This window comes from Mercurialis annua, linkage group LG1-X, assembly GCF_937616625.2.
Source record: "Mercurialis annua linkage group LG1-X, ddMerAnnu1.2, whole genome shotgun sequence".
Lineage (NCBI taxonomy): Eukaryota > Viridiplantae > Streptophyta > Magnoliopsida > Malpighiales > Euphorbiaceae > Mercurialis > Mercurialis annua.
The window spans coordinates 41,959,246-42,031,334 of record NC_065570.1 but is presented as its reverse complement, the minus strand read 5'-3'; the positions used below and the strand labels follow the sequence as shown (position 1 = coordinate 42,031,334).

The 72,089-nt window shown below is 35.4% G+C and overlaps 3 protein-coding genes, 1 long non-coding RNA gene and 1 other non-coding gene across 5 annotated transcripts; 3 read left to right on the top strand and 2 right to left on the bottom strand.

The window, feature by feature from the left end:
* Window positions 1-3,916: 3,916 nt before the first annotated feature.
* LOC126669866 (uncharacterized) lies at window positions 3,917-6,563 on the bottom strand. Its single transcript, XM_050363448.1, has 2 exons — window positions 4,587-6,563; window positions 3,917-4,363 (listed from the first exon to the last, which is right to left on the bottom strand). The coding sequence occupies exons 1-2, from the start codon at window positions 6,561-6,563 to the stop codon at window positions 3,917-3,919; spliced, it is 2,424 nt and encodes an 807-aa protein (XP_050219405.1).
* Window positions 6,564-24,509: 17,946 nt separating this feature from the next.
* LOC126669862 (secreted RxLR effector protein 161-like) lies at window positions 24,510-25,315 on the top strand. Its single transcript, XM_050363435.1, has 2 exons — window positions 24,510-24,832; window positions 25,270-25,315. Exons 1-2 carry the CDS (start codon window positions 24,510-24,512, stop codon window positions 25,313-25,315), a joined length of 369 nt encoding a protein of 122 aa, XP_050219392.1.
* Window positions 25,316-51,861: 26,546 nt separating this feature from the next.
* Window positions 51,862-53,174, bottom strand: LOC126669854 (uncharacterized). Its single transcript, XM_050363423.1, has 2 exons — window positions 52,559-53,174; window positions 51,862-52,478 (listed from the first exon to the last, which is right to left on the bottom strand). The coding sequence occupies exons 1-2, from the start codon at window positions 53,172-53,174 to the stop codon at window positions 51,862-51,864; spliced, it is 1,233 nt and encodes a 410-aa protein (XP_050219380.1).
* An 88-nt stretch (window positions 53,175-53,262) lies between these two features.
* Window positions 53,263-53,369, top strand: LOC126666434 (small nucleolar RNA R71). Its single transcript, XR_007637934.1, has one exon. It is a non-coding gene; the product is annotated as a small nucleolar RNA R71 (small nucleolar RNA).
* Window positions 53,370-65,905: 12,536 nt separating this feature from the next.
* LOC126685804 (uncharacterized) lies at window positions 65,906-68,544 on the top strand. The gene is made up of 3 exons (XR_007643738.2): window positions 65,906-66,209; window positions 67,453-67,540; window positions 68,251-68,544. It is a non-coding gene; the product is annotated as an uncharacterized LOC126685804 (long non-coding RNA).
* Window positions 68,545-72,089: the final 3,545 nt, after the last annotated feature.

Genomic DNA, 72,089 nt, shown 5'->3' with positions numbered 1-72,089 from the left:
GATCATACCAAATCAGGATCAATCCCTATAAAGTAGGATTCAATTTCCTACTACAACACTGCTAGGTATGCAATCATCTACTATAAAAAAGAGCATGAAGTATGCCTAAAAACGCAACTACATTAATATACTCAAAAATCTGCTCAAAGCTCTAAACTGACTTTAGCATCGGAGAGTTAATCGGACAACCACCGTCTGGTTAGCTTCTACCCTGTTTTGCAGGTCTCATTCACCGGATCAGAAGGCAGACTCCATCAATTGGCGCCGTCTGTAGGAAAAGTTTAACTAAACTTCAAAATGTAAGGAGATGTTCTAAACTCAAACAAATTTCATTGAAGAAGATGACTTCTAAAGGAATGAACCTGAAGGATAAACAGCCAATGGACCCTAAATATACACCAGAAATTATTAATGTTACTGAAGACGGGATGCACAGGCGCCACGCATGGCAGCGCAGGATCTATACATCGACATGCTAAAAAAGGTGCTGAAATCCGTCCATGCAAATCTAGATAAGCTGGCAAACAAACCCAAGAGAACAAACGACAGGCATGAGGAAACAATAAAAATCTTAAGGGAAAATTTTAGCCCCACCTCTGCCAGAAGAAGAGGAATAACCGAAAAACCAGATCCAGGCCGACAGAAGCCAACTAGAGGAAGAAGCGAAAAAAGAAAGGAACCCAGAAACGAAGGAAGGAATGGAGAAAGAATCAACGAGAAAATGAAACCAGAAACGAGGAGGAAAACCCGGAAAATCAAGAGCATGGAAGAGACGATTCTGAAGAACAAACTCCAAAAGAAACGCCCTGAAACGATGTAAATCAGGATGATACCCGAAGGGGGCTCAACTCTAAAAGAGAAGAGCGTAGAGAGAAAGAAAAAGAAGACGCGCCGCCCAAGAGCAAAAGACAGAACAAAGATGCAGGAAAAGAGCAACCGAAGAAGAAACACTCGGAAGGAGAAGGCGAATCCTCAGAATCGCCTCAATAGAATAAAGCCACCTATGTGATAGAAGAAGACCTGGAGGAAAAAATCGCCAAAGCGCTTAAAAAACTCAAATCTGAAGAACTTGACATAAATGACCTCAGGCTGAAGAGATCGACCCTTTTGCCCGAGATAATGGAGGAAATAATCCCTTACAACATGAAGTTGTCGGTTTTGCCAACCTTTAACTGAGAAGGAGATCCACGGGACCATACTTCCAGATTCACAGCCACTATGAGGCTGTTAAGCATATCAGACGCGATCTGTTGTTGAGTGTTCCCAACCACTCTCACAGGTACCGCCCAAAGGTGGTACAACCAAAGTTTCTCCTCGTTGTCAACGGAATTTTTCAACAGATATCTCACAAACATACTACAAAAACAACCACAAGCATCTTGACGTCGTGTATTCAGGAATAAGGAGACACACTTAGAAGCTACATAGAGCGGCTCAATAAGCAAGCTATGAAGATAGATAATCTGAATGTCGACATGGCGACGGAAGCATTACGAGAGGGAACACGATTCGGCAAGTTAGTGGACAAGTTAGTGGACAAGTTGCTAGTCAATAAACCCACAACTTTCTCAAACCTTATGGGCATAGCCAAAAAATATTTTAAGCTGGACGAAGGCCGTAGGGAAATTCGTGTTAAAGAGGCAAAAGGAAAAGAGTCAAAAGAAAAATTCAAAGAAAAGTCGAAGCCTAAATTAGAAGATATGAGAGGAAGACCCGAAGAATGTAGACGATTTGCCCCCCAAACAAGGTACAAACCAAGATACGACCCCCTAGACGGTTAAAGAAACTTCACACCATTGAACACCAGCCCAAGTCCATTCCTCCTTCTCCCCAAGGTGTCTTGACTGCTTCTTCGGGCTCGAAGAGGTGAGCTCCTTCTTCTGGGGGCGAGGATGCTGCTGAGGAAGGTCCCTCGATGAAGAAGCCCCGGAGGGATGTTATGGTGACTCAGGTCAACCTGCTCCTCCAGAAATATAGGGTGGAGGCAACCAGCCGTTGTCCTGCTGTTGATGCTGACATCTTTAGGGCTTCTTGCTGCCCTTCTGATGTTGATTATTATCTGAAGAGGCCGGACAACGTGATGATTGATGACTGTTTTACTGGCCTGCTGAGGGTGATTATTTCCTTCTCTCTCTCTCTCCCTTTTTTATTTATTATTTTTTTTTTTGACTTCATTTTTATTTTATTTTTAGACTGCCTTCGCCCTCCGTCAATATCGTTTAAACCGTCTGAATGATGACGATATGCAAGTGAAGATAAAGACGGAGTACAAGATTTTGAAGGGAAAGTATGACTCCCTTCATACTGAGCATGGCGGATGCGCCCTTAAGCAGAACTCTCTTCTTGCTGATATGGAGAGGTTATCCAAAGAGAGGGAGGATGCCATTAAACAGCAGCAGGCGCTAACAGAAGAGGTCGCCCGCCTAAAAAAGGAAAACACTAGTTTGGCGGCTGAGGTGGTGGTGAAGGGGGCTAATTATAATGATCTGAAAAAGGAGTTCTACACCACCGTCTTGGCTCTTACTGAGAAGGTGTCCGTTGTTGAGAGGAAGCTTTATTTAAAGCGAGGCAGACTGGCTCGTGAGAAGGAGAGGCGTCGCCGAAATACAGCTCAGCTTGCTAATGACCTGACTGACTTTACTGAAGCTATCGTGGGTACATATTTAGAGCGTCATCCTGAGGGTGACACTGATTTTTTGTATGGCTTTCCCTCCGGGGTCAACAGTGAAAGTGAGCCGGACTCTCCTGAAGACTTGTTTGTCTCCTTCAAGTCTGAAAAGAGTGAAAGTGCTGCGGAGGTCGCCGAGCAGTCTGCCAAAGTGGCCAGTGATTTTGCCAAGGTTGGCGAGAAGCCACTTGTTCCTGGTTTGGGGGGTAGTCCCGAGGAGAAGGACTTTGGCTTGATTATTTCTTCTGAGCGCCCTTTTACTGCTCTGGAGTTATTGGATCGGCCTTCTGATTTGGAATCTATTCTTCCTGGGACCGATCCTCTTAGTCTTGCCGACGTCCTTTCTCCTACCCGTTCTGGCAACATTGTTATTAATGCTTCTTCTTCCGCCAGGCGGAGTTCGCAGGAGGGATTATCTGACCCAGCTTCTTCTGAAGGGGATAAGGAGGCTATCCCGGAGAAGATCGAGCAGGAGATTAAGCTTTAGCCCCCCCCTTTTTTGTTATGTACTGTGTACATGTATATTTTTTTTTTTTGGACAGGAATTTTTATTTTTCCTTGTAATTTTCTGGAGGGCGTATTTTACCCTCTTTTTAATATATATATTTTTCTTCATTATGCTTTCTTCGCATTCTTTATTTTGATAAATGCTAGTTATTTTTCTTCTTATGCTTTCTTTATTTTGGGCGATCTACATTTAGATCGCGTGTTTTTGTTGTTTCCTTTGTGGGGTTGAACTCGTCAGTTCTCCTTTTTGGAAATATTTTAAATAAACAATAATTATAGCGAAGAGATAGTATCTGTGAATCTTCCTTGTCCGAGCAAGGGTAAATTAAAATACTTGGAGAAATTCGAATACAATAGTGTGATGAAATATCACTTGGAGGAATTTAAATACAATACTATGATGAAATATCACTTGGAGGAATTTAAATGCATACATAGTAATTCATAAAGAAACTGAAATTGAGGAAATAATAGCCAATCATGCTGAGTGGTGAACTATTGTTGCTAAATTTTCCTTAGGTTGTTGGCGTTCCATGTCCTTGGTATGGTTCTTCCTATGGAGTTTGTGAGTTTGAATGTTCCTTCCTTAATGACCTCGCTGATGGTGTAAGGTCCTTCCCAGTTTGATTGCAGCTTTCCGCTCCCTGCCTCTCCTTTTTCGACTTCGGTCTTTCTCATGACGAGATCGCCTAGTTTGAACTTTCTTCTCTTCACATGGCTGTTGAAATGTTTGGCCATTTTTTATCTGTAGGCTTCCATCCTGATATCTGATCTGTTGATTTTTTCGACCAAGAGATCCAGATTGTTCCTGAGTTCTGCTTCGTTTTCTTCTAGGTTCAGCTGGTTGTCTTCTGTCCTTGGTGTAGGCGCGCCAATCTCTACAGGAATTACAGCCTCCGTTCCATAGGCTGGGGCGAACGGAGTTTCGCCCGTTGATTCTCTAGGGGTGGTACGGTAGTTCCATATGACGCTGTAGAGTTCTTCTACCCATCTTCCTTGGTATTCGTCTAGTCTTCTTTTTATTCCGGCCAATAGAATTCTATTGGCCACTTCGGTTTGCCCATTTGATTGTGGATGGCAAACCGAGGTGAACCTTAGATTGATCTGATATTCTGCATAGAACTTTCTGAATTTTGCTGAGTCGAACTGCTTTCCATTGTCTGTGATCAGCACCTTCGGTATTCCGAACTTGCACAAGATAGATCTGAAAAAAAAAGTTAGTTATTCGTTGTTGGGTGATTTTTGCCAGTGGTTCTGCTTCTATCCACTTAGTGAAGTGGTCGATCGCCACTACTAGGAACTTTCTCTATCCTGTGGCCAGAGGGAGAGGTCCCAGGATATCCATCCCCCACTGGGCGAAGGGCCATGCACTACCGATTGGTTTCATTTCTGAAGCTTGTTTTCTAGGTACCAAAGCATGTTGTTGGCAAGGCCAACATCCTCTTACCAGTGTTGTTGCTTGCTCTTTCATCATAGGCCAATAGTAGCCTTGTAATAGGGCTTTCCTGACAAGAGTTGACGCTCCATCATGTGCTCCGCAGGTCCCCTCGTGTAGTTCCTTCATGATATACTCTCCTTCTTCTTTGTTAACACAGCTCAGCCAGGGATGGGTGAATGACCGTTTGTATAGCTGGCCATTGTATAGTCCGATCTTGGATGATAGTATGACTATCCTTTTGGCTTCCGTTCTTTCCTTGGGGAGTATTCCATCAGCTAAATATGCCGTGAGGGGAGTCATCCAGGTTTCTTCTCCTTCCACCATTAGTACTTCGCCTTCTTCAATTTCCTCTTGGAAGCTGGGTTTTTGTTTGACTTCGTGAGGGATGTTTTTCATTGAATCGTAATTCCTTGTTGCGGCCCACTTTGCTAATTCGTCTGACCTTCCATTCATTGCTCTAGGTAATTGTTGTAATGACCAAGATCGCCCATTGTAGACGAAGAAGGTTTTGGCTTGCTTGGCGTATTTCTTCAGTGTAGCTTCCTTTACTTCGAAGTTCCCTGAGACTTGGTTCACGACCAGTTGTGAGTCGCTGTAAATCTGGGCTTCGGAGATATTGAGGTCTTCACACAACTGTAATCTTGTTATTAGCGCCTCATATTCCGCAACATTGTTGGAAGCTGGAAATTCGAGTCTTGCTGAGTATTCCATTTGGACTCTCCCTGGTCCTTTGAGTACGACACTGATTCCTGCTCCTTCTCCACAAACTGCTCCGTCGACGTGTATTTCCCAGGGAACTGCTTTGTTTTCCATCGGTTCCGTAAATGTTAATTCTGCGAAGAAGTCGGCTAGTGCTTGAGCCTTCAAGGCTTTTCGGGCTTCATAGATAACGCCCAAGCTTCCTACCTTGACAGCCCATTCCGCTATACGTCCACTTGTTTCCGCCTTCTGGAGGATTTTTCGTAATGGTTGGTCGGTCCGTACAACAACTTTGTGTCCTTCAAAGTAATGTCGGAGTTTAATTGTGGCGGTGTATACACATAACGCCAGTTTCTCCAACTTTGGGTATCTTAGCTCGGTATCCCTGAGCACCTTGCTGACGTAGTAGATCGGGTATTGTTCTCCTTCTTTCTCCGATACCAGTACTCCTGCTATTGTTTTGTCAGAACAAGAGATATATAAATATAATACGTCGCCCGGATCTGGTCTCGCCAAGAGTGGGGGTGCCGAGAGGAAGCTTTTCAATTCCTCAAACGCCGTCTGGCATTCTACCGTCCATGTGAAGTTCTTGATCTGCTTCAGCGTCTTGAAGAAAGGTAAGCATCGCTTCGCCGAGCAGGACATGAATCGACCTAGGGCCGTGATCCGGCCGTTGAGTTTCTGGACTTCGTGTATGCTCCGGGGTGGTGTCATTTTTAGAACTTCTTCAATTTTGTCTGGGTTGGCTTCGATCCCACGCTGAGAGACCATGTATCCCAAAAACTTGCCCGCTGGTACTCCGAATACACACTTCTCCGGATTTAGCTTTAATTGGTATCTTTTCAGTGTTTCTAGGACTACCTTCACATCTGTTGGGTGGTCTTCAGTCCTGACGCTCTTAATAATCATGTCATCCACATAAACTTCCATGTGTTTTCCGATCGGATCTCTGAATATGGAGTTCACCAGCCGCTGATATGTGGCTCCTGCATTTTTCAAGCCGAATGGCATCATCTTATAACAAAATAACCCCTGGTCCGTTACGAAAGCCGTTTTTTCCTGGTCTTCTGATGCCATGGGTATTTGATGGTATCCTGCTTTGGCGTCTAGGAACGCATATAGGGCGTGGCCTGCTGTGGAGTCCACTAATTGATCGATGTTTGGCAGCGGGAAGCTATCTTTGGGACATCCCTTGTTCAGATCTGTGAAGTCTACACACATTCGGTAAGTGCCATTGGACTTTTTCACCATTACCACGTTTGCCACCCATTTGGGATAATATGCATCTTTGATCACGTTTGCTTCTTTTAACTTAGCGATTTCTTCTGCGATGGCTAGTTGTTTTTCGGGTAGTGTCTTCTTTTCTTTTGTACCACGGGCTTTGAGTCGGCCGCTATGTTTAACCGATGGCATATGACATCCGGGTTTACTCCGATCAGTTCGTCTGTTGTCCAGGCAAAGGAATCCCCAAGCGCTCTGAGATTTTCTGTCAGAGATCGTTTGATTCCTTCCTCCAGCTCGTCTCCCACCACTATCTCTTTTCCTGGGGACAGTTCTATCTTTGAGGTTCGCCCATAATGCTCCGCCCTCTCTGTCTTTTCTGGAGGTTCCGCCGTTAATACTGGCAAAGTTACGTGAACTTTTTTGAGAGCCGTAAAGTATGCCTCTCTGGCTGATTTTTGGCATCCCCTGACTTCCGCATCGCCTTTTCTGGTCGGGATTTTCATCAGTAAGTATCTCATGCAAATGGATGCGCATGTGTCATGCAATAGCGGCCTTCCGAGAATTGCGTTGTAGGCGAAGTCCATATTGACTATCATGAATTCCGCTCGGACTTCTTTATAGACCTCTCCATCCCCGAGTTGGATATTTATTTCTAATGATCCTTCCACGTGTACAGATTTGCCGCCGAGTCCTACCAGTGGAGTGGATACACGTGTCAAATTTTCCATTTTTAGTCCGATTCTATCAAACACCTCCATCGTGATCATGTTTACCGAACTTACCGTGTCTACAAGCATCCGAGATACCTCGAAATCGTTGAGTCGCCCCTTAACTACCAGGGCGTCCTCGTGGGGGAGTGATAAGCCATGGCTATCGCCTTCTGAAAAAGATATGCTTCCGAACTTCTTTACGTCTGGTGCACCTGGGCTGATAGAGTAGACCGTTCTAACTGCTTTCTTTCTGGTAGTATTATTGTGTCCTCCGGTTGATCCACCCATTATTACGTTAACCACGCCTGCTGGCTCCGGCCTAGGCCTTCTGGTGGTCTCTTCTTTTTGTTCTTTCTTTCTTTCTGCTTCAGCCTCTTTGGCCTCGGTATCCCTTTTCACGAACTGGGAAAGGAACCCTCTTTCTATCAGCTTCTCTATCTCTTCCTTCAGGTGCCAGCATTCGTCTGTGGTGTGGCCGTTATATCTGTGGAATTCACAGTATTTGTTGTTGTCTCTTTTGCTAGCTGATGCAACATTCATTTTTCTTGGCCACCTGACCTTCTCCCGGTTGTCTTTCACCCAAAATAATACGTTGGTTCTGGTTGTGTTTAGGGGGGTGTATCGCCTATCCTCGTCCGTTTTTCTCTTATTTCTAAAACGGTCGTTACCTTTCTCTCCGAACCTTTTTCCTATGGGCGATCTATCTCCATCCCTTCTTTCTGAAAATGTTCGTTCTTCTGCCCGTCCGTGTCGGATCTCTATCTCTCTCTGGCCATCATCCACTCTGATTTGTGTATGTGCGATGGTCATCAGTGTAGTAAATGATTTTGGTGATTTAGCCAACAACTCTTTTCGCAGGTCAGAATTAGTTGTCCCGTTGAGTAACGCTGTATAGGTGATCTCTTGGATCAGGTCTTCTATTTGCATCGCCTCCTTGTTGAACCTTTCTACATATCTCCTTAGCGTCTCTCCGTCTCTTTGCATGATAGCTAGCAGATATGTGGACAACTTCTTCTGAGGGATGCATGCTACGAATCTGGCCTGAAATAGTCCTGAGAACTGTTTGAATGTTAGCACCGATCCTGGCTTTAAGCTTTGGTACCATTCCTGCGCCAGACCTTTTAGGATAGTAGGAAAAAGCTTGCACAATACATGATCCAGGTTTGTCTGAACATTGATTACTGCTTAGAATTTATGTACATGGCTCTTGGGGCAGCCGGTCCCGTCATAGGATTCCAAATTTGGAGGATATTTGAACTTTGCAGGGAACTCGTGAGAGATGATGAAATCTGCAAGGGGTGAGTCACTTCGAAGAGAAATATCTACGTCTTCACATCTTATTCTAAGCCTGCTCATGACCTGACGGACTTTTTCCTCCAGATGTTCTTCTCTATCCTTGGGGGTGTGTTGTTCTTCCATCCAGCGTTCCTCATCCGGGATTGTTATGGGGGCGTTTTGTTTCTTTGCGGAATTTTCTGGCGCCTCTTCTTGCCGTACTGGTTCCTTTCCTTTATCTATGGGTGACGTCGACTTCTGTGCTGATAATTTTCCTGATTCTGGCTCTTGCGATTGTAGCGATACTGTCTGTTTGATGTCTTTAAGTAAATTGGTGATCTCTAGGAAAGCTTTGAACATCGCCTGATTGCTGACTGGCTCTTCATTAGGTGTTCCTGTAATCGGAGGTATCGTCTGTCTTATCGCCTGAGGGTCGCTGGTTTCTCCTTCTTCACTGCCTGGGGGAAACAGATTTAGGGCCGGCAGTTCTGTTTCCCCGTCTCCTCTGTTGGTAACTGGTGGGGTATTATCTCCCGGGGGATCCATTCTTGAAAAGCAAACTCTGAGAAATATCAATAAGGAACGACGAAACTAATAAGTTCCACGCTCACTGCACCAAATGTTACAGGTCGAACTACGAAGGTCGCCCGTACTGTTTTACTGCACAAGTAACAAATGTAAGCTCAAAGGACCTCAGGCTGATTCAGCCTGGAAGCCACTCCGATGCTTAAGTCAATAAGGGTTTTTTGGTAAGTAAATGAGTGTTGATGTATTTAAGTCAAATTTGTGCATACCTCTCTCAGCATTCCGTGGCTTCCTTTTATAATGAGTTTATGGCGGTTGTTATCTGTTAGTTCGTGGGTTTGTCCCATGATCTTTGATAATGGTTAAGGCACGTTTCCCGATTATCCCGGGTAGTGGGTGTAAGAGAACGAAGTGGATGAGGTCGGCTTGATAGCTGACTGGGAGGAGTCTGATTAAGACCGATATGGGCGATACTTGTATTATCACTGTGCGATGGATCTTTCGGAGACTCAACGGGCGAGCATAGCATTTTCTAGGCGATGCTTGGAGTTCGGATATTCTTAGGTCGGTATCAACTATGAAGACATAATGTTCAAACCCAAGTAACTAACATTACACATAGAATTGGGAGATTTACATATTTATATAAAAAAATAAAAATAAAAACATTTGTTTACCTCAGTAAGGAAAGGTTACAAAAAATACCTCATCTTTTTTCTAGATTTATGTTTTTACTTTAGGTATTAAAATAATTATGATTTTATTCTGTTATAATATAACTGTCAGTGACGTTATCCTTTCGATATCTTAATTTTTCTATGAAAATTATTTTTTGTACTTTAACCTGTTTTTATAAACATTATCATAACATTATCATAATATAAATTATCATAATAATATCATATCAATACATGACGTACTTTATCATAACAATATATTATCATAACATTATCATAACATACTTTATCATAACTATATCATAACATTATATCACAACCTTATCATATTACTATCATAAAATTTATCATACTATTATCATATTGTTATCATAACGTTATTTATCTATTATCATAACTGCATCACACTATTATCATAATTGTATCGCACTATAATCATAATCCTATAATGTTATGATATTGATATGATAATTATCATATAGACATGCTAACATTTGTAATGACCCTAAAAGTATTCTGATAAGTTAGATAGTACTTCGTACCTATATTAAGAAATTTAGGTCAAGTAGGTCGAGAATGAGAAGGAAATTAAAAACGGAAATGGAATAAATAGGTAAGTTTATCGTAAACTAATAATTGGAAATTATTATTCGATAATAAGGATTAGGACAAATCCTGAGCCATTAAATTTCACGTTAAAATTCGTGAAATATAATTAAGAATTGATCGAGAAAAGCACGACATAAATTTGTTTTGAGAATTAAGCACGTCAGTTTGACGTTTAAGTTAAAGTGAACTTCTAACCACAAACTTTCTAAGGAAGTTGTTGCTAAGTGGACTTTTAACCACTACTTCCTTATGAAATAGTTATCATCATCACTTTTATTTCATAAGACAAAAAGAAGAAAGAAAAGAAAATTGTCTCATTTTCTCCTCCATGGCGGAACACACCCTCACCACCACCCCTTAAGAAATTGATCACCATATGTAATATCCCATAATTTTAAGGGATAAAATATTGTCACGTGTCTAATATTTAATTAGACGGAAGTACATAAATTAAATTTAAAGATAAATTTAATTTATGAATGTCCCTAAAAGTATATTATGGAATTTCAAATTTAAATTTTGGAAATTTAAATTTGTATATTTATATGGTTAACGGGAATGATATAAACTTATGAATTGGGTGCAGAACAATTCATAAGTCCCGTGCGAATATTTTTTGTGTCAATATTCGCAAAATATTTTAAAAAAGTCATGAAAATTTGATAAAATTTGAGAGTAGAAATTTTATCAAACGCAGACAATATAGGCCTAATAAATCAAAAATGATTTATTGAAAATAAAATATAAGTAGCATGCGAATAAAAATTATATTTTTATTCTTTTTATAGTTTATTAGATTTTTGGGTAAATTTTAACGAAATTCGGAAGTCGTTTCCGTTTGAGCTACGGACAACTAATTAATAAGTTAGTTTAAAGTGCATGATTGAGCTAATACTAAATGGCACATTAACCAATTAAGTATATATATGATTTCATGAGAATGAATTGTATAATACAATTCATTTCCTTCATCAGAGAAGGAAAAAGAGAGTAGTTTGCACTCAGAGGCGACGAAGCTAGGGTTTCGACCCGTTCGTCTGTTTCTGGATTCTAACTACGTTTCTTCGACGATTACTCGAGTAATCGAGGTATTAATCCCGTATTAAACGTTTATTTCGATATTTCAAATATATATACGCTTATAAACGGTTACCGTATCGAATGATCGATTTAAACGTCCGAATTGTGATTGAATTTTATATATGTGTTATAGGATGTTTAATTAGTGTTTTTGAACGTTTTGAACTAATGAAGCAAGTCGGAACGGCCCGGGAAATTACTTTCCCGGGCTGTGCGTGTTGGGCGCATGCGCACAGCACTGCTGTGCGCCTGCACTACACTGCTCTGCGCCCGCACAGAAAATCAACTGTGCGCCCTTACAGCAAGTCAACTGTGTGCTCGCACAGCCAGTTCTGTGCAGATGCACAGTGACTTGAGGGGGCGCGTACGACAGAGGTTTTTCGAGGTTTTTTGGCGGAATTTCGAGCGGCGATTCTGAGATGTTTTCGCATAGTAACTCGACGTGTATTCCGACCGAACCTAAAACATTTTAAATAAATGTTTTTAAACTTAAAGCTAGGTGTTTAAAAATGAGATTTTAAAAGTAAAGTTAATCGTTTAAAAAGGATTTTAAAAGAGCTAAAGTCGACGTTTAACCAGTTTAAAAGATTTAGCAAATGATGTTGCTAAATAATTAGTATACGACTGTGAATTATTTTGGCAATCAATTCTATACTATTAAATGATTTTAATTAGTTATTGCTATACCTAAAATGACTTCTAGAGTGAAGTCTAAACGTTTTCTCGAGGTGACAATTTAAATGGTTTTTAAAAGAACGAGACTATAAGTGCTATGTGTTATGTGATTTTATGATTTTACTAAACCTAGGTTAACAGACCTAGATGTTTATACCAGAAATAGGTATTGATTTGTTGTCTTGTGTGTTTTATATGTTTGATCCAACTAGCTGTCCAACAGTCAGACCAGGACTCAGGCGAGTCTATCACACATACGACGATGCTATGTAGTAACTTAGCAGTATTGTGAGTTTACGTGTTTACTTTAGAATATCAGTATCAACTGTTTTAAATCCATAATCGCAGTAGTATAACTTATCCAAGAAAGGTCCATTGGAACGAGCTACCTATTGGGCGGCAATAGGGTTGCTTGATCACCGACACTGATTCTAGATGTACATTTGTCGAGGTGTAGAGATATGTTGTCGTGTTAAGTCATTGGGAAAGTAATGCCCTGACTTAACGAGTAAACCCTGAGACGGCAGTAATACATCTACGGTTGCGCGTTAAACCGCGATGGCAGTTTCATATTACGATCTAGGTACCAGAGATACAGAAGCGGACGACAGCGATTCAATTCACGGTCCTTAGTCTGTAGTCTATAAGCTCATGATGAAAGTATGTCTGTTACGACATTGTGGACTCGGGTTTTATATGGATCGACGTATTTGTAATAATTTATATATATAACTATTTTATATATATGATGTGATTTTGATATTTTTCTGTAAATTGTTCACTCATTCAGAAATATTTATATTTCTAACCCCGTAGTTGTTTCCCATTTTCAGGCGATGAATTTTGAGGTCAGTCGAGCTTTCACGTTCCTACATCAGGGGAGCTCTTGTTTCGGTATTGTATATATGTTTTGTACTCTTAGTGTGCTGCAATAGTATAAGTATGATATGCCAACAGCCGTGCCACTAGTCCTTTGTTTGTAGATACTCTGATAGGATCTGGTGCAGGTCTGTATACCTTTTGGGTGGCTGCTTAGTGGCTTATTGTATCGAATTACCTAGTCGGCCTTGTGTGTTTCTGTGAGGGTAAAAAACAATATGTTTTATATACACCAGCTACGTGTAACCGGTCCGTTGTGCATTTTGATATGCTTAATACCACCGTTGCGACACGCAGAGGTGTCCGTACTATTTTATTAAATATATTAACAGTGACGTGTGGTCTAGAATGGGGCTGCCTGTGTGTTAAGGCAAGCGAGCTATAAGTCTCTAGTTTCCAGTAATCACCACACCAAGTTTTCATTAGGAAGCGAGGGTCGAGATAACGTGGTTATCTAACCAATACTTCTGAAAACCAGATTTCACTTATATGTATATTTCAGAAATGCGTTTGAGTTAAACGCGAAAAGTTTGGACGGTATTTTCTGAAAATAGATCATGCACGAGGTGTGATTCAGTAACAATATTTGCAAAAAATTTATAGAGGTTCTAGGCTTGCTACGGGTTTCAAAATCACCATTGCCATTCCTTAGCGCCGGTCAGAGCAACGTTTTATGTATTAGACCATCCGAAATACTGTTGTTGATACTGTTAAGTAAGTTGTGTTAGGAGTTGTAAGAATTCCTAGTAAACTATTGCAGCAACATAGGATTTGAGTCATGTCTTGATCAGTTTTTAATTGTTGAAAACATTCAGCTATAAGTAACAGTCTGTCTACATGTGTAGTGTATATTTGATGTTTCATCAAGAACATATGAGATGTTCTTGTGTATGAAACACGATGCTAACGAGGGAACATTTGAGATGTTCCTGTGTTCGAGACGCGGTATTAGAGTAGTACATAATGGTCATATCAATTTACCAATATTCAAGGAAGTTGATTCTATTTGAATACAGAACAAGGCGAAGATTCTAGAAGAATCATTTGTTCGAGAAAATAGTTAGATTTTCTCTGAACTATATGTGTAATTGTTGTGTGTTTTATTTATATGTGTTTATAAGGTGTTACGTGTTATATGAAACTATGGTTTTCTATAATTGTTATAACGGGTACTAGCGTTATGGCCAATTGTGTTTTAGCACGTCTGGGCCTAGTCGAGCTCAACCGCATATTGTGTTTGATTCATATGGTTTGCCTGATTAGCCAATTATGCCTGATAATCCATTAGAAGCTGGAGATTCTGCTTCAATTTATAATATGGACACTGAGATTGATGTTATCAGATCAGATGATCTGGAAGGATATGTGGGGGATTAGGATAGTTCTAACGATAGTGATGATTCAGAGTCTGATTCTACAGCCACATCAGCCTATATAGGGTTTAGGCTGGAGCAGTTTTTAGGAGAAGTGAACCATCTGAGGAGTATCTTGAAAGGGATAAATCATTCCCCGAGTCAAAAGTGGGAGAATGTGTATGCTAATGACTAGCAAGAGGAACAAAGTTTAAGTAGGCTAAGGCATTACCAGAGTATGTTCACGAGAAATGATTGACCAGTGGGAGCCTATGCTATAGAGTTCACTAGAGTAAGTGAAGTAGTTCATGATATAATGAGAGATGAGGTAGAGGTTGGTGAGAGATTTGTGAGAGGCTTGGGTCCAGAGTTCGAGGAACTGCTGGCGGAGAAATCTGACTCAGTGATGTATTCGGCTGGATGAGCTAGGAAGATTGAGCAGCGATTGGTGAGTAAACCATACACCACCACAACCATTCTACTTTATCAAACCTGACAAGCCTACTTATACGTTTCCCAGAGCTAGTTGCCTAAGAGCTGCTGCCAAGTGGAACAACCTTTTCTCTGTACAACGAGGAGGGAAAGGAAAATGGGATAGTTAAACCTATATGCGGACGAGGAAAAGGTCTGATTATTCAGGAGGCACCATCGCCTCGACAATCATCATCAGGTAACATTTAGATATGTGTCTTACGCTTAAATTAAGTACATTTAGGTAATTTAGTATGAGATACTAAAACTAGAAAACATAAAGTACAGATAGAGAATATCCTTAAACAAAAACACATATACTAATAAACAATAATTGTTAATAAACAGCCTGACGATGAATAATAACATAAAAGATAAATGTTAAATAAAGAACAATAAAGCCTAATGTGAGGATTAGGAAAACCTTGAAATGACACAGATAAGTAGTTTGAATAGAAACTTGTTAAAGTTTTGTTTTACAGTAGAACGTATAATTGTTCTCATATGCATTAAAGATGCATGTTGCAAAAATCATTATAGAATAAGCATACCTGAATTTTATATATATTACATATATACATAAAATGATTTTAATTAGGGCATGCATCATACATATTGATATAACAATATATCAATGAAAAATGAATTGAAATAGCAACTCCTTGGGGATGAGAGATGTCATCACCCTGAATCACAATTGTATGAAAAAGGCTTTGAACCGTGAATTTGAGAATTCACAATTTGTTTGAAAAGTGAGATTTAAAGAAACGCTTGCAAGCAAAAAAATTATATTTGTAAATGTTTAGCGTAAGTGTAAGCGAGATAAAATTGTATCTGTTCAAACGAAAACTCTGTGATAATGACAAGGTAGAATGGGATAAAGGGGATAGAGAATAATGGTTTTTATTACAAGAATAAATAATAAAGACCTAAATTTTAATATTTCATACCGAGACATTAAAAATTAATGAAAATATGAGAAGAATAGAGGGAGTGAGAATCTACATTCTTGCTTAGGAATAGACTGATGTAAGTCTAGTGGTGGACTTTTATGATAGATAAAAGTTCGAGAGTAGACAATAGAAATTGTCGCGATTAAGATAACAGAGTAAGATCTAATTGAACACGACTCGGTTAGGTGACTTCAAGTAACTATATGTGAACAAAGTCATGCACATGTGTTTAATTAAACGGATTGGAGATCAGTCTTACAGACAAAGCCGATGTCAGTAATGGACATATCTCTTGAATCCATAGGAGTGGTTAGATAAACCCAAAATTCATAAGTCTGAGAGGAGTAAACTCAGCACCTAAATAACAAACAACAACGAAACATCTAAAACAAAGATGGTGAATGGAAGTGTGAGTATTCTCAGAACCAAATAAGTATATTACTAGTTCTGATGTGAACAAAGAAAAGCAATTAATATGTTAACGACTGACGAAGTTGTTAAGTCGTGATAACATATATTCATTAAGAAAATGATGAACAAATCATAAAAAAAAATATACTTAAAAAGTATATCAAAACTTGAACCAACATAGGATAAGGATGTTATCAAGGTGTAAATGAAATGGAGATAGTGAATTGGACGAGTGAGTTTTAGATGTTGTTTGGAAACTAACAAGGTATAGTAAAACCCCAATAACTTGTGATCAAACCGTTAGATCGGTTTGATATTGGGATATGATGGTCCCAGGACAGTTATCTAAGTTTTAGCCGTTGCGATCGTCGAAGGGAGAGGCAGACAATGCTCGATGAAGGAGATATGGTTGTTGAACTTGCGTGAATTTTGGCAGGTAAGCCGATAGTACTAGTGAAAACGATAAGAAGTATAAACATTAGTTAACTTGTAATTATCAACATAAGCTCCATATATGAATATAAATGAATTTAAAAATTGTGATAAGATAGTAGTTTCAAAAGATGAAAATTCCGAGAACCGAGCCTTACGACTGTGAGGTCTAGGCTGGCTGATAACAGAATACACATGTAGTGTATATGTATTTTGAATGTCGAGCCAGAAATGTGTAAAGTATGGCTGACTAAAAGTGGAAAATGTTTAATAAACATTTTGTTTTGGAAGTGAAATGTTTTGAAAACGGAGCTAAAGTTGATAGTCAGTTAATTAAACTCGATAGTAACAGCTATAGTATAGTTATGACAACTGTTAGCTGTGAACAAGGAGAGTATGTATGATAGTCAGTTAATTAAACTCGATAGTAACAGCTATAGTATAGTTATGACAACTGTTAGCTGTGAACAAGGAGAGTATGTATGTGGAGAAGAAATTAAGAAGTCTAGTTAACCTTGGATATACTGAAAGCTAGTAATGGGAGTACAGTTTTGCGGTGACTGTGGAATGAGTTGAAAAGTGTTCTACAGTGAGATAATTAGGTTATAACCTACACCAACACCTCGAGGACAACATCATTAGTGAGAGAAAACTAGTAATTCAATCTGTAACAGGAAGTTACTATCGATTGATAAGGAGTTAGTAGACATTTTATACAAGATATAGTTACATAAGAGAGGTAATGGATGAGTAGCCTGTTAGTGAACAAGAGGTTCCAATAGATGAAGAGGGCAAGGTCGGAGATCAAAATACTTAACCAACATTACCCTAAAACGATTAAAATATAAGAAAATTTATAATAAGATCAAAAATCTTAATTAAAAAGTGTACAATAAAGTGTATGACCAATAATAAGCAATGAACTAGAGAGTTCAAGGAGTAAAAGGGAAGTGAATTCAAACGTGATATCATATAACTTAGTAGTAAGTTGATATCCCAAAAGTGAGTTCAAAGTTTGTATTGTCTGTAAAGAAGTACAATAGAGGAAAAGTAATAAGATGTATAAGGGTATAAAGCTATGAGAATAGTGAGAAACACGAACTAATAAAAGAATATAAGTATGGCTAGTAGCCAGCTTTAAGGAAGATTTTGAAAACCGAAAAGAGGTCAGATTGAGTTCGACTCTTCATGGAAGTTGTAGATTGGATGTCAAAATATAAGAATATGAAATAATATTTAGAAAAAGACTGGTTTAATTCATTGGCTTCAATAATGGCCATGACGGCAATTTTGCAGTCTTTCAAAATTAGATCGAAGAGGCAACTTTGAGGTCAATTTATGAAACCTTCGAGAAAGAATCTCAACTCGAAGTCTAAACAGAAATTGTAGAACGCATTGCCGACTATAGAAATACCAAATTTATTTGGTAAACGGACACTTCAGAATAAGTGATCCGGGAGGTCAAAGAGAAGTGACGTAAGGGAATAGCCCGAGGTAAAAGAGTACCAAGATTTCTGAAAAACAGAAGTCAAGGTTATAGGTTGAGAACCTATAAGTGAAAGTATAGTAAGATGACTTATAAAGTGATTGAGAGGTATGAGACGCAGTTAGAGGAGAACTGCAAGATGCTAAGATAACTAGCATTTGTATATTAGTAAGCAAAAGTATACGGTCCATAAGGACCAGTAAAGTAGAAGTGGAAAAGTTGAGATACGAAAGGCAGTCAGTGAGTTGTGCAAAGCTGTGACATAGACGACAGTAGTTATGCCACATTCGACATCAGTAATGTTGATGCTGTGAGAAGCATAGAACATGAAGAAGAAATAGTATTGTCTGGCTGTATAAGTAAAAGAAGAAGTATACGAAAATTCGAGGACGAATTTATATTAGAGGGAGAGAATGTAACATCCCGTAATTTTAAGGGATAAAATATTGCCACATGTCTAATATTTAATTAGACGGGAGTACATAAATTAAATTTAAAGATAATTTTTAATTTATAAGTGTCTCTAAAAGTATACTGTGGAAATAGGATTTCAAATTTAAATTTTGAAAATTTAAATTTGTACATTTATATAGTTAACGGGAATGATATAAACTTATGAATTTTATTCGAAATCATAAACCACAATTTCTAAAATTTATTTCATAAATTTACCAATTGCACGAAAAATTCGCCACCCGGAATTTATGATATGGCGTAATGTCTTATAAATACCCGACTTTTTAGTCCTTTTTCAATCCTACCCTGACGTTAAAAACTGATCAATTTTATCCTATGTATTTTTTTCGTTTCAATTGTACCTTATGCATTAAATTGACCTTTTTTGTCATTTGGCAAAAGTTCAGAAAAATTCTTCAAATTGATCCTTTTTGCATTAAATTGACATTTTTTGAATTTTTTTGAACATTTTCCAAATGAAAAAAGGTCAATTTAATGCTTAATAATATAATTGAATCGAGAAATATGAAATAAAATAAAATAAACCAGTTTTCAACATTAGGATAAGTTAAAAAGGGGATAAAAGGTCAGGTGTTTTTACGGCATTAGGCTTTATGATAAAACACTTAAAATTCATTATTTTTTAAAACTTATGAGAGCATAACTCAATCCTAACACTTAACACGACCATATCTCATGTCATATCCAATTTAACACCATTTAAAATATAAATTCTCAATTTCACATATAGTCAATTTGTCACCAAGGGTCAAAGTCAAACTCTTCATTTTCTTACTTTGAACTAACTTGCATGAAATTCATTGTAATCAAATATCACCATTTCTCTAATTTTACATATTTATCATTAATAACTCTTACATGCAATTAAATAACACCACAATTAGCTCAAAAGTTCAAAAAATTTCTTCAAATTTACCTTTTTGCTTTCTCTGTCCGAATTTTTATTCCAATTTATTGTATAAGGGCTTTGTTAATGGATCAGTGTTTTATTAAGTCCGAGTGATCAAATAAAAAGGGATTGAGCTCTAATTTATATATGGAGGATAAAGTACGGGTTGGAGTTAACGGGCTTTCATGCGAGCCCGTTCAATTTTTAAATAGTATAAATAGCTAGGTCTCTTTTTTAATCTAATAAGAAGTATTCTCTGGTTTTTATATAAATTTCTAAAGAAACATAAATAATAGAGAATAGGGCCATCTCCTGATTGAGATCTAAAGGAAGAAGGTCATAGCTTCAGATCTAGATGCCGTTTAGGGATCAAGAACTCGACATTTTCAAATCAAGTTTCGTTTCTTAATCTCATATTCAATTAAATTATTTATATGTTTTAAGTAATACGTATATCGATCTGGCTAACATGTGGTATCAGGGCCATGGATGCGTGTTATTAGAACCATTTTTATTTTCATTAAGTTAAGAAAATTGAAGAATTGAATTAAATTTAAATTTATTGAATTTATTGTTAATTAATCTATTTTCTTTAACACATAAATTTGTTTCGTTTAAATAAATGAAGATTTGAGTGGATTTGGATTTGGGCTAAAATGGTTGCTGCAAGGTTTTTTGTTTCTTGGGTATGGTGCAAGCTGCACCGCTTGAGAAGAAGAAGACACGCGTGTCCCACACGCGTGCCAAGAATCAGAGCGGGTGTGTCACTCGTGCGACTGTGGGACACGCGCTCATATGGATAAGAGCGTTTGTTGACTACACGCGCGTAGTGCACACGCACTCGGTGGGAATATTCTGAAACTGGATATTGTTTAGTTTGGTTCTGAAGTTTCAGAGTTTTACCAAATTTTCTATGAACTTTATTTTGCTTCATTTAAGTCCTGGATTTGGACAATTATTCAGATTAATTCCTGGTATTTTGGTTTTTTTACCAAATTTCCCATGAAGTTTATTTTCTACCATATAAGTCCAAAATAACTTACAATTTAGTCCAAATTAAAAAAATTTATCCTAATTTGACTATTGAGTCAAAATAATTAAAGTTTATGACAATTAAAAAGATATATTGATATCTCATTAATTAATTTATGCATTGAGCATAAAATTGTCATTATAAATGAAGAATCTTTTAAATTTTTATATATAAAATCAACAATGTAACTTAATATTATGATTTTAGAACAATAAAGGTCCCATGTTTATGAGGATAAAAATCATAATAAATAAAAAAAGTTTTATAGAATAATGTAAAAGGTATCTTGATGTAGGAATTTATTTTAAATTTGATGGAAAATTGTAGACACCAAAATGGCCTATTTTTTCTAGATTTTTAATAAATTAAAGATCCTACATGTTTTAGAGATGTCTTAAATTAGATATATAATATTATGCCCAAAGGTGTTTATTATATGTTGAATTTAAGATGATATATATAGAGTATATGATTATAAGTGAAGAGATTTTAGTGGTTTATTCACCCAAAGGTGGTAAATTTATGAGGATTACTAAATTTCTAAATGCGCTCTATATATGGAAATTTTTTTATTGCATGCTATGTATTCTGCCCAAAGTTGTTTATATAGTGATGCGTTAACATTTTCTGAATTATGCTCTTTTATGGCTTGGAGCATTTAATTATTCTAAATTGTGCTAAAAAAAGTGTTACATTATTTATTTTTCAGTCACCTTTTCGGTCAACAACAATACTGTCACGATTGTAATGTTGAATGGTTCTAACTTCAAAACTTGGAAGAGAGTAATTGATCTGGCTATGGAATTAGCAGATATTGATATTGCATTGAAAGTTCCTAAGCATGATGAGCTCACTAATGCTAGTTCTGATGTGAATAAGGAAATCTATACGACCTGGTATAAAACAAATCGCATGTGCTATTTGACTATAAAGAGATCGATTCCAGAACATTTGTTGAGGGGTCTTCCTGACACCACTATTGCAAAGGATTTCCTAGAGGTTGTATCCTCGAGATACAAAGTATCAATCAATGCTAAAATAGGTACTTTTCTGAAGAAACTATATTCCATGAAGTATACTAGTGTCGGAAGTATTAGGGAGTACATCCTTACGATGGTTCACATTCAAAATAAGCTGAAAAGCCTAGACATTGTTCTTTCTGATGCTTGTATAGGTCATCAAGCATTGAACACTCTACCACATGAGTTTGGAACGCTTATCACCACTTATAATTCTCGTGAGGTTCCATGGAATGTCAATGATTTCATTTCCATATGTGTTGCTGAGGAAGACAAAATAAAGGCAGAATGTAACAATAAAACTCTTTTTGTCTCTCAGATTCAATAGAAAAGGAAAGGTAAGAAATCTAAGACTTTTACTCCAAAGGAAACCAGCCAGTCTAGTACTGTGAGTAGTTCCAATTGTGTCCTTATGAAAGAATTAACATGCTTCTTTTGAAAGAAGAAAGGTCATAAGAAAGCTGACTGCCTTAAATTTAAAGTTGGGTTAGAAAAACGCAAGCATATAGGTAACTCTTTGACTCTTGTATTATGTGAATCCAATTTTATCGATATCACATCAGGTTCTTGGTGGTTAGATAGTTGAGCAACTAAACATGTTGTTTTCACATTACAGGGGTTCACAAACAAGAGGAAACCAAACAAGGATGAGTTAGCATTTGTGATTAGCAACAACGCCAAAGTGGATGTAGAGTTTGTCGGAGACGTTTCTTTGAAACTAGGCTCCGGTTTTGAACTCATTTTGAAAGATGGTTTGTATGTACCGTCTTTTAGACGGAACTTAATATCAATTTCTACACTAGACGAACTTGGCTACACTTTTGAGATAAGATCTGGTTGTATAAATATCTCTTATGACTCAAAAGTAGTATGTCGTTGTGTTTTGTCATATGGTTTGTATAAACTCTATTATGATTCAGATAACATCTGTACCACTTTGTGTAATGTTGAAAATGTTGTTGCTAAAAGACCCTTATCTAAAGATAAATCATCCATGTTATGGCATAAAAGACTTGGCAATATTTATAGGGATAGGGTTCAAAGGCTGATTAAAGTTGAGATTCTGCCTACCCTTAACTTCAGTGACCTAGAAACATGTGTTGATTGTTGTAGGGGAAAATTAACCAAAATACAGAAAAACGGATCTGTTCGTAGCTTAGACCTTTTAGAGTTGATTCATACAGACATTAGTGGACCTTATTCACCCACAATATGAAATAATAAGTATTTCATAACTTTGATTGATGATTTTTCTCGATATGGATGTCTGTATTTGATTAAATAAAAGTCTGAAGCTCTTAATAAATTTAAGATCTTTAAAACTGAAGTCGAAAAACAGCTGGAAAAAGTTATCAAGATTATTAGGTCTGGCCGAGGTGGTGAGTTTTATGGAAAACATGGTTTTAGTGGTCAAATAAAAGGACCATTTATCAGGTTTTTGGAAGAATGTGGAACAGTAACTCAGGTTACTATGCCATGTAGCCCTGAACAGAATGATGTGGCCGAAAGGCGGAATCGCACCCTTAAGGATATGATCAGGTGCATGATGTCTAGAACTTTCCGGATTACTTATGGGGCGAGGCTATTAAGACTGCGGTTTATATTCTTAATAGAGTCCCTAGTAAGTCTGTGATTAAAACTCCTTTTGAATTATGGACTGGACGGAAACCTAGTTTAATCACTTCCGAGTATGGGGATGTCCTTCAGAAATACGTCTTTATAATCCCACTGAAATTAAATTGCAATCAAGGTCCACTCGTTGCTATTTCATAGGGCATTCAAACTTGTCTAAAGGCTACAAGTTTTATTGTAGAGATGGAGGTTCTAGAATTGTGGAATCGCAGACAGCAAAGTTTTTGGAATTTGATGTGGCTGATGATTTAAACAATCCTAAAACCATATATAAAGAAAAGCAGACTGAGGTTATTCATATATCAATACCCAAAGATGTTGATATTAATCCTGTTGTTGATCTAGTAGTGGAGGAGCATATTCATGAACCAATGCCTCAAGTAATTCCACCAACACAGGATATAGTTCCGCTGCGTAAATCAACTAGGGTAAGGCGGTCTGCTATTCCTCCGGATTATGTGGTTTATCTAGGTGAACAGGATTATGATATTGGCCATTTAATTGATCCATTAACTTATGAAGAGGCTGTTTCTAGTCCTCAATCTGATTTATGGAGAAATACAATGAAGGATGAAATGCAATCTATGTGTGATAATGACGTTTGAGAACTTGTTGAATTACCTGAAGGCTGTAATTCCATTTGTTGTAAATGGGTTTATAAGACCAAAACGGACTCCAAAGGAAACATAGAGAGGTTTAAGGCAAGGCTGGTTGCCAAGACATTCACTCAGAGGGAAGGAATTGATTTTAATGAAACTTTATCTCCTGTATCTTCTAAAGATACATTTAGAGTGACCATGGCAATAATAGCTCATTTTGATTTAGAGCTACATCAGATGGATGTCAAAACCGCGTTCCTAAATGGAGATCTTGATGAAGAGGTCTATATGGTACAACCTATAGGTTTTCATAAGGTTGATCAAGCCCATCTTGTTTGTAGACTTAAAAAGTTTATATATGGCTTGAAACAAGCTTCTCGTCAATGGTACCTAAAATTTGATTGCGTATTCTCTAATTTGGGCTTTGTTGAAAGCAAATTTGATAGATGCATATATACCAAGATAAGTGGTAACAAATTTATTTATCTCATTTTGTATGTTGATGATATTTTACTTGCATGTAATGACCTAGACATGTTGCATGAGGTAAAGAAACTTTTGTCAAGTCATTTTGATATGAAAGATCTTGGAGAAGCATCATATGTCTGTGGAATTAAAATTCATAGAAATAGATCTCAAAACTTCTTAGGTCTCTCTCAGGAAGCATACATTGATCGCATATTAAAAAGATTTAATATGCATAACAGTAAGTCTTGGGATGTGCCTATCGCTAAAGCTGATAAATTGAGCTTGGCACAATGTCTGAAGAATGAAAGATAGAGAGAATCTATGAAAGCAATACCATATGCTAATGTAGTTGGAAGCTTGATGTATGCTCAAATTTGCACTAGGCCGGATATTTCATTTGCAGTTGGTGTTCTGGGACGATTTCAATCTATTCCCGGAAAAGACCACTGGATTGCTGCTAAGAGAGTTTTGAGATATCTCCAAGGAACTAGAGATTACATGTTGACATATAGAAAAGTTGAACATCTTGAACTGATAGGGTTCACAGATTTAGATTTTGCTGGTTGTTCAGATGATAGGAAATCCACATCAGGTTATCTCTATAAACTAACAGGTGGGGCTGTCTCGTTGAAAAGTGTCAAAAGGTATTAATGTCTTCTTCCAATATGCAAGCCGAGTTTATAGCATGCTATTGTGCAACTATATAAGGAACTTGGTTAAAGAATCTTATTATGGAGTTTTCCGAAGTTGATTCCATAAATAGACCCATCTAGTTGTATAGTGATAATTTGTCGGCTGTATTATTTGCGAAGAATAATAAGAATATCACAGGGTCTAAGCATATGGAAATAAAGTACTGACACTGAAAGAACTGGTTAAGAAAGGTGACGTGATTGTAAAACATATCGGCACAGATGACATGATAGCTGATCCTTTAACTAAGGGACTTCGACCTAATGTTTTTCAAAAACATGATGCTAGTATGGGGTTGTCGAAGTTTTCTGATACTTAGTTTAGTGGGAGGCTAATGTTATTCTACTTATGTTATTTATTGTATGTTGGTACAATGTTGTTTTTGTAGGTTGGTACAATGTTGTATGTTTGTGCATTGGTACAAATTTAGTTGAATGTATGCTATTATGTATGAAATGTTGATTTCTTTGCAAACATTGTTGAGATGACATGTCATTATTGAAAGTCTTAAAACACGTATCATCTTAAGCAAAGGCTTGGGGCATAAAGTGAAAGCCGTAATTGTATGTCTTGTGATACATAAAGATCTCGAAATTTAAAGAAATTAAGACATACAGGCTTTTTATAAGTCATAAAGGATGATTTCAGATGCGTACTTGTGTTGCATAAAGTAAGAAATCACGGTGATCGATAAGATAAACAATGCATTCAGAATTTGATCATAAAGTGAGCATCGTTACATCTTACCGTACTACCACACTTAAAGTCCTATTAGAGCTAGGTAAACACTAGAACTATTTTAAAAAAAAATATTTTGATATTTAAATATCTAAAAGTGTTTTATACCAATAACATCGCCCAAGTGGGAGAATGTTGGAGTTTTTAATTCCAATTTATTGTATATGGGCTTTGTTAATGGGCCAGTGTTTTATTAAGTCTGTATGATCAAATAAAGAGGGATTGAGCTCTAATTTGTGTGTGGATGATAAAGTGCAGGCTGAAGTTAACGGGCTATGATGAGAGCTCGTTCAACTTATTAAGTAGTATAAATAGCTAGATCCCTTCCTTAATCTCATAAGAAGTATTCTCTGGTTTTCTTATAAAGTTTTAATGAAATATAAAGGATAGAGAATAGGGCCATCTCCTGATTGAGATCTAGAGGAAGAAGATCATAGCTTCAGATCTAGATGGCGTCTAGGAATCAAGAACTCGACATTTACAAATCAGGTATCGTTTTTTGATCTCATATTCAATTCAATTATTTATGTGTTTTAAGTAATACTTATATCGATCTGGATAACGTTCTCTGCATGTTCAAGGCATATTAAAACATACATTAGCATTTGATACTCAATTAATTCACAGTTCATCATTTATCAACTCCCAATCAAGCACAATTTGAGAAAAAGAAATCAACTTTTTTATTAATTTTTCTACATGCGTCCCTGTTTACATTTTTAACCTAAGATTAAAACATGCAAAAGACATTTAAGCCAAACTCATGTTACAGTCTCCATTAAATCATATCACAATTTACCAAATGACCAAAAACTCCCAAAAACGAACCAAACATCAAAATCAATAGGTAAAGGTTGTCTTAAGTACCTCTAATCTATGTAATACAGCGAAATAAGACAGTTATTTGGAAGATTAGAGAGAAACAACCCCTGTAGTGCCTAGAAACTCTTGAATTCATATTGAAAGAATCCCGAGAAAACTCCGAGGCATTCGATATTTTCTTAATTGAAACGTCAGATTAAGTACTTGAAATCATTTGTTAGTTTTAGCTTCTAAAGCCTTGACGATACAGCTGAGCAATCAAATTTAAGAGATGAAAAATGGGTTTAAATTCAAGAAAATCGGGTTTAAAATGAATTAGAAATCATTTAGCTTTATGTGCAAACCACGAGTTGACGATCGTTACAAAAGTGGCGATCGTCACTCTGATCGTCCAGAAGTTATGGAGAGCATTTTATAAAAGTGACGATCATCACTAAGAATTGGAGGTAGTTATTAACACAGAAACAAGTTTTAAAAATTTAAGATTTTTCGACTAATACGCAACCAATATTAAGTTTTTATAAACAACACTTGTAACCTACACGTCAGGAAAACAGACAAAAATATTGTAACATTGATACCGTTTGTCGAATCTTTGGTAACAATTGTCGTGAGCAATTTGTGACCGGATTGGTATGCGCAGCGGAATCGAAACCATTCGGTAGATATTTAATTATGGATTTGATCAACAAACAATAATATAGCAAAATAATAAATAGCACAAGAGATTTACGTGTTTCTGCATTAAAGCGTACATCCACGGGCGAAAGAATCGAGCCATCCACTAATCATCAAAAGGAGTACAAAATTGGTGGAGAATCACCAAATAGAGAACATCTCTAATAATTTAATAAATATGCCCTTAGAAGAAAAATCCATAAAGTGTTTCTCTCTCTACAAGAAGTAACCCAAAAGAGTAAGAATTAACTTATATTCCTCACATCACACACACCCCATTTTTCCCTTATTCACATCAATGTCTACATTGTGTGTTCGGTTTTGATGTACTCTAAAAGGTGAATAAGGTACGCTATATATAGGGAATAATTAATCTATATGGTATAAAAAGTATTAATACTAATCAGATTTATAATTTCTAATTAGCCAATAATAATAAAGTTATCCTTCTCCCAAATATTTCATTAATTAGAATCCTAATACAAATTGGAATTAGAATTCTATGCATATTTCAACAAAAAATAATACCCAAAAGACGCAAAGTATTACAAGTATGTGACAATTTATAATTTGTATTAAATTAGTAAAAGTATTGTCTATCAATTTAAGAAAAAATAATATTAAATAAGTGAAGTGTAATTGTTTTTGTAAATTAATTTATCTTTTCTATACAATTAGTAAATTTTATATTTATATTAAAATATATATTAAATTGATAAAGAGGCATTACATGTTTAAAATTGTATAAGATTGAATCCTCTGATGGTTTAATAGAATTCATAGACAATATGAATTAAATGCACCAACTTATATATAGCCCCACAATTAGTTCGATCCTCTCTATTTAGGTAATGGTTATTCAAGCACTCCAGAAAAAAAAACAGTAATGGTTAATTATTCAAAGGCCAAATTTATCTAAAGGTATTTATATTTTATATTTTCTTTTCTGTAGATATTTATATTTTATTTTTATATTATATGGTCCCTCTATTTATTTATTTTTTATTTTCAGGTTCTGTTTGAGTTTTTTCAGTCTTTCTGTGTGACCGGAGGAAAAAAAATTATAAGTATAGGAACTGAAAAAAACTCAAAAAAGATACGAAAATCAAAAATATGTAAATAAAAAAATCAGATAATATAAAAATAAAATATAAGAACCTACGGAAAAAAGGTGTAAAGCACATAACCTCTAAATATGTTAAGCATATTCAAACATTTGAGCATATGGTTATGTGGTCCCAGTATCGGTTTAGTAGCTAATGATGGGTCCTACCTCTCCTAGCTAATGTGACCGAATAATGGAAACATACACTAGATAAGGAGTGAATTTTTAGCAAAAGGTAGGTCCATTTCAGATTAATTAAGCTGATATTGATTCATCAAAAAATGAGTTTTAACAGAACAATATATTAAATTAGAATTAATTACAATATGGATTTTATAATTCTGAATCGAACTTTTAACTATCTACGATGTTAAATTTGAATGATTAGTTTTTACAATTCCGAATATCAAATAATCTCTTAATCATGAATTATGATATAAATATTATCGGAATATCAATGTTTTTAAAAACTAACCGGAAAGCGAACCGGCTTCGTCGGGGTTCACGGTTCAAACGGGTTGGATCTGATTTTTTAATTTTAATAAATATAATTTTTTTAAATTAAATATATATGTAATTTAAATTTTTATAATTTAAAAAATATGATGATATATTTAAATAAAAAATATTTATTAAGTTTTATTGTGTGAGATAAAATTATAGATGAATAATTTTTAAAAATATGTAGAATAAATGTTATCTAGGATAAAAAAAACATTTTTAATTTTCATAATAAATGTTTACTAGATTAAAAATTAATATAAAATTTATTCATTTAAATTTTATTGTGAAAAATAAAATTATAGATGAATAATTTTTAATATAATGCAACATAAATGCTATGTACGATAGAATTTTGTTTTACAAATTTTTATAATAAATGTTTACTAAACTGAAAATTGAAGTAATATAAATTTTAATTTTTTTTAAAAAAAAAGTAATATAAATTTTATAAAAAAGATATGATATTTTATTTAAATAATTTTTTATATAAAATATTATAAATAATTAATATTTCAGTTTTTAAAATATGTATCGTAATTAATTATGGAATATTAAAGAAAGAAAGAGACTAAAAAAAGAGATTAAAAAAAAAGACAAAGACAAATTAATGTTGAGTGTAGTAAAAAAAGAGAATGTGTACATGTGTTAGTGAAAAAGAGGGTGTTACATGTGAGAGAAAACGTAATCACATGGGTTTGTGAAGGCTGATTTGCAAAGAAATTATAAAAACCCGGTTTGACTGGGTTTTTCTGAAAACCGGAGTTTTCCGTTTTAATCCGATTTTATCCGGTTTTTATACTTTTATGATTTTAATATATAACCGGACCGGACTGCTGGCCAGTTTCCGGTTAATCCGGTCCGCTTTTCAAAACATTGCGGAATATGTAATATCAGTGTAGTTGAGGTTAATATTTTTTTATCAGAAATTTTCCAGTTTTTAAAATTATAAAAATGGATATTCTATAGTTAAATCAAAAATATTTAAAATCTAAAATAAAATTAGAAAATACGTTAAAAGTCGTAATGGTTGGTGTAGGGTACATGAGGTTTCCTAAACGGGTTACAAGTTTACAACTATGAGTCGACACCTTTAAACCTTCCACGTTTAAACTCATCCCCACTTGAACTGCGTAGGACGCTTACGGGAGGCAAACTCTGATTCCAAATTTTAAGCGGCTGCATATGTGAATACAGTTTGAAGCCACGATCTCATTTAAAATAAAAGAGCGCCTTACAAACTCATATGCGCCTTGGGATTCCCTAATGTAATTTTTAATAACACGTTTAATTTATATATATATATATAAATAATGAGAATCATTTTGAGTTTAGATAAAGAAGATTGTTTTTTGAATCACCGCCAAATTAAATATATGTATAATCATCTAAGAAATTTTTTTTGATGAATAAAACTTTATTAAAAGGCACAAGATGTGGCACAAAAAACCACTACACGAAGAGGATACGCCGCAAAAGGCTACAACCCAAGAAATGAAGAAACAAGCTAAGAAAATAGGATGATATTTGGGTTTCTATACAAGTCCAAAACCGAATAAACAAACAAAGGATGCTTATATTTATAAAAGAAACTTCGCTATGTAAACATCGAAAAATCACATAATCAACATTTGACTCCTTTTACTGAAAAATTCTTCGGTTCCGACATTTCCAAATTTCCTAAATAAATATAAATAACGACGTAGTCCAAGGACTAGTGTAACCTCCATTTAGGACAATACAAGTCCAATAAGATAGAAAATCTTCAAAGGAGAAGGTAAAACTCAAGCTATTCCCACTTTTTGAAAAACAAAGTACCATATTTTTCTTGCAAAAGAGCAATACAAGAAAATATAATCTTGCGTCTTGATATCACCACAGATTCCATATTCCAAATTTCTGGTTATAATAATGTTCCGAGAAGTAAGAAAAGAAAGCTTTGGAATGCTATCATGCAATGTCGTCCAAATAAAGAACTTTACTCTCGGAGGTACTTCTGACTTCAACACACGCCTGTACGCAGCTGCCAAACTTGCATTCATTAAACCATGAATTGTTCTTAAAATAATTACAATATTTCTAGTTGAAAACCCTTTGTTATAAGCTTTCCATAGCAAGACATCATCTTATTCGCCTAAACTGACAGCAGCCCCGCCATTCCGGTTTCCATACTGCTGCACTTTACACAACAACAATTGTTTCAGTTCTTCAAAACTGACAGTTTTTACAGTTCGCAAACTTCTATGCCATCGCCAGCCAGAAGAAAAGATCGTGGAGAGCGTAGCTTGCTTCATATTAGAAAGATGATAGAGACGAGGAAACACATTTACAGCAGCTCCATTGCCCGACTAGCCGTCTTTCCAAAGAGATATCACCATTTCCAATAATGAAGCCTATATTCGACTCAAACAACTGCCAAACATTTGAATCAATACAACAAAGAGGATGAACTCCTTTCCAAATATACGATAAGTTTTTTGAGTCACTATTCAAAAGACTATTCCAAGTGGTTAAAGAAGAACACGTTGAAACAACGCCAAACCATAATAAATTCCAATTAGACGAACACCACTTCCAAAGCCATTTAAACATTAGACTTTGATTTCTAATCTTTAAACGACGAACTCCTGATCCACCAACATCATAATCACGACAAACATCATTCCACGAAACTTTAACAACACTCTAGATAAAGTATTACCTTTCCATATAGGACTCAAGCTCTGACTGAACACAAACCGGCATGGCCAGAATGGACGTAAAGTAAAAGGGAAGACTGAAAAGAACCGATTTCACGAGAACTAGCCTTCCCAACTAACCTTCCCGCCAGAGATAATAAAGAGCCTTTCCAAGGAGCCATTTTAGATTTAAACAGCTGAATAACATGATCTCAAATATATATTGGAATACGTCGCACATCAAGACGCAACCCGAGGTATTTTATGGGGAAGGATTCAACTGTACATCCCATAATACTTGCTGCTAGTGCCATATCAAAATCTGAAACATGAATACCAAGAAGAGAGCTTTTATGAAAGTTTATTTTCAGACCTGAAATCAATTCGAAGCAACGGATGATTCTAGTCAAAACACGCAGCTGAACTAAATCGTACGGCAGAAAGAGAATAGTGTCATCGGCAAATTGAAGAACAGAAACTGGTTCAAAATCATCGGAGCAAGCAAAACCATTAATAAGGCTGAACTCTGTAGATTTGTGCAGGATGTTTTTTAACCCTTCAACAACAAGAATAAAAATATAAGGTGAGATCAGATCACCTTGGCGAACTCCCCTTTTAAGAGGAAACGTATTTGAAGGGCTTCCATTCATTAGTATTGAAGAAAAAGCAGTCAATAAACAGATAAACATCAAATCCACCCATTTTGCAGAAAAGGACAGAGACCGCATGAGATCTAGCAAATAATTTCAGTTCAACTTCAGAATACGAAGTCTTTCTTTCTTCCTTTTAGCATAATGAAGTAATTCGTTAACTATCATAGCACAATCCACAATACCTCTGCCATGTATAAAAGCATGATGATGTTCTGAAATAACAAATGGCAAAAATGGAGCTAATCTAATTGAAAGACATTTTGAAATCCATTTCTAAATGACATTTACCAAACCTATGGGGCGATAGTCTCTTATGTTTGTTGATCTAGAAACTTTTGGAATTAAAAACAGAAAAGAAGAGTTCAACCCATTTCGCAAAAAGTTGCTACTATGAAAAGAGTTGAAGAAATCCAAAATGTCATCTTTAATAAACAACCAAGGTCGCTTGTAGAGAAAGAAATTAAACCCATCAGGTCCTAGGGCTTTTTTCTCATTGCCAAAACACAGCGCAAAAAAATCTCTGTTTTTGAAAAAGGTCGAACAAGAACATTTGATTGATCCTACGATAAAGTTTGGAAAAGAAGACCTGAAATGTCAAAGGGGATATCATGGTGTTGTCTATACAAAGATGAGAAGAATGAATTGATAGACTGTTTAATGTCGGCAGGCTCAGAGAAAAAAGTATCACCCACAGTAATTGCAGAAATAAGATTATTCCTATAATGCATTAAAGCCATACTATGAAAGAACTTCGTGCTCTTATCCCTTTTTATACACCAATTAAGTCTATACTTTTAAATCTAGATACTTTATGAATGTTTTTTAGCCTGCCATAACTTTCTTTTAGCAACAGCCATACAAGCTTTCTCCCCATCAGTTAAAACCCGCAAGTCAGTAGCAATATCCATCCTAGAAACCTCATCAGATAGCTTTTTTATTTTCTTAGTTTCGTCTCCAAACACATCGACATTCCATTGTTTGATTTTCATACGGAGCTCTTTAAGATTGCGAACCAGAGGTAAAGACCCCTCAGAGGTAATAATAGACAGCTAAGAGGTAGAGACAAAGTTGCTAAAATCAGCATGATCACAGCAAGCATTAATGGATCGAAAAGGTTTTGGTCCCCTATTAATAACAACATCCGATTGAAACAAAATCGGGATATGATCTGAGATGTTACCAGAAACAACCGTAAAGGTTGTAGCCCTCCACGCATTGGCTACTAAAATTGAGTAAAGACATATGTCAATTCTTGATCTAGAATGGAAATTTCTCCAAGTAAAAGAGCGATCTTGAAGCGGAAGATCGAGTAGTTCATAATTATTAAGGAAATCATGAAGAACAAGCATGGAATGTGAAAACCCAGCATAGTTTAGATGCTTTTCTAGTAGCAGAATCTCATTGAAATCACCGCTAATAAAAACAAATCTTGTATAACACAACAACGAAAACAGCTCCTCCAAAAAAGATAATCTTTCGTAAGCAAAATTGTTGGCATAAATAAGAATGTGTCAAAATGAATGAGCATTAAAAAAGAAATCCAGGCAAATCCATCTCGTGCCCTTAATAAAAGAGATGTTGCGCAGCAAGATGGTATTCCATATAAGCAAAAGTCCTCCCGAAGCCCCAATCGAAGGGACCCAAGGAAAATCAAAATCTTTATTCGGCCAAAGCTTACTAACAAGAAAAGCAAAAACTTTGAAAGAAATAAGCGCTCTAAGATTCCTAATTTTTCAAATCTTATTGTAGATTCTTGAGAAGTTGTTTAATAGCATCAGTCTTTAAGTTACTGTGTAGTAGTCCAAGAGAATGTCTCACATCCCATATTTTCAGAGCCTCCTCAAAACATCTAGCTTCTGCCTTCTCTTTTGCCGATAATATAAGCATGTTCACGTTTTTAATTTCATTATATGAGACCTGATTGTTAGAAGATAAATGATCTGAGCATGAAACTAAGCTTCCTCTCAAAGAGAATTGTTTTTTCTTATTCCTAACTGTAAAATTACTCAAAACCACCTTAGCAAAAAAGAATTAGCTGAAGTAGCTACTGTCAATTCAGGAATTATTGTTACAATGTCTAACTTTGGAAAACCTGCAGAATTTGCAAAAGTAGCTGCTACCGTTTCAGGAACTACTGTTTCATTACCTGTCTTTGACAATCCTGCATTCTCAAAAGTAGCTGTTGTAGATTCAGGAACTGCTATTTCGTTCTCAGCTGCAACATAAATGGGAATTCAGTTCCATTCAATAAAGGTGCTAACAGACTCTGGTTGCAATAAACATTTGATTCAGAAGAAATCGATTGTTTCTGCTCCCTGTCCACAAAAGGATGTTGATACGTTTTAGAATCTGAAACAAAATTTAACTCAAAATCTGAATCAGCATTCTTGGAAAAATAAATTGGTTGATCCACTTTAAAAGCATGAATCAAAAAGCTGAAATCTCCAAAGACCACAAGAAGAGTTCTATTAATCCATCCATTCGTCGTTGTAATCAACACCGAACCTGAATTTAAACGTTCTTTCACATAAAGAAAAGGGTGAACCGTAATGGCCTCTCCAAAAAAGTTAGCAATCTCTGTGAAAACTTTTGGAGACCATAACGAGAGAGGGACACCCAAAATCGAGAGTCATGTTATATAGAGAGTAGGGGAGTTAAAATCAATACCTTTCGCAACAGAATGGAAAAAATCCATTAATTTTTTGGACTTTCCATCTAAACAACGTAGCATCCAAAATAGAATCAAAGGCAATAAGAATCCAACAACCCCCCCCCCCCCCCCCATGATATAAACATTATCAAAAATTACTTCCATGTACAATAAGTAAGTTTTTGTCTGCATGACGGATTGGACTAAGATAACTCTTGCCACAATTAATTGTTCTATCCAATCCATTTTACTGTCAGCTACCTTATTTTGATCCAGATTAAGGTTGATCTTGGCAACAAGTGTTGTACTATGAGAATTAACACTGGTATTAACTGGTTTAATCACATTCGCATAAGATATGCTATCTCGAAGAGATTGATGCACAACCAAATTCTACTTCTGCACTAACGGAGCCTTGGGAATTGTCTTAATAGCTTGATTTAAAAACCAGAGTATAGAGAGTTATAGGCTGGCAACCTGAATTTCCCAATGATAATCACAGCTGTGATAGAATCCAATCCAGCTCAGAGCCATTAACTGGTCTGAAAAATAAAAAACTACACCCTCGTTTTGATAGTTTCTGAGCAAGAGAAACCCTACCATAAACCTTGTATTTAGCAAAGGCTTTTCCAGGTTATATGGATTCTAGTTCCGAGGAAACTTCTCAAAGTAAATCACCTGAGATTGAGGGTTTGCAGCTGCATTTGAAGATTGTCTTGGTCCAATAAGTTGCGGGCGAGCAACTGTGTTGAAAGGGTTTGTTGTTTGGTATTGGTGGTGGCTGAAGGCGGTGGTTTTATGGTGGTTAGAGTAAGGGTTTTGGTTAGGGAGGAAGGGTTTAGGGTTTTGCATGGCGAGGCTTTTTTTACTGTACTATTACATTTCAAAAATATTCATAGAAGAGAAGTTATTGGGGAAGATTCAGGTTCTAAGAGCATCCACAATGGAGTGCTACTTTTTATGCTAAATTTAGCATGAAAAAAATGACAAAATGCTAAATTTAGCATAATTTTTTAATTTTAACTCCAATGCAAAATATTAAAATAAATGCTATAATTGCTTACTATGACAATTATTTATTATTATTTTTATTATATTGTAAAAATTTAATCATATGTTTATAATTTTTTACAATATACTATGACCACGCACAGGAGTGATGCTTTTCGGCTTGGCAATATGGAACAAACACTACTATAAATCTTACGTTTTGCGACGGATATTTGCGACGGACGAAACATCTGTCGCAAATATCCTTTTTTTGCGACGGAATCGGCGACGGAAGACAATTTTGTCGCTGATTCCCTTGAAAATGCTGGCGGGAAAGCTCCCGCTCCGTCGCCTTTTTGGCAGGACAACTCCCGCCATTTCAAACTCCCAATTATTTAGCGACGGATTAACAATATCCGTCGCTAAATACCTTGTCGAATGAAACGAACCAGAGGTGTCCGTCGCAAAAATATTTGCGACAGACTACTTGTTCCGTCGCAAAAGGCGCTTAATGAAACGGCTCGTTTCATTAAGCACCATTTGTGATGGAATACGGCGTCCGTCGCAAATTTTTGACCTAAAAAACTACTACTCGTTTCTTCTTCTTCCATTCTTCTATTTTCAAAAAATCAAACCCAAAAACTGCTGCTCTCCGTTTTCTGCTGCACTCCGCCGTCTCCTGCTCGCCGTCGTTCCCTACTGCTCCCCGCCTTTCCCTGCTGCTCGCCGCAGTTCTCTGTCCGCGCCACTCTTCTCCGTTTTCTGCCACAGCCGCGCCAACCTCCCCTCTTCTCCGGCACCTTCTTTCTCCTCCTCTCCTCCGTCCACCGCCAACTGACTATTAGCATAGGTTAGTTTTTTTTATTTATTAAATTAGTTAATATATATATATGTATATTAATTAATTTAGATTTCATCAGGTTAGTTTATGTTAAATTTGATTATGTTAGTTTAAATTAGGTTAGTTTATGTTAAATTTATTATGTTAGTTTAAATTAAATTATAGTATATTTTATATTTAATTTTTTGTTTTTAAATTATTTAATAATTAATTTATTTTTCTGTTTTTAAATTATTTAATAATTAGGCTAATTTAATGCAAATTATGTTGAATTCATTTTTAGTATTATTAAACTATTAAGTCACTCATTTGGCCAAGTATAATTGGATTAAATCAAATTGAGTAAAATTTAATAAAATTAGGTTAAATAATGTTTAAGTTAATTATTATATTAATTATAGGTTGATTATAAATTAGATTATTTTAGTTATAGGATTTTAGGTTGATATGGTTAATTTTATGTTTTAAAAATTATATTAGAAATAAGTTGAATTGTTAAAATAAAATATATTAATTTCAATAAAATTATGTTGTTTTTTAAAAATTGTTTAGTAAAGTTGCTTGTTAATATTTTTGTTATTGTTAGTTGATTAAATTAAGTTAATTAGATGATTATATTATAAGTTGTTTAATTGTTAACAATTTATTAGTTTGTTGTTTAATTTAATTATTTAATTAGATTAGATAATAATTTAAGCTAATCAATTACTCTTTCAATTATTTGCGATAAGTTTGGTGGTTTTGTGTATTGTTATTTTCCCTGAAAAATGGGTGATGCTCATTTTTAGGTGAAGTGCTGCCGATTTTTTACTAACTTTTTTTATTAATACGTATTTTTATTTACCATGATAGGTCTGACAGTCGCTGATAGCCCGCACACCGTGGTTCCGATTGATCCGGACGTTTCACCTTCTCTTTGCAGTTCTGCCCTTCAACAAGTAGGTTTTATCGCTTAATTAATTTGATTTATTTTAGTTGGAATCGATTTTATTTACGATAATCAACCTAAATAAACCTCGATTTTATTCCCACCGAATAAAATCGTAAACCTAGCCGTAGAGTTCCCGTCCCGTGTGTTCAAGAGATTGAACGACACGGGATTGTACAGTTTGTACAGTTCACAAAACTTGTTCTTCCGTAACTCGATCACGAAAAAACATATATGTCTAGTAGCGGTAGAAAAATATTTGGTTGTTCTCCAGCGTTTGTTCTCCGGGTGGATGTTTAGTATAAGTTTTGTAACGCTTATTCCTCGAGGAATATATAATTAGCGTTACAACTCATATACTAAATATCGCACTGAGGGAGAACGACGCCGGAAGGCTGCCGAATATTTTTCTCCGTTGCTAGGCATATATCGTGGTCGGGTTACGGGGCGCCTGTTTTGCGAATGGGATAGGGCCCTACCTTTTCAGTAGTCAATTACATTGACTTTGCTTATCTCGAGTGAAAACCCCATCTCTAATTATCCGCGCTACAGAAATAGAGACAGATCGCAGTTGGATGTACAAGAGCCACACAAACGGGTTGCTAACCACATGGTACAAGGATCATGTGAAGGAGTTTATCCGGTTTGCATTACGGCATCCGACTTGTATGAGTGGAGTACAGATAAAATGCCCCTGCCCTAAGAGAGGTTGTCGAAATACAAGTTATCGGGATAGATGAGGTGGAATTCCATCTATTGAAGAATGGGTTCGTGAAAGGTTACCAAGTATGGGTTTTTCATGGCGAGGGGAGCGTTTTGAATCCACCTCCCCTTGCACAGTTACCAGAGCAGGATGTTGAGTTCGACTATGAAAATGAGGGGCCAGGTGAGTTCAGTTCCGCTCAAAGAATGATTCTTGATGCGGCCAGTCCAGAAATAACGTTTCCTGAAGATGAGCTCCCGAATGATGAAGCTCAAAAATTTTATAATATGATGCGTGCGGCTGAAGAAGACATATGGCCTGGGAATAGCAGACACTCTCCATTTTCTGCATCTGCTAAAGTGATGGAGATCAAGTGTCGACATAAGGGTTCAGTAGCTTTAGTTGACGACGTCTGCGGATTGATACAGGAGCTGCTCCCAGAGGACAACAAGATGCCAACGAATTTTGCTAAAATTAAGAAGCTGGTCAAAGGTTTGGGGTTGCCAGTTGAGGTTATTGACTGTTGTTTCTATAACTGTATGATTTATTGGGGGGACGACGCGGATCTAACGCACTGCAAAGTTTGTAATTATGTGCGGTGGATACCTGTGACCCACGGAAAATTCGCAAAAAGAAAGGCTAACGTGCCATATAGTAAAATGTTCTATTTTCCAATAACTCCGAGGCTACAGAGGTTGTACGCTTCGAAAGCCACTGCTCGGCATATGACGTAGCACGCAGACCACGAGATGGATGGTGATAAGATGTGCCACCCGTCCGACTCTCCGGCTTGGAAACGTTTTAGTGAACTGCATTCTGAGTTTGCCGATGAAGGGAGAAATATCAGATTAGGTTTATGCTCTGATGGGTTTCATCCATTTACCAATTTTGGGCAGCAGTATTCCTCGTGGCCGGTCATTTTGACGCCGTACAATCTCCCCCAGGCATGTGCATGAAGGATGAGTTTCTGTTTTTAACAGTTTTGGTACCGGGGCCTAGAAACCCGAAACACCTAATGGATATCTTCCTACAGCCGCTGATTGCAGAGTTGAACCAACTGTGGGAATGTGGAGTCTAGACATATGACGTTCATAAGCGTCAGAATTTTCAACTAAAAGCGGCTCTTATGTGGACAATAAATGACTTTCCCGCTTATTCTATGTTGTCTGGTTGGAGCACTGCATGGAAAAAACCGATGCATTTACACTGGATAAAAGCGGTAAACAATCGTGGTTTGATTGCCATCGCAAGTTTTTGCCTCCGAATCACCAATTCCGTCGAAATGTTACTGATTTCCGTAAGAGGAAACGAGAGATCGGCAAAAGGTTTGCAGGGGTGAGACTGGAGATGAACTGTTAGCAGAGATTGATCGACTGGGGTTTAAGAAGGCACTTGAGCCTGGTGCAAAAGTTACTAATGCATTACTGTCAAAAGATCATGGGTGGAATAAAAAAAGTATCTTTTGGGATTTGCCTTATTGGAGAACGAATGTAATACGTCACAATCTCGATGTCATGCACATTGAGAAAAATGTCTTCGATAACATTTTTAATACCGTTCCCAATGTCCCCGGGAAAACAAAAGACCATGCAAAATCTCGTGAAGAGTTGGACGACATCTATGATCGGCCAGGGTTAGCTAAAGATCCGGCAACTGGGAGATTTCCAAAGGCAATGTATACTTTGGATAGGGATTCAAAACGAGTTTTGCTTGAGTGGATTCAGAAAATAAAGTTTCCAGACGGGTACGCGTCAAACTTGTCTAGATGTGTTGATCTAAAGGGGCTGAAAATGCATGGAATGAAAAGTCATGACTGCCATGTTTTTGTGCAACGACTTCTGCCAATCGCCCTTCAGAAGCTACTTCCGAAAAACGTGTGGGAGCCTCTAACAAAGTTAAGTATCTTCTTCAGGGAGTTAACTTCCACGTCACTGTCATAGGAAGATCTAAACCGTATGGAAACTGAGATCCCAAAAATCCTGTGTAAGTTGGAACGTATATTTCCACCCAGCTTTTTTGACTCTATGGAGCATCTCCCCGTGCATCTTCCGTATGAAGCTATGATGGCAGCACCGGTTCAGTATCGCTGGATGTATCCAATTGAAAGGTAATCAATTAGTTATGGTTTTTTCTCGTATCCATCTGTTCAATATATATATGATTATAGGAAATGCTTACTAATATTAATATCCGGTTCCAGATATTTGAGGAAATTGAAAAAAAAGGTCATTAATAAAGGTAGGGTGGAAGGGAGCATTAGTAGTGGATATCTGCAAGAAAAAATCGCTAAATTTGCATCCTATTATTTTGCTGAAGGTGATCCGATGTTACCCGCGCGTTTGGGAAGAAATTAAACTTGTGATATGGATATCGATGACGATGCCGACAGACTGGGAATTTTTAAACCTAAGGGAAAGCCGTTGCGTGGTAGCGGTAGGAGATATCTTGAAGACGTTGAGATCATCGTTGCTCGGACCTATGTTCTTCTGAATTGTTCCGAAATTGAAGATCATCGAAAGTAAGCATTTAAATATAGTGTAATATTTCACATATTTGCTAGAATTTGATGTAGTTTGGGCCTCTTCCATTTAAAGGGTTTTTGTGGCCGGGTTGCGCGAAAGGAATAGTGACATAAGTGAAGCAGAAATTGAAAGAGTGCTGGAAAGTGATTTCGCCTCTTGGTTCGAACAATATGTATGTATCTTATAACAATGGACTTTCATTTTTATAATAAGGTTTATAAATCTTACAAACTTCTAACTCCCCACAGGTGAAAGATCCAAGTGTCTGTACTAATCCGTTTATTCTAAGTCTCGCAAAGGGACCATGTAGAAAGGTCACCACATATAAGGGATACTACGTAAACGGCTTCAACTTTCTTACTCAGGAATATGGGCAAGATCAACTTACAATGAATAGCGGTGTCTGCGTAAGGGGAACAAAATATGTTGAGGGTGAAAATGACTTTTATGGAGTGTTAACAGACATAATTGAGTTAGAGTATCCAGCTCTACCAATGAAGCAGACTGTCAATTTAAATGTGAATGGTTCGACCCTACGGATACAGGCACAGACACTACCAATCCATACAACTTGGTAGATGTTAATCACAGACGCAGGTACAATAAATACGAACCGTTCATCTTGGCAGAACAGGCTGACAAAGTTCATTACCTTCCATATCCAAGTAGAAGACGGGACAAAATAAATTGGTGGGCAGTTTGCAAAATTAAGGCACGATCAGAACTTGACATGCCCGATGCGATTATCCCGACCTTTCAAGAGGACATTGAAGAAAATCCCCTTATAGTTGAAACGGACGACAATCCTACAAATTTAGCTGACCTGAATGAGGTGACCGAAAAAGATGCGTTGCAAATCCCTCCTACTGAAGATGAAGAAGAAGAATTTCCGCCATCCTCATCAGACGAAGATGAAGAACAACTTGACTGACGTTTTAGATATTTTTGCAGTTTTTGTTAGTTGTATTCATTTATTATTGTAATAAATTAGTTATATTAAATGTATTAGTTAATTTAAATATATTAAATTGTTAACAATTAACAATGTATTTTTTTTATAATGTATTTTTCTGTAATGTTTTGTTATAATGTATTCTTTAACAATGTATTAAATTGTTATATGTGGAACGAAACGTATTTTAATGTCTGCAGGTATGAGAGGGCAGGGTGGTTCAGGTGATCCGACTAGAGGTCGGGGACGTCGGGGTAACCCAGCTAGAGGCCGTGGTCAGGGTAACCCAGCTGTGCGTGCCCCTGTTGAGGACATCCCTGTTCAGGGTCAGCAATAGGAGGTGGAGGCGGCACCCCCTGTTCAGCCCTGACAGCCAGGAGATCCCCGTGCAGAGCTGGATGCCCAGGGGAGGGCACTGTGTTTCCCAGACGCCAGCAGGTAAGAATGTAAATTTTTAGTTTAATTTTTTTTATCGTTTTGCTATAGAATGTAAAAGTTTATTGTAACCTCGCAGGAAGAGGCTGTTGAACTCTGGACCAATCTCTCGGTCTATGCGGGAGATCTTTAGAAAGTGCTGGTTCGAGAATGGGCGAGCCTGGCGGTTTCTGACTGCAGAGCAGACAGATTTCTATTGGGAGGAACTTAAGGTAATAAATTGTTAATTTTAAAGTTTGAATTTAGACTAACGCAAAATTACTAACTCAAACTTGGTGTTTATGTTTTGCAGAAGGAATACTAGTGGGATACGGCGGATTACAGCGATGATGTCATCAGAAGTGTATTCATGACGCATGCTGCCAACCGATACAAGGACGTTATTCACATGATGAGAGAGAAGGACGAAAAACATACCTCGATCAACTAAGATATCTAGGATTCCTGGAAGGCCTTCTGGGCGTTAGAGGACGAGAAGAAGAAGTCCGATGTAGCTCGCACTAATCAGATGAGCGAGCCTGGTGAAGCCGGTTCCGGACCAGTACGCCATACAGGGGGATCTCGTTCCGCCATCCGACATATGGATGTGTTGGTTTGTTTCTAGAATTCTTTTTTATTTACAACTATCTTTTATTTTCTGATTTTCTGATGAACTAACAAGTTATAATGTTTTTATTTTAGGCTGAAGAGCTCGGCCGCAAGCCTACCGCAACGGAGCTGTACACTCGGATGCACTCCACGAAAGCTGATAAGGGTGTCATGGTAGACAAGATGGCCCATGACATGAGTGTAAGTCATGAACCTATATAATATTAGTAGTTGTTCTACTTTACTCAAGTGTTATAATAAATTAGTGTAAAATGTGTTTTAATTTAAATTCTAAATGTTAGATTAGGTGTGTTAACAGCCGGTGGGTTGTATATGAAATCTATATGTTTGCAAGATGTCCTTGAAAAATGGGTGTTGATCAAATTATAGAGGAAATGCTGCCGAATTTTTGTTAGGAATTATACTTACATTTCATATGTTATACGTTTGTAGCCGTTTTGTGATATGTTTTTCAATCTTTCTGTAAGATGCAATTTCTCAGAGACTTGCTGCTGCATCACAGCCGCCGACTGGAGATGGTGGTTCTTCTAGCACAGCGGAAGTCGACGAGACCCAGTTATTTCTGGATATCGAGGGCGTCAACAAGAAGCGGCGTGTCTACAGGTTGGGTTCAGCGACTAGTGCGTATGTGGATACGACGACGTCTAGTAGGGCGAGGACCAGGTCCACACAGTCACAGCGAACTGAGGAGGAGATCGAGCGGCGTGTGCAGGCAGGGATCCAGGATGGACTGCGCCAGATTACCACTGAGGTGGAGGATCTCCGTGCCCAGCAGGCGAGAACCAATGAGAGGATGGCCGAGATTATTCAGGTTGAGATGGTGAAGATGATGCAGACTTTTCTCCGCAGTATCGCCCACCCCCACCCCCAGGTCCTTCAGACGATGACGACACTCCGACTTTGTAGTGTCATGTTTGTATTTCTGACATTTAGTATTTTGTCACTTTATACATTTTGTATTTTCTTGATTTATACATTTTGTTACGATATGTAAAATATAACATGTTTTTATATGAAAGGGTTCTTTTCGGAAATTGAGTTTTACTAAGAATTGCAAATAGTAGATTTTACAGGTTATAATCGTCGTGAATAAAACAGGGAAACGGACGAAAAACAGAATTTTTTTGTCCAAATTGTGACGGATTTTGCGACGGACGTTCCGTCGCGAATAGCCTTAATATGTCTCCAAATAAGGGCACTCTGCGACGGAACTGGCCGTTGCAAATAATGCCATTTTGCGACGGATACAGATCTGTCGCAAATAATATTTCCGTCGCAAAAAATATATATTTTGAAATGGAATTTATCCGTTGCAAAATATATAATCCGTCGCCAATTCGTCTCCCTTTGGCGACAGTGTTTTTGGATATGGCGACTGACTGTCCGTCGCCATTTTTGCGATCCTCTGGTCGCTATTCTTTTAGCGACCAGAAATTTTGCGACGGATAAATTCCGTCGCAAAAGCGTATTTGCGACGGAATTGTCCGTCGCAAAATGGCTGATATATAGTAGTGAAATGATAATTATTTTTTTATTTGATATAATAATGAGTTATTTTAAATAGAATTGCTATGTGAATCAATAAATTAAAAATAAAATATTTTAATATGTTGGCGAGCGGTCTAAAATTAAAAAATTTAATCAATCGAGATCGTAAAAATAAAAAAAAGAGCATTAAATTTAAAATAAAAATAAATAAAAAACAACGCAAAGAAAAAAATAGTAGAATCATATTTAAAAATGAATTTTGATTGATTGTTCAACTTTAGCATATGCTATAATGAGTGCTACATTTAATATGCAATATAGCATATGCTAAATTTAGCATGTAGTATAGCATTGCATTGAAGTTAAATTTTATGTTTTAATATTAAATTATAGCATTAGCATGCCAATTTATCATTGCATTATGGATTGTCTAAGAAAATTGAATATTTTTTCTTATTTTATTTTAAATTCCTCAATTTATACCCATTTTAAAAGATTCAGGGTAATTTAAATCAAGTTTAATAATTATTTAACTTGATATGTATTTTATTGTGTTTTCAAAAATAAATTAAAGAATGTTTTATGTATACTTTCTGAAAGCTCACTTTTTTTATAGTTTTAGATAATAATTCTTCTAAATCAATTTTAATATATTATATATCATTTTATGAATATTTAAATTAGAATTACTATTTTATAGTTTTACATAAATAATTTTAAATGTGTCCTATTATATATCATTTAAACATATAATTTTTAAATTGGACTACGATTCATAAATAAAAAGAAATTGGACTATGATTACTGCTATTTTTTTATTAAATTTATAAAAAAAAACAAAATTAAATTATAATTTGATGCTAAGGTGGCAAAATTAATGGAGCCTGATAATAGTTAATGAGGATAATTTATTGAAACCTATAAAAAATGTGTCAGAAAACAAATTTCCATGCGATAAAATTTAGAAGTAAAGGAAAGAAATAATGCTAAGGTAATATACGATGTTGTATTTACGTACAATATATGCAGTGTTCTGCTTTCTCATTTACTGCATTTTAGGGTTAGGATAAACTGATAAAGGCAATTAATGCTTCTATACCCACATCTCCAAAACGGGAAATTGCAAAGATTTACTAGCTACCTCATCTCCTCACCGCCTAGATTTCTATACATTTTAGTCCAAACTAACTAGAGGCATAAATGAGTTGGCCTATTCGTAAGTTTTTTTGATAATCGAAGAGGAAAAGTATGTATGCGAGGAATTAAACTTACGTTCTCAATAATTTGTTATCCAATGCTTATAGCATTTAAGTTATAATTCGTTAGTTAGACTCCTCGTATAATTGAGATCGATAAAAAAATCAATATCAGTTCGAAAAATTTGAGACAACTTCGAGTCGATCTTCATCTTAAGCTGAGCTCGAGTTTCAATTCATAAGCCTCACTAGTCTAAACGGGCTTTTTAAAAATAAAAAGTTGATAAATTTGTCATTATGTTAGCTTTTCATACCTCTTATTTATGTGTATATATATCATATAAATTGCTCAATTATATATTTTATAGTGAAAAATATATACATGAAAATACTTTTTTATTGTTTTTAATATACTCAAGCTGAGCTCGAGTAGCTCGAGTTTATGAATCAGTCGAGTTCAAATTGGATCTTGAGCATGTATAGTATTATGTTCAAGCTCAAACTAAAGCTTGACATAATTTAAACTCGGAACACTAATGCTAACTAGTTATTTTTTCAATCTGTAATTATTTTATATGTGGTAGCTATTTATCACTTTGGTTATTTTTTATTTTTTTGATAATTGGGGAAGGGGGAGTGTTTGAGGAGGGAGGATTTGAACCCACGACCTTAACAGTTTGGTGCGATGTGCGGCACTCATACCATTGAATTACAGCTCGTTGGTCACTTTGGTTTATATTTAAATAAATTAACCTGTTCTCTCTCAATAGAATTGTCCAATTTTTCTATTTTTTTTTTCAAAACTTTCTTGTTTTAATAAATAATAATTCTTATAATTGGTTTTTTTAAATTATTATTATTTAAAATCCACTAATGAGCTAGTATTTGTTTTTGTTTTTTTTTTAAAATATACAAGTAGATGAAAATTAACGACTATTAAATAAGAGTTTAGTAGAAAAAGTGAAAAAAATAATGTTTAAAGATTAATTTTATTTTTTTAAAATATATGATAGTCTCTTAAAAAAACTGTGATAATTAGAAAATGGACAATATTGGAACGGAGGAATAATACATTTATAAAATGTATGTTATAAATTTTTATGAAATAAAAAATATTTAATTATATTTTTCCATGTGTGTTTTATTCCACAAACTAAATATAATTATAATGGAAATTAATTAATTGATTTAGAAAGAAGCAATAAATAAGTTATTGAGGCTTAAAGTATAATATTAACTTTTTCTTCCGAGAATGATAAATTGTTAAATATTATCAAAATCATTAAGTAATAATATTTTTTTAAATAATATTTTTGCAAAGCTCTGCCTAATTTGTACTTTCTCCGTTCCATTATGAATTCATTATAAATTTACACATAATTTTCATAGAAGCTTAAATATGAGAATTAATGCCAATGAGATAAATTTGTTAGTAGCTGTGCCAACGGTTGGCTGCAAGATTAATTTTTATCAATTAAATATGTGGGCCTTCCTTTCTCCAAATAGAAAGCTCTCTACTAATTTTTTTGGGATTTTGTTGCCCGTTTAAATTGCGTCGAGCGTTATGGAATGACTCCTTGCTTTATTCTGCATGCGGGTTAGTGCTCATTAAATTAGTTCTTTTCAGTGTTTTGTTTTATTTTATATCTTTGTTTAGCATGTTTGCCTCTGTTCGGAATCAGTTAGAGTCATATATGATGCGTTTTTTTTTTAAAGGGTGATGTTTTTTCTCGTGTTTTGAATAAAATTTCTTAAAAAATTATTTGTTATGATTATGAAAATGGGGGTCTGAAATTTTCCAATCTTAATGTCAGAAATTAAAATCTTATTTTAAAATGGATATGGGAATTGAGAATTAACAATAGTGGCTCGCTTTGGTTTATTATTTCTAGTTATTCTCATGTTGTTGATTGGAATTTCTTGTTGATTGATGATGCTAAGAAAATGTATTTTATTTGGAAAGATATTAGGAAATCACGTTGTTACAATAAACAAGTATGGGGAGTCTTTATCAGCAATTTGAAATATAATGTTGGTGAAAGAACTTCTATCTCTCTTTGGAATAACAATTGGATGAGAAATGGTCCGATTTGCATTTTGATCCATCGGTTCTTTAATCTTTCAAATCAAAAGCAGGTTACTATTAGTGTCTTTTGGAGTTTTTTTGGCGGTGGATGCGTCGATTGAGAAGAGCGGAGTTGTTATTCCATAGTGATTTTCTTTCTATTTTCAGCTTGATCCTCGTTTGGGTTAGCTAGACAAAGTATGGTGGAATTCAAGTTCTAAAGTCTTTACGTCAACATCTTTTTTCAGTTTTCTCGCTACAAACTGCAGTGTGGGTGTGGGTACCACTATAGCTCTTAGACATGCTGCTCAGGCTGCTACAACACGGGTTCCTACTTCCGTAGTGGAGGACTCTGATTTTTGGGAGGATTGTTTCAACTGCTGGTGTTTAGGGGATAGGAAGAGCTACTATTGACGGAATAGTAGATGGGGTGGTGCCACTGGGTGGTCTGGTTGTAGGGGCTCTAGAAGAGACAATTTCATGCACTTTGGCGCCATTTTTGAATGTTCATAATTTTAAAGCGCCACCTCGAGTTAAGTTATTTATTTGATTAGCATAATAGAGTTTCTTCGTTAGATTCTTTTGGCATGACGTTTGATTATCCTTGTTGAGAACTCTTTATACATTTTCTGTGGTGTTATGGAATCGCAAGACCATATTTGTATTCACTGTGGTTTTGCTAGAAGTATCTGGTGTGTCATTCTGCAAAAGTTAGATATGGTTTGGATCTTCCCTTCCTCATTTGTGGTTTTTATGATATAATGACAGAATATTATTCCAAGAGGTTCTTATTGACAATTATGGTAGATTTTGTGGTTTTTTGTGGTTTGGGATATTTTAGATGTAGAAATGGGAGAGATTTCCAAAACAAGTCGTAAGATAAATATATGCTTATTTTTTTACTTTTTTTATAAAGGTTGTTTTTCTTTACAAAAAAATGTAATAGGGAGTTTCCTTACTCGGGTTTGGAATTCTATAAGAATCCTTATTGAATTCTATTTTTTGGATCTTGACTGTTTCTGGCTTTCCTCTAAGCCGTAATCTTTAGTATGCCACCTTGAGTGTGCAACGTTTTTGCGTAAACTTTGAATTGATTTTTGTCAGTTCTTGTGACTTGAATACACATATTATTCATTAAAAAAAAATTAAAAAGACATAATTCATACTTTCTATTGTTATTTTACTCGTATTAATTGTATATGTTTTACAATAAATTTTGGTAAATTATTTAAAGTTCAAAAGTTTTGTTCATTCATAAGAACATCTAAAAATGAAAGAAATTTATGGTCATGCCCATGTATTAATAATGTGTCTTACTTTAATAAAACTGATAAAGAGATTTCAATATTGAGACCGTGAAAGAAACTATAGTTGTTTGTAATTTGTTTATGTCATGTTGTGGAAATTTTTAGGCACATGTATATGCAATTAGGATCTGAATGATACAATGATGATTTTTGTAGAAAAATAGTCGGGTGACAATCTATTGGTCTTATGGAAGATTTCAAGGACTAAATTAACGTATTGTGATAAAATTGTTGGACTGAAGCGTAATTATGGCAAATAATCCATAAAACAAATCAATGACTTTGCTAATAAATGTTTGAAAAATCGAACTAATCCCAAGTCTTTAGAGGTTTATGTGTCAATCTGTACGATTTAAAGATTGAATTCAGATAAAATAACTACATTGAACAGTTTAGGCACAATTAATCCAATTTTGCAAACTTCAAACACCAAAATGGTAATTTAACCAATGAATTTGAAATACTTAATACTCATTATTAAATCAACTAAATCATTAAAGAAACTGTAAGTTATTGATAATAAGAAGTGACATAATTCTAATGGATTATGTTGGGAAAACCCTAACGTAAGTCTGATAAATATGTTATATTATTAATCAATTTAAAAGGGAGATGAAGTGTTTTTTTAAATGGAGATGGAATCGATAATTTACGAGCGTCAGTGGAGCGGGGTTCGGAGGCCGCTCGCCCAAGGCTTATGGCTGACTTCTCGATCTGGAAGTGGATTTTAAAAATGAAGTCGTCACATAATTCAATTAGGAAATGCCTTTTAACCGACTAGGTAACCTTACTTGCTAATGGGTAAGATTACTGTGCATTGAACCAAATAATAGGGTTCGTGGACCTCCTCGAGTCTCGTGTGCTTGACTTATCGGTTACCAGTTTTATTTACCGGATATATTTGCGTTAATCTCATCTAAACAGTATATGAAATTCACAGGATATGAAAGCTGTAAATATACAAGTATGAAAGCAGCAAACACGTTTCATGCGCATATGACTCGAGCTGGACTGTTATTTGAGGCAAGTAGCAGATACTCCTAAACATACATCTAACCTTATAGGTTTCTAATAAGAAACAAAAGTCTGAATGGTCTGGATATTTTACATGCACAAAGCTTAAACCGGATGTAAACGTTTGATTGATTGATTTTATTAGTGACTCTTGAAAAACCTATACGAATGTTACTACTCATTTCATGGCAGTCCTATGATATCTAAGTGATAGGCTGGAATTGCATTAATTGGCTAATTTATGTGATTAGTTTTTTAACCGGTTAATTGAAATGCTTTTGGAAAGCGGTAAACACTATAGGCATGCTCAGGGGCAGTTTGGTATACACACAAGGTTAGGGATACTTTTTAACCTCGTTGACTTTGAGTGCCTAAAACTCGCACGGGTTTTGACCATCGGTCAGGTTGAAACCAATTCTTGGTCAGATCACGAGAGTTGTGCGTCTCGTCAATTTGGTTCTATTGGTTTGATCCGGAGTTTATTCCGAGTTTGGTTTAACCCAGAATCTTATTTGGAAGTTGTTGCTTTGCTAGGCTCGGGCTCGTGGGCCCAATTATACACTATGTTACATTATTGGACTTATGGGACCTTTTTACATTGGGCTTGGCCCGTTACAAAGTTGAAAAGTAAAGTAAATTAAAAACAATAAATCTGGGTTCGAACTGGACCTAATTCCAAGCTCAAACGAGCCCAGAAACCTAACTGGATCTAAATTGTGGAATTTGGGAACAAACTCTAGAAATGCAGGGACGAAGAAATCTAAAATTTGGCGATAGGCAGCGCCGCCGTTTGTAGTTGGTGGTAGAGGTTCTGGGCAGCAGACAGCAGCTCGTTTCTCAACAATTGTCTGGTTCATTTTTAGCTCGATTCGCACTCGTTTCAGCTCCGTTTTCGTGCAAAAATAGGCAAAAACACATGAAATCGAAAAGGAATTCAAAAATAACAGTCTGGAAGTGTTTTAAGGTGATTTGAACAAAAAATATAAAACTTACAGCAACTAGTTTTGGGTATTTTTCATGGAAAATAGCTAAAAACATTTATAAACATGCATTCTAGAGATTTTAATCAATTGGGTTTCTGGATATGAGAAAAAACAGTTAATTACAACTTACTTACTTACCTATCAACAATTTCATGTCAATTTAGCAATTAAATTAATAAGTCTAGCATGGCAATGTTATGGCTAAAATTGGCAAATAAACTACATACACCCTAAATTATGTAATTTTAGCAAATATGATGATTACTATGGCATATTGTCACGACCAAAATTCAGATACCGTGACTGGTGCTAGGGTATGGGTATGGTTGTATAGAAACCCATAGGATAACAACACAAATATATAAACCTGTAAGAAAACCACTACTCGGGGGCAACCGAGACCCCCACCTAAGTCTATCAGTTTATATAAACAATTATATAAATCAAATGCTCGGATCAAACCCGAGAGTCCAACAACATGCCTTATATATACGACTGAATCCAAAGTATGATATGCCAACATCAATATAAAACAGTCGGACTACTCCGACAAACCAAAGTATAAATAATCATAAAGACTGACTAGTTCTATTGCAATCTAAGAGTATAAAACATTTTGACTAGTTTTATTAAAAACAAAAGAACATCCAAAGAATCAAAGAAGTCGGAGATCAACCAAAGCTTTCAAAATCATAAACCTGGAAAAATTGGGAAAACAACAGGGTCAGATATACTGAGATGGTTTCATAATACTATTTACATTTATAAAGTTAAAAAAACTTGAAAACCTGAAATCCTTTCATACAAATATATATTCGATTATGTAATAACAGTATTTAAAAACAATCATTATGCCTCATGTCAAGCTTCACACTTTCCTCATTCGTTCTCAAAGTGACTTTTCTAGCATGAACATCAATCAACGCCCGCCCCGTGTTCAAAAATGGCCGCCCGAGAATCATTGGGCAATCCTTGTCAACCATATAATCTAGCACGACAAAGTCCACAGGGAAGATGAACTTGCCCACTTTTACTAGCACGTCTTCTACTACTCCATGCGGTTTCTTGAGTGAATGGTCGGCTAATTGGAGCATCATGGAGGTTTCCTTTACCGATTGATTTCTACATAAATTTCTGAAAAGGCAGAGGCATTAGATTTATACTTGCACCCAAATTACAAAGACAATTGAGAGAAGTAGAAGTGCCAATTGAGCAAGAAATAGTGAAAATCCCTGGATCTTGCAATTTGATAGGCAACTTGCTTGAGATGATTGAGCTGCAATTTTCAGTCAATGAAATAGTGCCTTTTTTGTCCCAGCTCCGCTTGTTCATGATTATGTCTTTGAGAAACTTCGCGTATTGAGGCATTTCATGCAAAACATCTGCTAGACTTATGTTGGTTTGTAGTTTCTTGAAGATGTCCAAGAATTTATGCAATTTTTGGTTATCTAGTGTCTTCTTGAGTCGACTTGGAAACGGTACCTTAGGAACATACGGAGGTGGTGGTGGTGGTCTAACATAAGGAGCCTCAACTTCAACCACGACCTCTTCACTAACCTTTGACTTACTCGAACTTGCCTCATTAGCACTTGACTCATCATTAACTTCGATAGGTTTCTTACCATGAGGATCATCAAAAACCTTGCTACTTCGAAGTGTGATAGCTTTCAAAAACTCAATTGGATTAGTTTCGGTAGTAGAGGGTAAACCACCTTGGGTTCTACCTTGGATAGAGCTTGCTAATTATGATATTTGTGCCTCGAGATTATGGAAAGCAGATGCTTGATTTTTTTCTTTTTGTCGCGCTTCCACTTCAAACCTCTCGAATTGCTCCATTTTCTCCAATATTTTATCAAGCTTGCTCCCTTCATCTTGATCCCTGTTTTGTTGGAATTCGGAAGGATATTGCGGTCTACCTCCATAGTTGTGAGAGTTAAAGTTACCTTGGTTAGGTTGGTAGTGGTTGCCGATTGAAAATTGGAACTTCCCGCACTTGATTGAGTATTTGCGTTGGCTTGATCCACATGATTCGTTTCCTTCCAGGCAAAATTTAAATGATTCTCCCATTCTGGATTATAGGTGTTTGAATATGGATCGTTACCTTGGCTTTGTCCTCCAACGTAATTAACTTGGTCATTTGTGGCATGTCCAGTAACTAAGCATTCTCCTCCTGAGTGACTAAACTCTCCACATAAGTCACACCCTGCTTGAACTGCTGCCACCGGAGCATTCCTTTGACCTACTTGCCTTTTATACGACTCCACTTGAGCTTGAAAAGCAGCGTTCCTTGCTTTTATTGCCTCCAACTCTTGGATTTGCTCTAGTGTTATCATGCCCCTTTGGGTTAACTGCCTCACCCTCTCTGTAGGCCAAGAACTGCTATACATTGCCAACTCATCTAGCAATGCAAGAGCTTCTTGATACGTCTTCCTCATGATTGAGCCTCCTGAAGCTGCATCAATAGTAGCTCTAGTATGCTCATTAATTCCATTATAAAATATTTGAATTAAATGTTCCTTCTAGAGGTGATGATGTGGGTAACTTCGCTGAAATTCATTGAATCTGTCTCATGCCTCATATAAAGCTTCTCCATCATGTTGAAAGAAATCTATAATTTCTTTCGTCAATCTTGCGGTCTTCCCCAAAACAAAGGAAAGTATTTGTTGAGAAAAGATTGTGCAAGTTGTCTCCACGTAGTGATGGAATTGCTAGCTATAGATTGAATCCATGCTCGTGCCTTATCTCGCAAGGAGAATGGAAAAAATCGAAGCTTGATTTGATCCTCCGTCACATTGGGAATCTTGAATGTATTGCATAACTCTAAATTTTTTGAAATATGCGCATTTGGATCTTCGCTTGTCAACTCATAAAATTGGCATCGATTCTCAAGTAGAGTAATCATGCTAGTTTTGATCTCAAAAGTATTTGCCTGGATTGGTGGTGCAAAATATCCAAAATTAGCATGATCAACATCTGGTAAAAAGAATTCACTCAAAGTGCACCTTTAAGGTGCTTGTTGTTGTTGTCTGTTTCGATTCCTTTGTTGCCTTTGCTGAATTGGTGCTATCTCAACATTTTGTGGATGGTGAGGTGGAATCATATCAACATTTGCAAATGGCGGGACATACCCGTCATGATGTCTAGCTTCATCCCCCATAGTATCTAATTTTTGGGATGATTTTCGAATACTTCTCTCGAAACTGGTGAGGTCCTGTTGAAAAGGTTCTAGCGGAAGTTTGGATCGACGTGTATTGTGCATACGCTGGATCAAATTTTCTGCACAAAACAAAAACAACAATACCACAAGTAAAATCCAATAAAATAAAGTAAATAAAAATAAATGCTAACACACCCAAGTATTCTTGACTCTTAATCTATTAAATACGCAATTGTCCCCGGCAACGGCGCCAAAAACTTGTTGATGCTAAACCGCAAGTGACGGTATCGCGCAAGTAATATAATCCGGAAGTACGGATATCGATCCCAAAGAGACAGTAAATTTAACGACTAATTTAGAGAATTCTTTTGACTGGTTAGCTACGAAAATGGTTTGAGATTTTGTAACCAAAATAATTAAAAGTAACCAATTAACAAATAAATTAAAGTAATTAAAATCAATAAAGTTAAAATGATTTAATGATTAATAGTTGTAAATAATAAGAGTAAAAGGTTCAAGGGTTGATAAATCCGAATAAGAATATAAAATCATGAACAATGAATATATTAGTGATTATCAAGAATCGAGCTATTCTAAAACATCGAATACCGCTCTCTCGAGCCTCAAACACCGAAATGATCACAACTCAGTTGTAATGCCAAAATTATAGTTCAAGTTAGTCTAAAGCACCTATACTCTCGAATTACTATAGATAAAAATAAAAAAAATAACCAATTAATAGGCAAATTACTCACTCTCATGTTATAATGAACCTAGTCAAATGATTAAAAGATATTTATTAAGAAAACCCTTAAGAACACGTATTCATTAACTCACTCTCATGTTATTAATTCATACGTTGTTGATTAACTGATCTATTAAAACTAAGTTCTCTCGAGTCAATAATTAAAACATAGGGCAATGAATGAATTGATCAAAAACATTCAAGCATGAAGAATATTAATCAACACCAAATTTTAATACCTATTAATTAATCGATAATTAACTCACTATCGTGTTATTAAAAATCAATTAACCAACTAATTTGTGATTATGAAGAAAACTCAAGATTACTTAAATTCCAACCCACTCTCGTGGCGTTGTCCTTTAAGTTCCGATTACTTAGGTCTATTTAATTAACAATTTCTCAATTAGTTAACTAAACATGCATCATGAATCAACTTCTCAATTTAATCCAATCATTAAGTTCAATAATCGAAACACGATAAATCACCAAAATATCCAAAGTCAATCAATTATATAAATAAACGTTCATATCAACACTCGAACGAAAGGTTTAGTTACCCATTGTCATATGGATTATGACAATAGATAAGTTACACCTTGAGTCCATGAGAAATAAAAGATAGAAATAATCTATACTAAAGAGTATTTTTGGTGTCTGAACCTAAGTATACACTAAGCGGTATATCTTTTCTTTACACAAATGGGGTCTATTTATAGAGTCACTTGGACTGGAGTTCAAGCCAAAGATGTCATCCTTCCATATAAAACTTGAGTGAAGATCAAGTTGTGAATATCTTCTTTCCTTTGAAAGTGGAGTAATGATCAAGTTCTTCCATAATCTCCTTGAGTGGACCAATCTTTATCTTGTCTTATTTCCAAAAGAGCATAGCTTCTTCCCTTAATGAGCTTATAACTTATTGTCAAAACTCATTTCTTTGTGTGCAAGTCAATAAGGATCACTTCTCTTGAGTGTGAATGCAATTTTTGTTCATTATGGAAAGTCCGATGTGATAACTTCAGAATTTTTTTTGCCTTTTTCCCATGCGAACGTGATTTCGCGCGTATCCATGTCTCAGCCGGCCCTTGGCCGGCTTGAAGTCGTGGACCGGCTGGAGGCTGGCTAACCTTCTGTCCTTCGTTTCTTGGACCGGTTCGGTTCAACTCGAACCGGTCAGGCTTGGGTTTGGCTCTGGTTTTCTGAATTCTTCTAGCTTTGACTATTTGACCCTGTTTCAATCATAAATACTCCAAAAATGATAAGATTTAATATTTATTTATAAAAACTACAAAACACGAAATCCTAACTATATAAACTCTTATTTTATGCATAAGTACTACAAACTAGCGAATAAATGTTATAAAAACTACGTAAAATAATAGCTTATCAATTGCCACGGATACCGACGAGCAAAGGCTTTAATATTTCCACGGGAGTATATTTTTGGGGAAAAACAAGTTGTGAGTGTGTTTAAAATTTATATTGATGAATATTAGTATTAAAAATGTTTATGAACTGATTTACACGTTTGTAAATGCTTTATTTTATTTTGAATTTAAATCGCATGAACTTATATAAATAGTTTTGAAATCGATTTAAATTCATTGAAACATGCTCACTATTGGGTGGAAATAGTGCTGCATGATCACCAGTATTGCATTTTAGAATTTGTTTGCATGTGGCTGTAATCGAGTCCGGATGACGGTCTAGGTAGTCTGAGGAGACAGGTTAGACTTATGGTAGGAGTTCTACGGTAAAGTACCTAGAATGTCCTTACGGATCTTAAGAGGTAACGAGGGATATACGACCCCAGGTCGGTCAAGCGTACGGCCGAGATCTTAGTGGTTGAACCTAAAAGTATGTTGGCAACAATATTTATGTACAGCCGAAATCCGTTGTATTGTAAGAAGGGCCTAGGACTCTCATATGCGTTAAATTAAATTTGTCTGGAAAAAGTACAAAAAGAAAAATAAATACGGCCAATGGCGATAGCATTACTGTGCGGCCTACGTGATTAACGCAACTGGTGTGGAATAATATGAAATAAATTTATGTTCTTATTTTGAAAGCACGTAGGAACAGAATCGTGGTTTAGAATATCATATGAATCAGTAATTTGGATGCATTGCTTTCATATTAAAGTTTATTTATATATTTTGTACACATTCAACAGATTTTATCTGACCCACGTGGTGAGATTATTTTTCAGGAACGAACTTCACCGAGGAATAGTCTGTAGCATGAGTACTTCCAATTCTTGCTCTGAAAGTCCTGGTTTGAATAAAGCATGATGACTTTTCTTAATTATCCAGAGTTGCAGTTAGACTTAGACATGAACTATAGTAAGTTAATAATCATGTCAGACTCTTATGTTTTATGTTTTAAACAACTTAAACTATGATGTTATAATGTGTATGTTGTAAAAAGGTCAGGATGACTGCACGAGGATGTTTATGGCATTATAAGTGTGATGTTATGCCATTTAAATAAAGTTGTATAGTATGCCATGATGACATGGTTATGAAACTGGAATGTAATAAATAAGGTGGTATTTATTAGCAAAATTTCATGATTGTTTTTAAACCATAACGTGTTAAACAGAGTTTTTAAAATGTTCAAAAATGTTTTGGTTTCCTCAAAAAATTTATAATGGAATTTAAGGCTTGCTACGGGTTTCGGAACAACCACTCCCATTGTAATACCCCGTAGAATTATTAGTGTCTATTTTCGCTAGTGTCCGATTTTAATTGATTAGGACCTCGAAAATAGTGAATAAATTCACGTGATGAATTTATAAGGGTAAAAATGTGATTTGCTATGTGTTTGCCTTAAATGTGATTTTTGGCAATTTTACGTGTTAAAAGTGAATTTTGCGATTTTTCACTAAAAACCGTAAAAATAATTATTTTAAATATTTTTAAAGGCCCAAAAATATTTTAACTCAGTCCATATGATATGATTTAATGTTTTTGAATATTTGGTAAAGTTGAAATTATTTTGCCCCTAGAGTTCGAATTATTTACAAGAATGCCATAATGGCAAACTTGTAAATAATTGAAACTTCAAATAATATCTAGATATTTCCTATTTGAAGTCTTGGTGCCCAAGTTAATCCATCATCTTCTCCATTTTGTGGGTGCCGAATACACCATAGCTCCCAACACAAAACCTTATACTTTTATTTTCTCTCAAAAGTTTCTTCACGAAAATTGTCGGAAATATTGCGTAGATCGTGTGTGTGTTTGCATGTTCGTTTGAGGTATAATTTCAAGCTCAAATCTTAGTTTTTAGTTGCTGATGTTGGTTGAATCTTAGAAACATGCTTAGGATGGTTTATATTTGATGTTTGATGGATAATTAGTTGGTTTTAACTACTAGTTTAATGGGTTACGGTTTTAAAATAATTTTTCCGTGAAAATTAAATTATTTATTTAAATTTCTGGGCTGATCTATATGTTGAGATTTATATATGCTTTAAAGTGTAATTTTTGTAGATTAAAAATGTTAATTAATTCGGGTGTTAATTTAATTAGTTGGGTTTCGATTTTTAGTTGTTTTAAAGCTTAAAAATAGCTTAAAAATGATAAATAAAGGGATTTTTAATTTCTGGAAATAAATTGGTTCATGTATGAGTTATATTTGTGGTTGATGTTAATTAAATGGTTGATGGTGAATTTTTAGCGGTTTAATAATCGGGTTTAATTTTTAATAACTCTATTCGGCCAAAATTGTTCTAAAAAGGGTATTTATGTCATTTTTAGTTTCTGGGCAGAAAATATTTATGAAATACATATGATAATTATTTATGGAATTTAAATGATTTTTGTGTAGTGTTTTGACAGATTAATAATCGGTTTTGATTATTAATTGATATTTCGGTTTTAATGGTTAAAATAATGAAAAATATTATTTTAAAATTTTGGGCTGCTGTTTTTACAAGATAAATATTAAAAATGTATTTGAAAATGATTTTGATGAATTTCGGTGTTAAAATGGCTTAAAATGAATTTTTAAGCGTTTTTAGCGTTTTTGAGTTTTCCGGCCAAAACCACCGGAATACGGTGACCGGAGTATGAGTAGAGGGGATAGAGCATGTTGGCTCAGTCCTAAACTCATTTGGCAGCAGTTAGTGCCGAAATGTTTTTTGCAGAAAATAAGGGGGGGCCGAGCCCCGGGTCAAAAATATTTTACGGAAAAATATTTTTGGATATTTGTGAATTGTGATATGTTTGATGAGATTTTCTAAAAGTGTATTTTTAGAAAATTATGTGAATTGAATGTGTGTTAGAATTATATGAAGTTATAATTCTATGTTTATTTATTGAAAATAAATAAACTACGTGGAGTATCGTATAGAAATACGATGACGCGGAAATAGATAGTCGGAATCAAATTTGGTTTGTGATTATGTGGTTATATGGTTGAGTCGGTTTAGAGTATATCCTAGAATTTAGAGTTATTACATTTATTAATGTTTAATCTCTAAATTAGATCCAGCGAGTTTTGTCGCGGAAACCGGCGAGCAAAGGTTTTGAATATTCGACGGGTGGTATTTTTATATTTGGAATAAGCGAGTACTGTGAGTGTGTTTACAACTTATACTGCTAAATATTAGTATTAAAAATATTGCGAACTGCTTTACATGATTTGCAAATGCTTTATTTATTTTGAATTTAAATCGCATGAACTATTCATAGTGTTGAAACCGATTTAGATTCATTGAAACGTGCTTACTATTGGGCGGCAATAGTGCTGTGTGATCACCGGTATTGCATTTAGAATGGGTTGCATGTGAATGTGCTGTGTGAATCCTGGCGACGGCCTGGAAAGTCAGGCGACGGCCTAGACTCTGTGTGAACAGATCTTCAGAGGCAACGGAATATAGACGACCAAAGGCAGTAAAGAGAAACTGCCGAGATCTGAGAGGTTGAACCTTTTAAAAAAGTGAAATGGCGACGGTATATATATGTACTGCCGAAATCTGTTGTATGGTGAAAGAGTCTAAAGACCTTCACATACGTAAAATATGAATGATCAGATTTGACGGGCTAGAGTACAAAAAGAAATGAATAAATACGGCCATAAAAAGGTTAACCCGAATATGATGAAATGATGTGGAATATTTATGTTTCCTGTTTTGAAAGCATATAGGAACATGAATCATGGTTTAGGGTTTCATATGAATCGGTAATCTGGAATGCATTGCTTTCATATTAATGTTTATTAGTACATGTTGTACGCATTCACCAGTTTTTATAACTGACCCCGTTGAATTTAATATTTTTACAGGCGAGTAGTTTGAGGTGAGGATTTCCAATTTCTTGTTCCGGAAATCCCTGGATTGAATAAGTGAGAATGACTTTCCTTTATGAGTCTAGAGTTGCAGTAGCTAGAGTTATGAACAATGATACCCTAGTAGTCGTTGGACTTATTTATGCTTTAAATTTTATAACGCTTAAACTCTGATATGATGTAATATGTGAATGCTGTGCGAAAGTCCGAGCGACTGCACTTGAATAAAATGCGATGAACGCATCTGCATAGTGAAATGCAGTTAAGTCCATTAGAGAAATGGCCTGCATAGTGAAATGCAGTAATTACCATAGTAAGATGGTATGCATGTTGAGATGCATTATAAACCATTGAGAATTGGTTTCGAAACTAAAATGCAATAATTAAAGAGAAAAATTATGTGCATGTTTTAAATGGTAATTTTTATAAGAACGTTTTAAACCGCGATTTTAAAATGTTCGAAAATGATTTGAATTCCGCGAAAATTTTTAAGTGATTTTAATGTATTTTAAAGGCTTGCTACGGGTTTCGGAGCAACCACTCCCATTCCCTAGCGCCGGTCTCGATGCCGAGAATCGGGTCGTGACAAAGGTGGTATCAGAGCAATGGTTGAAAAACGGGCCATTGTTGAGTTTGATATCAAAGTGATGGTTTATAGTCTTAAACCATTACTAATATATGAAAAGAGTAATGAAAGGTGGTATAAGTTGTTGATTCCTAGGTACCTTGGCAGTAGGTTGACCTAAGAATTGAGAAATTGATATATAGAGTCTACTGCAACATATAAGTTTTTGTCATGTCATTCGTTAAGTCATCATTTGTTTTTAAATATTCCCAGCTGTGCTTTAGGATCGAGTCTGTATGCTTGTTAGGAGTAAGTAGAGCCTGATAGTATACGATTAGAACGTTTAGATAGATTTTTAATAGATGACGTGCTTTGATCAGAATGGCTGATCAGCATGAGGAAAACATTCAAGAGGAGAATGTTCATGATGAGGAGTCCGTTCATAACGATGCGATACTCGCAGCAGGCGAAGGTCGTGGTCGTGGACGTGGACGTGGTCGAGGTCGTGGTAGAGGCCGTGGGCCAAATTTTAATATTCCGGGCTTTGATTTCGAACAATTTTTAGCTGGCATAGCAGCCATGCAAACGAATCAAGTGGAAGTGCAGAATATGCACAGAGAGCAGTTGGATTACCAACAGCAGAGAGTTGGTGCTAATGTTGATCGTGATCTCGTTATGGCTTACATGAGGATCAAGCCCATGAAGTTTGATGGATCGAACGATGCATTAGATTTCTTAGAGGAAGTAGAGATGAACGCTAGACGTCTTAATGCTAGTGAAAGGCAGTCTATACTGATGGTGGAGATGTCAGTAAAAGGATCTGCGAAGGATTGGTTTCAAAGGCATATTCAACCAAGTATGGGAGAGATGACTTGGAATGAATTTGTCACTCGATTTAAGGAATTCTTTCTGCCGTTTTCAGTAACGGAGAATCATCGAGAGAAGTTGTTGAATCTGAATATGATAGGAAAGACGGTGCAGGAGTATGTGACAGAGTTCACAAGGTTGAGTCGATTCACACCTGATCTGATGTTGGATAGAGATAGGGTGAATTCAAGGTTTATTAAGGGGCTAGGACCCGAATATATTGGATTGCTATCTGATGTTAGTAAGGATTTGGTGCAAATCATCGATAGTGCACGTCAGATGGAAAGTACTTTGATCCAATTTGGAAAGATCAATGTTACTGGTGAGCTCGTAAGAGAAGGAATTGCTAGTTCGAATACGAATAGGTTTACTGGACCATATCGTAAAGGATTTAAGAAAGGAAAGAAAGATAGGAGGTTCAGTATGTCTGGATCAAGTTCTAGTGGACGAAGTTCAGGAGGAACAGTACCACTATGTAATACTTGTGGAAAGAAGCATTTTGGAGCATGCTATTGGGCAACTAGAGGTTGTTACACATGTGGACAGCAAGGTCATTTCTCTAGAGAATGTCCTATGTCTGGACCACAAGGTTCAAGTGCTAGTGTTGTTCAACCAGTGTTTCAACAACCTAGACCTGTATATCCTGCAGTGTCTGGGCAGGCACAGAACCAAAATGTGTTTAATGGACAACGTGGAAGAGGATATGGTTTTGGTAATCGTGGTGGAGGAAGGACCACAGGCGGACGAGGATCTGGATCAACTGCTAGCGGAGGGCAGGCTAGAGTTTTTGCGATCAATCCTCAAGAGGCGAATGCGTCGAATGCGGTAGTGCAAGGTATATTTTCAATATCTTCGCATGATGCATCAATTTTATTTGATCCCGGTGCTACGCATTCATTTGTATCGTCGAGTTTTGCATTAAAATTAGGAGTTCAACCTGTGATTTTGCAAAACCCATTGTTAGTAGCTACACCTGTAGGCGAAAGCATAGACGTTACTGTAGTGTATCCGTCGTGTCCTGTGTTAATCGGAGAGCGAGAATTGCTTGCGGATTTGTTGTTGCTTAATGTCTTAGAATTCGACGTCATCCTAGGAATGGATTGGTTGTCGCAACATTATGCGAATGTGGATTGTAGAGAGAAGATAGTGACGTTCCATGCACCTGGAACTGAACTTATCTCTATTCGGGGAGAGAAGTTGGAAACCCCAAAGAGTTTAGTCTCGGCTTTGAAAGCGAGAAAGATGTTAAGTAAAGGATGTCAAGGATTTTTAGCTCTGGTACGAGATATTCAGAAGGAAGTTGGAAGTGTGAATGATGTACCAGTAGTTTCGAAGTATTCTGATGTGTTTCCAGAAGAGTTACCTGGATTACCACCAGATCGAGAGATTGAATTCTGTATTGATCTAGTTCCTGGTACAAGTCCAATATCGATACCTCCGTATCGTATGGCACCAGCAGAACTAAAGGAGTTGAAGGATCAATTAGAAGAATTGATTGATCGTGGATTTATACGACCAAGTGTCTCACCTTGGGGAGCACCTGTGTTGTTTGTGAAGAAGAAGGATGGATCTATGAGACTCTGTATAGATTACAGACAACTCAATAAGGTCACAATCAAGAATAAGTATCCTTTACCCAGAATTGACGATTTATTCGATCAATTGCAAGGAACGAGGTACTTTTCGAAGATTGATCTGAGGTCTGGTTATCATCAGTTGAAGATCAGAAATGATGATATTCCAAAGACTGCATTCAGAACAAGATACGGTCATTATGAATTTTTGGTGATGTCATTTGGATTGACAAATGCACCAGCGGCTTTCATGGATTTGATGAATCGGATTTTTAAACCGTTTCTAGATCAATTCGTGATAGTATTCATAGATGATATCTTGATTTATTCGCGCACAGAGGAAGAGCATGCGCAACACTTAAGGATTGTGTTACAAACTTTGAGAGATCATCAGCTTTATGCCAAATTCTCGAAGTGTGAGTTTTGGTTAGAAGAGGTAGCATTTTTGGGACATGTAGTATCTCAAAGTGGGATTAAGGTGGATCCTAAAAAGATTGAAGCGGTGATGAATTGGAAAAGGCCAAGTTCGGTGACAGAAATTCGTAGTTTCTTGGGTTTAGCTGGTTATTATAGACGGTTTGTGCAAGACTTTTCTAAGTTGTCTGCACCATTAACTAAGCTGACTCAGAAGAACGCGAAGTTCATTTGGAATGATCAATGTGAAGTGAGTTTCCAGAAGCTGAAGGAGTGTTTGACAACAGCTCCAGTTCTGGCATTACCAGAAGGTAGTGATGGACTTACAGTCTATTGTGATGCTTCTAGGATCGGGTTAGGATGTGTACTGATGCAACATGGACGAGTTATAGCTTATGCTTCTCGCCAGTTGAAAAAGCATGAAGTTAATTATCCAACCCATGATCTAGAATTAGCAGCAGTGATATTCGCATTAAAGATTTGGAGACATTACCTATATGGAGCAAAATGCGAAATATTCACTGATCACAAGAGTCTGAAATACATATTTGATCAGAGAGAGTTGAATCTCAGGCAGAGGAGGTGGATGGAATTGCTAAAGGATTATGACTGTACGATACAGTATCATCCTGGCAAAGCTAACGTAGTGGTTGATGCGTTGAGTAGAAAATCAGCAGGAAGTTTAGCTCATGTTACTTTAGTTGAGAAGAGACCAATGATTAGAGAAGTGCATTCGTTGTTTGATCAAGGAGTTCAATTAGAGGTTTCGTATTTGGGGAGTTTGTTAGCTCAAATGACGATTAGACCTACATTGAATGATCAGATTAAGGAACTTCAGACAACGGATCCTCAACTAAAGCATGTTATTGCAGAAGTTCAAAAGGGAATGAACTCTGAGTATAATTTGAAAGGTGGTATTCTGAAATTTGGTACAAGGGTGTGCGTACCAAATGTAGAGGAATTAAAACAGAGAATTATGATGGAGGCACATGGATCTAAGTATAGTGTTCATCCTGGTTCTACCAAGATGTATCACGATGTTAAGCAGATGTATTGGTGGAATGGTATGAAAAGAGATATAGCAGAATTTGTTGCTAAGTGTCCGATATGCCAACAGGTGAAGTTGGAACATCAGAGACCATTTGGATTTTTGCAACAATTACCAATACCAGAATGGAAATGGGAAAGAATAACCATGGATTTTGTCGTTGGATTGCCTAAGTCGCAACATGGTTTTGATTCGATATGGGTTATCGTTGATCGAATGAAAAAGTCGGCTCTTTTCATTCCGATCAAGGTTACCTATACGGCAGCAAAGTTGGCACAGATTTATATTGACAAAGTAGTCAGTTTACATGGAGTTCCTGTGTCAATTGTGTCAGATCGAGGATCAGTTTTTACATCCCGATTTTGGCAAAGTCTGCAAGAGGCTTTAGGAACGCGTTTAGATTTTAGTACGGCGTTTCATCCCCAAACAGATGGACAGTCTGAAAGGACCATCCAGACTTTGGAGGATATGTTAAGAATGTGCGTTTTAGATTTCGGAGGCCATTGGGATGAGTATCTACCATTAGTAGAGTTTTCATATAACAATAGTTATCATTCCAGTATCGAAATGGCACCGTATGAGGCGTTGTATGGACGTAAGTGTAGATCTCCAATTTGTTGGGAAGAAGTTGGAGAAAGAAAGTTGACAGGAGCTGAAATTGTTCAGATTACGTCTGAGAAAGTTCCGTTGATTAAGCAACGTTTAGAAACTGCATTTAGTCGGCAAAAGAGCTATGCTGATGTGAGGAGAAAGGATATAGAATTTCAAATCGGAGATTTTGTGTTTCTTAAAATATCACCTATGAAAGGTGTAATCCGATTTGGAAAGAAAGGAAAGCTAGCGCCGAGATATGCAGGGCCATATGAGGTTATTGAGCGAATAGGAGCGGTAGCTTATAAGTTAGCATTACCGTCTGAGATGTCGCAAGTACATCCAGTGTTTCACGTGTCGATGCTTAGGAAGTATATACCTGACCCTCATAGACTTATTCAACCTCAGGAGGTTGAGATAGACGAGGAACTATCTTATGAGGAGGAACCCGTAGAAATTGTGGATACCCAGATTAGGAAACTCCGTAGTAAGGAGATACCAATGGTAAAAGTGCTCTGGAGGAGCCGTACAATTGAGGAATGTACGTGGGAAACAGAGGCGGATATGCGGAAACGATATCCCCACTTGTTTGCTCAAGGTAATAGTTTGTTTTGAAATTCGAGGACGAATTTCTTATAAGGAGGGGTGAATGTAATACCCCGTAGAATTATTAGTGTCTATTTTCGCTAGTGTCCGATTTTAATTGATTAGGACCTCGAAAATAGTGAATAAATTCACGTGATGAATTTATAAGGGTAAAAATGTGATTTGCTATGTGTTTGCCTTAAATGTGATTTTTGGCAATTTTACGTGTTAAAAGTGAATTTTGCGATTTTTCACTAAAAACCGTAAAAATAATTATTTTAAATATTTTTAAAGGCCCAAAAATATTTTAACTCAGTCCATATGATATGATTTAATGTTTTTGAATATTTGGTAAAGTTGAAATTATTTTGCCCCTAGAGTTCGAATTATTTACAAGAATGCCATAATGGCAAACTTGTAAATAATTGAAACTTCAAATAATATCTAGATATTTCCTATTTGAAGTCTTGGTGCCCAAGTTAATCCATCATCTTCTCCATTTTGTGGGTGCCGAATACACCATAGCTCCCAACACAAAACCTTATACTTTTATTTTCTCTCAAAAGTTTCTTCACGAAAATTGTCGGAAATATTGCGTAGATCGTGTGTGTGTGTTTGCATGTTCGTTTGAGGTATAATTTCAAGCTCAAATCTTAGTTTTTAGTTGCTGATGTTGGTTGAATCTTAGAAACATGCTTAGGATGGTTTATATTTGATGTTTGATGGATAATTAGTTGGTTTTAACTACTAGTTTAATGGGTTACGGTTTTAAAATAATTTTTCCGTGAAAATTAAATTATTTATTTAAATTTCTGGGCTGATCTATATGTTGAGATTTATATATGCTTTAAAGTGTAATTTTTGTAGATTAAAAATGTTAATTAATTCGGGTGTTAATTTAATTAGTTGGGTTTCGATTTTTAGTTGTTTTAAAGCTTAAAAATAGCTTAAAAATGATAAATAAAGGGATTTTTAATTTCTGGAAATAAATTGGTTCATGTATGAGTTATATTTGTGGTTGATGTTAATTAAATGGTTGATGGTGAATTTTTAGCGGTTTAATAATCGGGTTTAATTTTTAATAACTCTATTCGGCCAAAATTGTTCTAAAAAGGGTATTTATGTCATTTTTAGTTTCTGGGCAGAAAATATTTATGAAAAATTTATGAAATACATATGATAATTATTTATGGAATTTAAATGATTTTTGTGTAGTGTTTTGACAGATTAATAATCGGTTTTGATTATTAATTGATATTTTGGTTTTAATGGTTAAAATAATGAAAAATATTATTTTAAAATTTTGGGCTGCTGTTTTTACAAGATAAAAATTAAAAATGTATTTGAAAATGATTTTGATGAATATCGGTGTTAAAATGGCTTAAAATGAATTTTTAAGCGTTTTTAGCGTTTTTGAGTTTTCCGGCCAAAACCACCGGAATACGGTGACCGGAGTATGAGTAGAGGGGATAGAGCATGTTGGCTCAGTCCTAAACTCATTTGGCAGCAGTTAGTGCCGAAATGTTTTTGGCAGAAAATAAGGGGGGGCCGAGCCCCGGGTCAAAAATATTTTACGGAAAAATATTTTTGGATATTTGTGAATTGTGATATGTTTGATGAGATTTTCTAAAAGTGTATTTTTAGAAAATTATGTGAATTGAATGTGTGTTAGAATTATATGAAGTTATAATTCTATGTTTATTTATTGAAAATAAATAAACTACGTGGAGTATCGTATAGAAATACGATGACGCGGAAATAGATAGTCGGAATCAAATTTGGTTTGTGATTATGTGGTTATATGGTTGAGTCGGTTTAGAGTATATCCTAGAATTTAGAGTTATTACATTTATTAATGTTTAATCTCTAAATTAGATCCAGCGAGTTTTGTCGCGGAAACCGGCGAGCAAAGGTTTTGAATATTCGACGGGTGGTATTTTTATATTTGGAATAAGCGAGTACTGTGAGTGTGTTTACAACTTATACTGCTAAATATTAGTATTAAAAATATTGCGAACTGCTTTACATGATTTGCAAATGCTTTATTTATTTTGAATTTAAATCGCATGAACTATTCATAGTGTTGAAACCGATTTAGATTCATTAAAACGTGCTTACTATTGGGCGGCAATAGTGCTGTGTGATCACCGGTATTGCATTTAGAATGGGTTGCATGTGAATGTGCTGTGTGAATCCTGGCGACGGCCTGGAAAGTCAGGCGACGGCCTAGACTCTGTGTGAACAGATCTTCAGAGGCAACGGAATATAGACGACCAAAGGCAGTAAAGAGAAACTGCCGAGATCTGAGAGGTTGAACCTTTTAAAAAAGTGAAATGGCGACGGTATATATATGTACTGCCGAAATCTGTTGTATGGTGAAAGAGTCTAAAGACCTTCACATACGTAAAATATGAATGATCAGATTTGACGGGCTAGAGTACAAAAAGAAATGAATAAATACGGCCATAAAAAGGTTAACCCGAATATGATGAAATGATGTGGAATATTTATGTTTCCTGTTTTGAAAGCATATAGGAACATGAATCATGGTTTAGGGTTTCATATGAATCGGTAATCTGGAATGCATTGCTTTCATATTAATGTTTATTAGTACATGTTGTACGCATTCACCAGTTTTTATAACTGACCCCGTTGAATTTAATATTTTTACAGGCGAGTAGTTTGAGGTGAGGATTTCCAATTTCTTGTTCCGGAAATCCCTGGATTGAATAAGTGAGAATGACTTTCCTTTATGAGTCTAGAGTTGCAGTAGCTAGAGTTATGAACAATGATACCCTAGTAGTCGTTGGACTTATTTATGCTTTAAATTTTATAACGCTTAAACTCTGATATGATGTAATATGTGAATGCTGTGCGAAAGTCCGAGCGACTGCACTTGAATAAAATGCGATGAACGCATCTGCATAGTGAAATGCAATTAAGTCCATTAGAGAAATGGCCTGCATAGTGAAATGCAGTAATTACCATAGTAAGATGGTATGCATGTTGAGATGCATTATAAACCATTGAGAATTGGTTTCGAAACTAAAATGCAATAATTAAAGAGAAAAATTATGTGCATGTTTTAAATGGTAATTTTTATAAGAACGTTTTAAACCGCGATTTTAAAATGTTCGAAAATGATTTGAATTCCGCGAAAAATTTTAAGTGATTTTAATGTATTTTAAAGGCTTGCTACGGGTTTCGGAGCAACCACTCCCATTCCCTAGCGCCGGTCTCGATGCCGAGAATCGGGTCGTGACACCCATTGCCTAGCGTCAGTCTCGATGCCGGGAATCGGATCGTGACAGAGTTTGAGTATTTTGATTAATAAATATACATAAAGAAGTTTAATATTTAAGCCTAATGTCATGACATAAAAACGTTTACTATTTAAACCTAATGTCCAAATAAAAATAGGTCAATTAATGCTTAAATGTATAATTAAAACGAGAAAATACAAAATTAAATAAAATTAACCAGTTTTTAATGCCAGTATAGAATTAAAAAGGGGATAAAAGGTCGGGTGTTTTTAAGTGAGTTCCATCCGAATATATCAAATTTGTTAGAATTCAAAGTTGCATGTGGATACATATGGTTAAATATAAGAAAGGTTCAATTGTAATGAAATTATTAAATTTGAATAAATTTTAAAAGTTTTGGACAAATTGATAAAAAAAAATTTGACTTGTTAAATAATAATTGATGATTGAATTTTAATAATCGTGTTAATTATTTAGAATATCGTATAATTAATATTATGTTAATTTATTCTACTGTAAAATTAATACTACAAAATTTATACCAATAAATTGTTGCTCAAATGGTATAAAATTGAGGCAGCAATTCTTCTATGTATGCTCTATTTTTTTCATCTCCACCCTTTAATTATTAAACAAACCAGTACTTGATATAATTTTTTATATATATTAGTGACATTAAATTAATTTGTAATAATATAAAAATATAACACATTGTTTAAATTAAATTTCAATTATTTATTTAGTTAAAAAAATTCAATTATATACCAACTATATTAATTTTATTTATGTGTGCTCTATTAAATTAGATTATACTATTTTTTTAATCTTTTGTAATTTTTTTAATCTCCCAAAACACCAACCCGTGTTTTTAAAATTCATAGAAAAAATAGGTAGTATAACAAACTGTTAAATTGTGCACAGCTATAAAATATAATCTACAAATGGGATAACAGGTTAGCAAATTGATGGTTAGGATCAAAACGTTATAATCTGACGGTGTCTGTTACAAATGGTATCGAAGATTCGGTGGTACTATAGAATGACCCGTATTTAAGATGTGAACTAAAATTTAATTAACTGAAGTTATAGTTGGTCGGCGGTGCTCTTTGTTTATATATGTAAAGAGGGAAAAACATTTATAAAAAAAATTGTATTCGATCAAGCAATTTGTTGTTCGAAATTTATACCATTTAAACCATAGTTGTTTAGTATGGTGCTTATTCGTAATTCAGTCGTATTGAAAACAAAAAAAATTAAAATGTGAGTCACATTGAGAGTTTAATAGGTGGAATGGGTAGTTTAAGAAGCAGGTGTAATATTAAAGTGCAAAGGAAGTTAAAAAAAAGCTCCGTAAAATTGTACTAGAGAATTTATAAAGCAATAAAAGCTTTAGGTGAGAGTATGGTTTATAACTCAAAGTACTAAAACTGTCACATTTAAACCCCACCGTGTGTGTCAGAATTAGATTTAAAGAGCTCCTGCTGCTCTTCCGATCTATTGTCCCACATATCTTTATATATTGGCTAATTATTTAAAAAAACCTCACCTTAAAACAATTTTTCGTTTATACCCTAACCTAAAAAAAAGTTCATTTGTATTATTTTTTTGATTTTTTATTTTCAATTGTACCCTAAAATTTTATTTTTTGACAATTTAATTAATTATAGGATGAAAATATTAAAAATAATTAAATAGAATGGCTATATCATCTTTTTTCTATTTGAAAAAAATACAAATAAGTTAAAAAATGAACGATTATTTTAAACTTTTTATAGATAAAAAAAGTTCAATTTAGTGCTTTAGGATAGAGTTGAAAACAAAAAATCAAAAAAAGGGTACAAATGAACTTTTTCTCATGTTATAAACGAAAAAATATTATAAGGTGGAGGTTTTTTAAGTAATTAAACCTTATATATTTGAACACATAAATAAATAATATTACTTTCTAAAAAAAAATTATTTTTTTTAAAATTGAAATATGATGTAGTTTTTGATTAAATTTTATTTTTAGAAATCAAAATAAAACCAAATTTTTAAGAGCCTAATTACTTAAAAAAAACCCTCAACTTTATAACATTTTTTTGTTTATACCCTCACGTAGAAAAAAGTTCATTTGTATCCTTTTTTGATTTTTTATTTTCATCGCTACCCTAAAATTTAAATTTATAAATTAATTAAAGGATGAAAATATTATAAATGACTAATAACATTAATGTTTAATTAAAATATAAGCTAAATATAAAGTATCATTTTGAATATTTTTTCAAATGAAAAGAGGTCAAATTAGCTCTTTAAGATAGAGATGAAAATAAAAAATTAAAAAAAAGGTACAAATGAACTTTTTCCTACGTGAGGGTATAAACGAAAAAATATTATAAGGTGGGGGGTTTTTAAATAATTAGGCCAATTTTTAAGTGATTTATTTTTAATTTGATTTGATTCAATTTCGAATCGGTGCCGTTTGTGCACTTCGAATTTACGCAACCTTCTTTCATCTATATATTGCCATTGTCCCAGACTCTGAATTTTTTGTAACACTATAATCTGTACCTCAGACCTAACTTCTTTGATATGGGCACAAATCTTAATGACTACAAAATGTAGTGGTAAAAGGCAACAAGAATACATAGCTCATGATCCAAATTATTTTCTATGCCATGCTCCCTTCTTTTCTATTTATCTACGAAAAATGTATTTGCATGTTTTTTTTTTCTCTGGTTGAAATACCTTTGCATGTTTAGCTCATAATATAGCCTTCTCCATTTAAACCAAATATAGCCTTAGTTTAATAAAGAGAGAAATGGGTTTAAATAAGGTTTCATGTGTTCAAGTTCACCGAAATATAATATTTTTATAATTGATACCAAATTGTTATAAAATAGTTATCCAATGATAATTTTTCTACAAAATATAGTTACCGAACTATAAAGAGTTATAAAACGGTTATTATAGTATTATTCACATCATTAAGATGGTAATTTTTTGCAAAAAAATAATAATTCGATAACTGTTTTATAAATGTTTATAGTTCGCTATTCTCAAAAAAAGAACTTTTATAGTTCGCCGTGGTAACCGTTTTGTAAAAAAAATTATAATTCACTAACCATTTTGTAACTTTTTATAATTAGCCGTTTTATAAAAAAAACTATAGTTTGCTGACTGCAAAAATACTGAATCCGGTTTAAATGCGGGCGACTCTTAAAATTTTAGAAAAAGGAAAACATAATCTAATGTTGCTTGCATTCCATT

What these genes read in the sequence shown, in the direction of transcription:
- LOC126669866 (XM_050363448.1), bottom strand. Translation starts at nt 6,563, where the DNA reads ATGGTGAAAAAGTCCAATGGCACTTACCGAATGTGTGTAGACTTCACA. An exon ending in CTTGCCAACAACATGCTTTG is followed by an intron (nt 4,364 to 4,586) that starts GTACCTAGAAAA and finishes ATCTTGTGCAAG; the next exon opens with TTCGGAATACCGAAGGTGCT.
- LOC126669862 (XM_050363435.1), top strand. Translation starts at nt 24,510, where the DNA reads ATGAAAGCAATACCATATGCTAATGTAGTTGGAAGCTTGATGTATGCT. An exon ending in TCGTTGAAAAGTGTCAAAAG is followed by an intron (nt 24,833 to 25,269) that starts GTATTAATGTCT and finishes TTGTTTTTGTAG; the next exon opens with GTTGGTACAATGTTGTATGT.
- LOC126669854 (XM_050363423.1), bottom strand. Translation starts at nt 53,174, where the DNA reads ATGAGGAAGACGTATCAAGAAGCTCTTGCATTGCTAGATGAGTTGGCA. An exon ending in AAAATGGAGCAATTCGAGAG is followed by an intron (nt 52,479 to 52,558) that starts GTTTGAAGTGGA and finishes TATCATAATTAG; the next exon opens with CAAGCTCTATCCAAGGTAGA.